General features: G+C 40.0%; 1 protein-coding gene across 2 annotated transcripts; it reads right to left on the bottom strand.

Annotated features, from left to right (window-relative positions):
- Window positions 1-31,458: 31,458 nt before the first annotated feature.
- On the bottom strand, window positions 31,459-46,772 carry LOC124798586. Of its 2 annotated transcripts, none has more exons than XM_047262049.1 (4): window positions 46,616-46,772; window positions 46,263-46,344; window positions 38,419-38,645; window positions 31,459-31,665 (listed from the first exon to the last, which is right to left on the bottom strand). In XM_047262049.1, exons 1-4 carry the CDS (start codon window positions 46,676-46,678, stop codon window positions 31,486-31,488), a joined length of 552 nt encoding a protein of 183 aa, XP_047118005.1. In that variant the 5' UTR covers window positions 46,679-46,772; the 3' UTR covers window positions 31,459-31,485. The 2 variants fall into 2 exon arrangements, with proteins under 2 accessions (XP_047118005.1, XP_047118004.1); XM_047262048.1 differs by having other exon boundaries at window positions 46,263-46,457; window positions 46,616-46,748.
- Window positions 46,773-72,089: the final 25,317 nt, after the last annotated feature.

The raw sequence follows: 72,089 nt of genomic DNA, 5'->3' as shown, positions 1-72,089 counted from the left end.
ATATCCAATAAGAATTCCTTTCACTGCCCTCTGATCCATCTTCCTTCTCTATTGTTTTAGAATATTAACATATCAAGTGAAGTCTACCCCCTGCAAATATTCCAGTCTTGGATTCGTGTCACACCACAGTGCACATAGAGATGCTCCTGTAATATTATACAGCACTTTTTGGTTTAGGATGTTAGTTGCCATCTTCACAATCTCTGCCCAAATATTTTGTGGACTATTTCCATGTGGATGCATTATGGCTTGGGCAGTTTCCACAACTGTATGATCCTCTCTTTCATGCATCCATTCCATTACAGAATGTATGACATTGTGAGCTGCTGAATATACCTTCTTTCTGAAGAATTTACTTTCCTTGCTTGTTATCAAATTCTTTTCCATTGCTACTCAGAAGTTCCTTGATGGTTCAACCATCAGTTTCTGCTTCAGCTATGAAATGAGTTAACTTTTCTGCAGCTCTATATTTTTCTCTGATTAAATATGTTGCCCTAAATTTTCCATAATTATCTTTTGAAAGTAAAAAATACCAATATCCCAACACTGAATTGTGAGACAGATCAGTGTGAATAAGTTCACCTGGTTGTGCTCTACTGATCCTGACACCAAATGGTAAACAATGGGTCTTGCCATAAATACAGCCTTCACGACAGTTCACTGTCCATTTCCACCTTCACATTTAGGTAACTACTAAGTATGGACTCCAAATGGTGCTTGTTCTGGTGTCCAAAACTTTCTTGATGATGCTTTAAAAAAATGGTCTCTACTAGTGACATTGACATCACTGAGGCAGCTAGGTTTCACATATCTCACAGTCAGTTTAGAAAGTGCTTTGAAGTGATCACAGCTATCTACCAATCTAGTCACTTGATCAGTTTTGAGATAACAAATTTCTATAGTTGCTGTGAATTTGCTTTCTTGGTGTTTAACCTGTGCTGCAAGGACAGAGAATAGATTCTTATGAATCTGGGGTACATAACATACATCTGCCAACATAATTCTGTGTGATTTTCCTCCAACTGCTGCTTCAATGTTTTTTGCCCATTTTCTGATTGCTTCAGTTATGTCACCATTGGCTGCAATTACTGAATGTTGTGTTGAAAAGGCTGAAAAGTCTTGCAACAATTTCTATCATTTGTAACATGACATATTATGCTGTTGTTTATGTACACTGTTCTCTATGACTTCTGCATTCAGACTTCATCACAGAGAGTGTAACAGCTAGAGGTATCATATTTGTGTTTGTGTTAGCTGGTTTCCAAGGTTTGTCATCAGCTGCCCACTTTCTGCGTACTGAAATTGTATGGATGGGTTTCTTTCAGTAATTAAGTATTAATTTCTATGTCTTCTTTCTCTCCCTTGGCTTTCTACTCACCATATACAGGAGATATTGAGCCACAACTGGGAGTTCTTCCAACAGGATATCCTATATTCCTGTAACCCCCAGCCTCAACATTCACTAGTCCCTTTAAGACACCTACCAGTCCCCTTTCACACTCCCACTCCAACACTACACAGCCTTCATTCCAACAACACGCCCACTAGTCTTTTTCCCTTCTCTATTGCTCTCCTTTTCTGGTACACCTCTCTCCCCCCCCCCCCCCCCCCCCCCTCCTCAATACTCAATCCACCCAACTGCATCTAGCAGCCCTACTCTGTCCCCACCATGTTCCAATGTGCTCCCAGAAGCAGCACTACACTCTCCTCCACTCCTACCTTGGTGTACTACCCCTCCCCACCTAGTCTCCTTACCCCACCAGTCCTCAGTCTGGCCTCAGAGGCCAGAGAAAGTTGTCACGTGCATGTAAGTTGTGTTTGTCTGAATTTGTATGTGTTTTCTACTTCAGGAGGAGGTCTAGACAAAAGCTTAAATGTGTTGTCTTTCCTTTGTGCCTTTCTATGACTCAGTATCACCTCTATGTAGTGAGTAGCAATCTATCCTTTTCATAACTCTTGTCATTATTCCATCCTGGAATTTTCATTGTTTCATTTCTCCATTGAATTTAACTGCTGAGAGGACTGTCTTGATGAATATTTAGTGATGTCTTGTTGCTTACTAAAATCATCCTTCTTTGTCCTCTGAGCTTTCTCAAATGCACACAATTGATTTGCCAGATTTTAAATTGTTCTGTCATTAACATCCACCTAAATTTGAATGAAAAATGGTATTCTGGTAGAGTACCTAATATTTTACAAAGCAAAAATAAATCAGCCATTTTTGGATTATTTGCAATATCTTTAGACATTTCCCATTTCAGTTTAGTTCACAGATTTTTCAGTTTTGAAATAAGTGTCACAATATTATCTTCATGGACCTTTTTGTAACTAAAGAATTGCAAATATTGTAACCTTTGTCATCAGAGACACCATGCACTATTTTGAGTAAACCTATCCTCACTTTGTAAGCTGTATTGAGAAACATTATTTTGTACAAAGTTTCATCTGACATTTTTCTAGTTAAAACAAGTAAAGTGTTGCTGTCTGCTTTATTGAAAAATTCTAATGCATTTTTGTAGATTTTCCTTTGTTCAATGGTTGCACTTTCTGAAAGTATGTTAGGTTTTACTCACCTGCCTTGATTATTTAATATAGCTTCTATCACTTTAGACAAGATTGGCACAATTGAAACAGGCCTAAAATTATCACAACTTGAGAGGCTGCCTTTTTTGTGTACTGGAGTGACTTCAACAAACTTTAGTGCCTTTGGGAACTGAGCCTCTAAAATTCATGTACTTACTAGATGTGCTATCAATTCTGGCAGTTGAACTGAATCACACTTTAACATGGCTGAACTTAAACCATAAACGTCATTACTAAAACTGTTCTTCATTTTGCTCAGTATATTAGTAACATCCTGTACCTTGACCAGTTTAAAGCTAAATGTACTTTCAGGCTTCGTGGTGTTTCTCAGGTAGTATTTATGGTCAGTGGTTATATTGGAAGTGCCAATCACCTTTATTATTTCTTGCACCTTCTCAGTGAAGAATGTATTTAACTGTGCAGCATTCAGATTACTGCTTTCAGCCTGTGAAGTCATTTTCCTGTTGCACTGACTGTGAATGATATTCCACATCGCACGTGTCTTATTTTCAGATGTTAGTGTTATATCTTCATTTTTTTACACCCAGCTTCCTTTAAGGCCTGTCTTAATCTTTTCCTTTTCACTGTGAGCATGTCTTTAAATACTAGAGAACCTGTACTTCTATACCAGTCATAATATTGATCACACTCCCTCTTGATCTTCAACACCTACTCATCCTTGAACTTATTTACTCTAAGTGCCTTTTTATTATTTAGTAACTTAATGGGAAAGGACATCTTAGCATATACAGAAAGAGTAGATATGAGTTCTTCCACCTTTCTACCTATTGTATGTTCTCGATAAACCTGCAACCAATTACTTTTATCAATATGAGACTTAAACATACACTCCTGGAAATGGAAAAAAGAACACATTGACACCGGTGTGTCAGACCCACCATACTTGCTCCGGACACTGCAAGAGGGCTGTACAAGCAATGATCACACGCACGGCACAGCGGACACACCAGGAACCGCGGTGTTGGCCGTCGAATGGCGCTAGCTGCGCAGCATTTGTGCACCGCCGCTGTCAGTGTCGGCCAGTTTGCCGTGGCATACGGAGCTCCATCGCAGTCTTTAACACTGGTAGCACGCCGCGACAGCGTGGACGTGAACCGTATGTGCAGTTGACGGACTTTGAGCGAGGGCGTATAGTGGGCATGCGGGAGGCCGGGTGGACGTACCGCCGAATTGCTCAACACGTGGGGCGTGAGGTCTCCACAGTACATCGATGTTGTCGCCAGTGGTCGGCGGAAGGTGCACGTGCCCGTCGACCTGGGACCAGACCGCAGCGACGTACGGATGCACGCCAAGACCGTAGGATCCTACGCAGTGCCGTAGGGGACCGCACCGCCACTTCCCAGCAAATTAGGGACACTGTTGCTCCTGGGGTATCGGCGAGGACCATTCGCAACCGTCTCCATGAAGCTGGGCTACGGTCCCGCACACCGTTAGGCGGTCTTCCGCTCACGCCCCAACATCGTGCAGCCCGCCTCCAGTGGTGTCGCGACAGGCGTGAATGGAGGGACGAATGGAGACGTGTCGTCTTCAGCGATGAGAGTCGCTTCTGCCTTGGTGCCAATGATGGTCGTATGCGTGTTTGGCGCCGTGCAGGTGAGCGCCACAATCGGGACTGCATACGACCGAGGCACACAGGGCCAACACTGGCCGTACACCACTGGTGATCGTCGAGGGGACACTAAATAGTGCACGGTACATCCAAACCGTCATCGAACCCATCGTTCTACCATTCCTAGACCAGCAAGGGAACTTGCTGTTCCAACAGGACAATGCACGTCCGCATGTATCCCGTGCCACCCAACGTGCTCTAGAAGGTGTAAGTCAACTACCCTGGCCAGCAAGATCTCCGGATCTGTCCCCCATTGAGCATGTTTGGGACTGGATGAAGCGTCGTCTCATGCGGTCTGCACGTCCAGCACGAACGCTGGCCCAACTGAGGCGCCAGGTGGAAATGGCATGGCAAGCCGTTCCACAGGACTACATCCAGCATCTCTACGATCGTCTCCATGGGAGAATAGCAGCCTGCATTGCTGCGAAAGGTGGATATACACTGTACTAGTGCCGACATTGTGCATGCTCTGTTGCCTGTGTCTATGTGCCTGTGGTTCTGTCAGTGTGATCATGTGATGTATCTGACCCCAGGAATGTGACAATAAAGTTTCCCCTTCCTGGGACAATGAATTCACGGTGTTCTTATTTCAATTTCCAGGAGTGTATTTAGATTATCATAATTGACCACACATACTTTCTTTCCTGCCATGTGCACTGAGTCAGTGTTACAATTTCTTGTTGTATCTGTTCTAAGAAGTAGTGGCCAGTGGTCAGATACCCAGGTCTTAATTACCTCTGACTTAAGATGCATTAACTCATTTGATACAACTATATTGTCAATACAGGTACCAGTACCTTTATAATGTGGCCTTGTTATTTCAGTGGTTGTAATATAAAGACCAAAAGAATTTAATAAATTATTTACATATGAGTTATAGATAGTGGACAACTGAAAATTCAAATTGAAATTTCCACAGATTAGTATCCTACACTTATACTTACAGACTGTCTCACATAAAGACACTAACTTGATAACAAAATCATCTGTTGAATTGCCTCCAGTCTTAGTTGAATACAAAGCTACAACTATTAAATTTAAATCTGTTAACCCAACAGCTGCAATTTCACCTAACATTTCTAGAGATAATGCTTTAACTTTTGCTATTGGTTCATATTTAATCCCTTTTTTTAGAAATATAACACACCCACCATGATTTTTGTTAGTTCTACAATATTTTTCAGCTAGGGTGTAGCCCTCAGGGCAGTATAGATCTATTTCACCATGCTTTAACCAGTGTTCCAAGAGACAGACTACATCTAAGTGATAAGTCTCTATGACATCTTCCACTACTTCCAACTTATTAGATAAACACTGTACATTCCAGTGAAGGACATTAAAATTGTCTGATCTGTGCCTGAGTCTGTTTACCTTGAGATCTTCCTCCCCCTTCGGCCTACCACTAAAAAATCATTTAGATGGGAGGGAAGCACTGTTTTCCGTTTACTCACCCTGTTAGTATTTGGTCTTGTTACTGGGATTAGTGATGATGCGGATTCATCTGCTGCTGGTGGTGGTGGTGGTGGTGGTGGTTCTGCCATGACTGATGGTGGATTGTCAGCTAATGTTGTGACTATGCCTACTGTTGCTGTTGATGAGGATTGTCTTGCTTCAGTCGATGCTGGTTTTTCTGCCACTGGTGAGGGCTGTGCTCAGTCAGCTGATGATGGTGGTTTTGTTTCTGATATTGAGAGTGGTTTTTTTTTGTTGCTGTAGTTTTTGATGGTTTCACTGCTGTAATTGGTGGTGGTTGCTGTACTATTATTTGTGGCTGGCATGGTAATCTTGGTTCTACTGTTGTCATCAATGTCTCTAAAAATTTAAAGCTGAGAAGTCTGTTTCCCTTTCCGTTTAAGTGCATACCATGTCTTGTAAAACTGTCTCTCTGTAGGTAGTTAACAGGTAGAAATTGAGCGTTTTCATACATTTTGCATATGTTCTCGAACTGTTTGTTGGCTTTCATGATTTCTTTATTTACACATGAAATGTTTATGAGGTTGTGTCTATGCGGAATACCAATGATGATCATTGTTTTACTCTTATTGGTATTCTGTATTTCTTTTAAGTTTTCGAGGGAACTCGATAATTCATTTTGGTAAACATCATTGGCTTCCCCCATTATCACTGTGCATTCATCTGCATTTGTTGAAATTCCGGCTTTTATGTTTTTTGTAATTTCGTGCATAGGTGCCCCTGGTTTCACGTAACTAGATGCGTTTGTACCATGTTCATAACGTAAAATTTTTGTGAGTCCACGCCCATGGCTATCCATGTGTATGTTTACTTCGGAAAATTTCGTTCCTACCTTTCTCATCGAAATTATAGATGTACTTTTGGTTGTGTTTTGATTTGCATATAATTCTTCAGGTTTTTCGTCTGTTTCTAAAACACTGAAACTTTTTTTTAATGGCACTTCGAATATGTTTTCACTTTGTTTTCCACGATTGAATTGTTTAGGTCTCACAGACTCAGCATAGCTTTTATTTGGCGTAACATGCGTCATATTTGCACTTTTGCATGACTGTAAATATTTCAAGTCTTGCCGTAATTTTATATCATCATTACACAAGATGTTAATAATTTTTTACTAAAACTATCATGTTCAGTAATGTTAATACCAATCACATACACATATCCTGTGAACTGACTCATTCCATACTATTTTCACAAAAGAATTAGTCAAATGATCTATGAAACATGCACATAATCAACTCACTTACTTCCCTGTCAAACTACTCTTTCTTTCTTTACTGATTCTTCAACGTGCAGATTGAATCACATGGATGTAGGCTACAACACTTTTACCACTCACTTCTCACTGACTGCTTATTTTTCATTTACTCCAAATCTTAGTGTTGCAGTTTGATTTCTGTATAAGTTAAAGATAATTTTTGGTGTCCTGTATTTTCTCCCTGATAACATCAGACTTTAAAATGGTGTGATGTAGTCAGTGTTGTCAATTTTTCCTTACAAATCTACAAATGATATAAATGTAGGTTTCTCTTTCTGCAGCATAACTTCTAACGTTATTCACAGTTTTAGTGTTACTTTGCATGTCCCTACATTTCTCTGATACCCAAACTGATGTCCCCCCACATTGGGTTCCACCACTCATTTCCTCCTCCTGCAAATAATTCATGTTATTAATCTACAACTATGATTTATTCAACTGATGATTTGGCAAAACTCTCAACTATCAGCACCTGTATAGTTTGGTGTTGTTATATTTGTTTTCAAATCTGAGGTTATTTCACCGGTACATTCTGCACACCAAGAGGGACAGTTTTTTTATGGGGATTCTCCTCCCAATGTTGAGGAATGTCCTGTCATCTACTTCAGGTACCTTCTTTCACCTTTATCTTTCATTGTTTATTTTGTAAATTATGCACACAGAATCACATTACCCATCTCATCTTCACGTACTTCTCTAATCATGTCATCGAATTTCTTTTCTTCATATATGTGCCTGCTGTAGATTCTTTCCTACCTTAGTACTGGCTTGCCATCTAAGCTGCTGAAACTCATACAACCAATTTTGTTTTCTTCAGTGATTTCTTTAATTTTTCTGTAGGTGGCATCTACCGATTCTATAAACATACCTGCTTCTACAGATTTGGATTTCCCATCTAGTCATTCCTGCTTTGCCACTTTACACTTCCTGCCAACTTCATTGTATTTAGCATGTGTTTCCATTTTGCCTGTTTCATTTACAGCATTTGTACACTGTCTCCTTCCATCAAGCAAATTTAGTGTCTCCTTATCATCCAAGGATTTGCATTAGAGATCATATTGTTCAGCAATCATCACACACAATTTCGCATATCTGATTTGCCTCTTGACTCACAGATTACTAACTTCATGTTGGGTACAATTGTGCTCCCATGAAGCAGAAGGTCCACTCAGCTTTAACTATTAGAAACTGTCCTCAGAATGGGTGAAAATAAAATGTGAGGTGCCACGAAGGTTGATACTGAGTCCACTCTTGTTCTTAACCTACATAAATGGTTTTCCAGTGGCTTTAAAAGGTGGTTGAAAAACACAAATGTGTGCTGATGACACAAGCATATGAATGAAGGTTCTAAACTCAGTTGTAGCAGATACATCTCTAGCTGAATAGACCTATAAGTTGTTCGTAGCTAACAGTTTAAGCACAGGAATACAAGATCTGTTCAAAAAATTCCGGAACTATATTCACAAAATTTTTCTATCCTTATTTTACTTACTTGCATGGTTTCTTTCAAAATAATCTTCTCCATAATTGATACACCACTACCAGTTCCAGAAGCAGTCTTGGTACATCTCTTGCTAAATCGCATAAAGTGCCAGCTGCAAATTTTCTTTTACCTCATCTACCATTGCAAATCTTTGTCCTTTCAATGGGGTTTCCAGCTTTGGAAATACAAAAAAGTCCACAGGGGCCAGGTCTGGAGAGTACAGAGAATGAGGCAGCACACTGATTTCGTTTTTTGTACAACAGTCACACACCAACAGGGATGAATGTGAGGCACCATTAGGGTGGTGCAAGAGCCATGAATTGTCTCATCACATTTCAAGCTATTCCCTTCTTACATTTTCTCACAGGCATTGCAACACACCCTGATAGCACCATCAATTAACAGTTTGCCCCTGCAACACAAATTCATGATGAACTAATCCTTCAAGGTCAAAGAAAACTATCAGTATGGCTTTGACAGCTGACCTGACCTGACCTGACGAGCTTCTTTTGGTCTTGGAGAACCTTTTTCAACCCATTGTGAAGCTGAACCTTGGTCTCAACATCATAACTGCACACTCATGTCTCATCACTCTCTTAAGGAACACCTTGCTCTATTTGTGCAATAAAAAGCTCTTCACAGATTGTGAGGAAAAGGTCTTTCTGGCCTTGACTCATGAGCCATGGGACAAACTTGTCAACATGATGAATTCCAATATGGCATGTCAGGATTTTATGACATGATACAACTGAAATGTTACACTCTTCTACAATCTCTCAGACAGTTAGTCTTTGATTGCCATGCACAACTTCATTGATGTTCCTGAGATGAGCATCACAGGCAGATGTTGAAGGGCATCCTGAACAAGGGTCATCTTTAACTTCTGTCTGGCCACTTTTAAACCACATAAACCATTTGTAACACTGAGTGTGGCTTCAGGACTCATCGCCATATGCTTCCTGCATCATTTGGTGTGTGTCTGTAGAGGTTTTATTAAGTTTCATGCAAAACATTGCTCCTCTAACTCTACCATCTTGAAATCCACAAACTGTGTTCTACTTAATACAGCACTGAACAATAACTAACAGACATACAACAATGAAGCTTCTGATAGTTACACATCAAACACAGGCGTGTGCAGGGATGCCAGCCACATTTTGCTCCAACACACCATTGGCACCAAATTATGAATGTCCCAAATTTTTTTGAACAGACCTCGTACATAGCTAGGACAGAAAAGTGGAACACATAATGGATACTGACTAACAGTAAGTGCACAAAGAACTATTTGGCATGAAATTTCAAAACTATTTTGCCTTTCACCACGAATCTTGCTGCATACTGAAATCCTTTGTGAGCCACTGACAGCTTTAATAATGGGTAATAAAAGTCATGAGCATCACTACTCTTCTCAAATTTTGATGGATTATTTCCGACAAAATTTCATTAGTGAATATATGAATTGTAATGGTGCTGTTAAAATGCCTAACTCCCAGAAGAGGTGTGTACATGATGACTGCAAGTGAATATCACATATTAATCTTACTACTTGCTTTTGTGTAATCAGTACTTTCTTTCTTAGAAATTAGTTACCTCAGAAAATTATACCATAAGACCAGGCGCGGCTCGTAATTAAAGGCTCTGAGGCGGAGCCGCCCCAAAATATATGTTAAAGTAAATTTCGCAAGAACGTATTACATAATTTAAATTATCAGGACGAATTTCGTATATTTCCCATTCCGATTAAAATAACGACGTTCAACGTTTTTGGAACTGTTTGTATCGATGAATGTTTTCCGAACGGTTAGTAGTGTTTAGGCTGCGCCTTGGAAAGTCCGTAAGCTGCGTGTATTAGCGGTTTAGGGGCGTGGCTTCTACATAGCATTGCTCGTTATGGGCGATCCGAAGGCTCAGAGCTTGCAGCCTAAGGGTGTTATACCAACCACCACACGTTTTTCACGTTCCACTATCTATGTAATAAAGGAATGTAGAGTAGCCGAAACTTCGCTATCCAATATCTGTCTCTGCACATCTCTACTACGCCTCGATGCGTCATTAATCGACGTTTAGTATTTTTGTTTTGATAATGTTTTACATAGTAGTTTTGTTTCTGCCATTGGCTATTGTATCCACATTTAGAGTAAGTTTGCAAATATCCCGCCAGAGTGCACTAGACTACAGTAACATAACAGTACTGCCATCTAGCGAGAGTTTCGTAAGTGATTAGAGGACAAAGCGCGCGAAATTTGTCCCGTTACTTTATTTTCCGTGCTTGCTGATGCTGACTGCTTTTGTTGACACCGTGTGATATTAGCAAGTTTCTATTTCGGAGTGTATTTTGCAAGATTTTAGTGAGTTTTACTTCCTTGTGAATATCTGCGAATTACGGCAAGTGTGAAACCAGCGCAACATGAATTCAGTGTGCAATTTAATAGGTAAAAGCTTGGAACACGGCCACAGGATGAAAGTGAAAGAACTTGGTGCACCCAGACACGATCTAACGATCAATCAAGAACAGAAACAGTGTAAATCTAGGCAAGGATACAAACGCAGTTTTAATAGAGCAATGTACGATGCAGCTGAGTGGTTGTGTGGTTGTGAAGTGAAAAACGCATTTTTCTGTTTCACCTGTCTTCTTACAAATAGTACTGATAGTGCCTGGACTGAAACTGGTATCGCTGACTTAAAGAATTTTCACGCAAAGGTGAAAAAACATAATTCCAGCGAAAAACATTTAAATGGGTTCATTGAGTTTTCAATGCTAGGGAAAGTGGACATTATGTGCCAATTAGACAGTGCTTACCGCCGTAATATAAAGATATATAATGAAAATGTATCAAAAAATCGGTATATTCTGGGTAAACTGATAGACTGTATTAAATTTTGCGGCAAATTCGAGCTTGCCTTAAGGGGCCACGATGAAACAGAAGATTCCAAAAACCCAGGAATTTTTCGAGGATTAGTCAGTCTTATGGCAGAACTGGACTGCGTCTTGAAGCAGCACATTGAGAAATCAGAAAACCGTGTTTTCTTAGGCCTATCGAAGACAATTCAAAATGAACTCCTGGAATCAATTTATGAGGTGTGCCTTAATCTCATCAAGAGCGAACTGTCGAAGGCAAACTTTCTCGCAATAGAAGTTGATGAAACTACTGACTGTGCAAATTTGTCACAATTGGTCCTAATAATTCGCTATGAGCTACTGGGACAAATAAATGAAAGATTTATTTCCTTTGTACGCCCAAAAAGTCACAGTGCAGACGATGTAACTGCAGCTGTTCTCTGCGAGCTAGAGAAAATGAATGTACAAGAAACACCTGAAAAACTGATAGCTCAGTGTTACGACGGTGCTCCTCTTATGAGTGGCCATAAAAGTGGAGTTCAAACTAGAATTAGAGAAGTGTACAGGAATGCTCACTTTATTCACTGTTACGCCCATCAGTTAAATTTAATTGTTGAACGTTGTGTGACGGGCAATAAACAAGTGCGGATCTTCTTTAGCAACTTGGAAGGAATTTCCACCTTTTTTTCACGGTCTTCTAGCCGTACAGCCATTCTTGACGAAGTAGTGAAGAAGCGTATTCCTACCTGTCCTCAGTCCATCAGATGGAATTTTAAATCACGGAGCGTAACCACTGTGTACAAATACCAAAAGGAAATTGTTGAGTGCCTAGAAAGAATTATTGATGATGATGCCAGTGATTACAAGACAATAAACAAGGCCACGGGACTGAAGGGTTTCCTGCAAGACGAAGATTTCCTCTTCTGGTTAAATTTTTTTAATACAGTCATGCCTCACTGTGACATTCTCTTTAATCAACTGCAGCAGAGGAATATTGATGCAGTGAAAACTGTTGAATATGTTTCGCACTTTGCAGATTCTGTCCAGCAAGTTAGGGCCTCACTTGAAACTGACGATCTCTGGGAACAGGTAGAACCAACTGCAAAACGGGGACGTTTCACAGAATCAAGAATAGTGTGTGCACGAAACGTTTGCGACCTCATCACAACTCAGATCAGAGAACGATTCAGTTTCAATGATCACTTATCGATTGCACAGCTGTTTTATCCATCGTTGTTTGCAAAACATCAAACTATTTTTCCGGAAAAAGAGTTTAAAATAGCTGTTAATTTGTTCAATTTACAGTCTTCTGATCTACGTCATGAGCTGAACGTGTTGTACAGCCGAAAAGATTTTATGAAGGCGTCAGGTGCTTTGACCTTGTTGAACTGTCTTTACGATAACAATCTGGCTAAAGCTTTTCCTGAAAGTGTAAAACTTCTGCAAATAATAGTAACATTCCCTATGACGACCGGCGAGGCAGAACGCTGCTTCTTGACGTTAAAGCGAGTGAAAACATTCATGCGCAACACTATGAATGAGGACAGACTTTGTGCGCTTGCAATGTGTTCCCTAGAAAAAGAATTATTGAATCGGCCAAATTTCAATGAAATGGTCATAGACCACTTTGTTGCGCAGAAGGGGAGACGAGCTGACTTCGTCTATAAACAAATGAATTGAGGTAAGCAAAAGTGCATTCATAATTGATAAGAGGTAATTCTTTATATTAAGTCCTACTTAGCCTATTAAGTGAAGTGGATAAAAAAGTGTAGTGTCATGTTTAGCCAGTCATAAACGTGATGACATTTTCCGAAACGAATCACTTTTGGTACCGGTACAGTGTGTTGCGCTACAGTGTCACATTTTGTGTACTTTAGCACAACAAACCGTACTAAAAATGACGTATTTTGGAGAGATCTTTAGTTCGCTATTTCCAAACATGCGAAATAATATGGCAGTTGCACGGATTGCTCATGCCACCCAATCACAGCACAAGACTTGTGACGTCATGAAAACATTACAGTATCGTCATGCGAACTCGTAAACTTCGAGCTTTGGAGGTTAACCACAATAAACGCCTTACGTTTAGTACTGAAAACACCAAAAATATTAAGCAACCGCAAAGTTAACATTCATCGCATTAAAGATCTCTCCAAAACGCGTCTTTTCATATGATTTGCTGCAGTGTCAGAATATGTAATGATGTATAAAAACACTAACCAAAGATTTTAATTCGAAGTTAGCTTTTAATCATATTTAATACCTGATTATAGAAGATACAGTACGTAAAATTATGGGTAGAGAGTGATCTGCCACCCCCCTCCCCCTGAATTTTTAGTTGTTTATGTCAGACTAATCTGTAGTGTAACCCGAGGTCTATGTTGGCTCCAATCGATAAATGCCGCAGCCTTCCCCAATATAGAAACCACGAGCCGCGCCTACATAAGACATTAATATGAAATATGCAATATATACCAGGAGATTGCTTCATTTATATCCAAGACTATAAATTATATGAAGAACAAAAGTAGCTCAACTTAACTGTTTGAGCTGTGCAGTAACATGGTTTTTCAATTTCTATTTTTTATCAATACATACAACCAAAAATTGTTAGCATTCTGCCTTCTTTAGTGACTCCACGTAATGTGTTACATCAGTTGTCAGTATGACTCTGTTTGTTGTACAGAACTGAATATAGTGTGTTTTCTCAAAATTACAGGAGTGTGCATTCTCAGAAAACCACTTAACAGTTATTTGAAACACATGATTACCAATCTCTTCTGTTGCTTCCTCTCTAGTTGGTTTATCATAACGCTAGTATAATGTGCAAAAAGTATCAACTCTGCAATTCTGTTCATTGAATGTTAAGTGGAAGGTCATTCACATCTACACTGCCCAGTCACAATTGATGTCTGCTCTGGCAGCTGTGAGACCAGTGTGGGTGGATGCCAACTGAATGGTCCTGGGTTCAGTTCGCAGCAAGGTCAGGAATTTTCTCCACTTGGGGACTGGATGTCGTGTTGTGATCGTAATTTCATCATCACCAACATGCAAGTTGCATAAATGACATCAACTAAAAAGACTTGCACTCAGTTTCAGAGCCACCACACTTCATAGAGAGAGAGAGAGAGAGAGAGAGAGAGAGAGAGAGAGTCACATTTACACAACCACCTGTCAAATGCCTGAATAACCAAGTTTTGCAGTGTGGACCACTGCAAGACATGCAGGAAGAGAGACAATGAGGATCTGAAAGGTACCAACAGGGATTTGGAACATGCAGACTCCACTGCTATTGCCAGTTGCACTTGGTTTCTGAGAATCCATGGTGCAAACAGCCAAACTCAAGCGGTCCAATAGATTCTTGACTAATTTTAAATTTGTGGAGTTTGGTGGCCAGTACAGTATGGCAAACTCATCCTGGTGCTCTTTGAACCACACGTGCACATTGCAAATCTGTGTGACATGTTGCATATTTCTGTTGGTAGATGCTATCCTGCTGAGAAAAACAAACTGCATGCAGGGGAGGAAATGATTCCTAAGGATAGATGCACCCTTGTGTTTATCCACTGTGTCTTCCAGAATGGTGGGATCACCCAGGTAATGCCATGAAAACCTTCCCCAGTTCATAACGTTCCCTCTTGGTTTGCTTTCAGTTGTTTCATACCACACACATGTATGATAGAGGATAAAAAATTGTTCATCTGGAAGGCCATCTATCACTGCTCAGTGGACATCCAGTTGAATATTTGTGAACAAACTCCAGCCTTTGTCACTGATGAACAGTAGTCAGCATGAGTGCATGAACTAGACACCTACTGCAGAGGCCTGCACACAGCAATATTTGCTTAACGGTTGTTGAGGAGGCACTGCTGATAGCCTCATGGATCAAGCAGGTGGTCAGTTTCTCGACAGATGCACGTCTATTCGCCCATACACATCTCTGCAGCTGTCATTCAATCTATCATCTACGGCACGTGGTGCATCACAGTTGTCTTGCCGCCAGTTTTGGATAGTGCCATTTTGCCATCCATAGTATACTTTAACCACGGTGGCACATGAAAGACTTGCAATTTTGAAAATGCTTCCATCCTTAGCCCTGAGAGTCAATGACTGTGCCCTTTTGGACATCAGATAAACTGCTCCATTTCCACATTAAAGCGACTGCACTGTTTTCCGCATCCCCTTGACTTGCTTTATATAACTTCCACTGCTGGTGCTGCTACCTGACATCTGTTAGCGATTATTGATTGTTGACAATGAACATAGGCAGTAGTCACATTAACGTGACTGGACCATGTGTAAGGAGTAGGGAGTAGACGCAAAGTTAAATCTTGTGGGGACTTCCTTCATGATTTCTCCTCACTCATTAAAAATTTCTCTCCTTTCAACATTGTTTGAGATATTCATCACAACTTTTTTGCATTCTGTCTGTTAAGTATGATTCCCAACTGTATGCAAATCCATCTATTCCATAAAAAATTCTGTGAGAGTGACATGATCTACGCAATCAAATGCCTCGGAAAGATAAAAAATACAAACTGTCAATATTTTATTATTTAAGGCTTGTAATATTTGCTAAGTGAATGTATATACAGTGCTTTCAGCTGAACCACCCTTCTGGAAACCAAACTGTGATGTCCCAAGTAAATGCTTTCTACTTAAACTTGAGCTTATTCTTGAATACATTACTTTTTCGAATATTTTGGAAAAATGATGTCACTAAGAAAATTGGACAAATGTCTACTTAAACCCCCCCCCCCCCCCCCATGAACCATGGACCTTGCCGTTGGTGGGGAGGCTTGCGTGCCTCAGCGATACAGATAGCCGTACCGTAGGTGCAACCACAACGGAGGGGTATCTGTTGAGAGGCCAGACAAACGTGTGGTTCCGGAAGAGGGGCAGCAGCCTTTTCCGTAGTTGCAAGGGCAACAGTCTGGATGATTGACTGATCTGGCCTTGTAACATAACCAAAACGGCCTTGCTGTGCTGGTACTGCGAACGGCTGAAAGCAAGGGGAAACTACAGCCGTAATTCTTCCCGAGGGCATGCAGCTTTACTGTATGATTACATGATGATGAAAGGAGAAAATATAAAAATGCAGTAAGTGAAACAGGCAAAAAGGAATACAAACGTCTCAAAAATGAGATCGACAGGAAGTGCAAAATGGCTAAGCAGGGATGGCTAGAGGACAAATGTAAGGATGTAGAGGCCTATCTCACTAGGGGTAAGATAGATACCGCCTACAGGAAAATTAAAGAGACCTTCGGAGATAAGAGAACGACTTGTATGAATATCAAGAGATCAGATGGAAACCCAGTGCTAAGCAAAGAAGGGAAAGCAGAAAGGTGGAAGGAGTATATAGAGGGTCTATACAAGGGCGATGCACTTGAGGACAATATTATGGAAATGGAAGAGGATGTAGATGAAGATGAAATGGGAGATACGATACTGCGTGAAGAGTTTGACAGAGCACTGAAAGACCTGAGTCGAAACAAGGCCCCCGGAGTAGACAATATTCCATTGGAACTACTGACGGCCGTGGGAGAGCCAGTCCTGACAAAACTCTACCATCTGGTGAGCAAGATGTATGAAACAGGCAAAATACCCTCAGACTTCAAGAAGAATATAATAATTCCAATCCCAAAGAAAGCAGGTGTTGACAGATGTGAAAATTACCGAACTATCAGCTTAATAAGTCACAGCTGCAAAATACTAACACGAATTCTTTACAGACGAATGGAAAAACTAGTAGAAGCCAACCTCGGGGAAGATCAGTTTGGATTCCGTAGAAACACTGGAACACGTGAGGCAATACTGACCTTACGACTTATCTTAGAAGAAAGATTAAGGAAAGGCAAACCTACGTTTCTAGCATTTGTAGACTTAGAGAAAGCTTTTGACAATGTTGACTGGAATACTCTCTTTCAAATTCTAAAGGTGGCAGGGGTAAAATACAGGGAGCGAAAGGCTATTTACAATTTGTACAGAAATCAGATGGCAGTTATAAGAATCGAGGGGCAAGAAAGGGAAGCAGTGGTTGGGAAGGGAGTAAGACAGGGTTGTAGCCTCTCCCCGATGTTGTTCAATCTGTATATTGAGCAAGCAGTAAAGGAAACAAAAGAAAAATTCGGAGTGGGTATTAAAATTCATGGAGAAGAAATAAAAACTTTGAGGTTCGCCGATGACATTGTAATTCTGTCAGAGACAGCAAAGGAGTTGGAAGAGCAGTTGAATGGAATGGATAGTGTCTTGAAAGGAGGATATAAGATGAACATCAATAAAAGCAAAACAAGGATAGTGGAATGTAGTCGAATTAAGTCGGGTGATGCTGAGGGAATTAGATTAGGAAATGAGGCACTTAAAGTAGTAAAGGAGTTTTGCTATTTGGGGAGCAAAATAACTGATGATGGTCGAAGTAGAGAGGACATAAAATGTAGGCTGGCAATGGCAAAGAAAGCGTTTCTGAAGAAGAGAAATTTGTTAACATCCAGTATTGATTTAAGTGTCAGGAAGTCATTTCTGAAAGTATTCGTATGGAGTGTAGCCATGTATGGAAGTGAAGCATGGACGATAAATAGTTTGGACAAGAAGAGAATAGAAGCTTTCGAAATGTGGTGCTACAGAAGAATGCTGAAGATTAGATGGGTAGATCACATAACTAATGAAGTATTGAATAGGATTGGGGAGAAGAGAAGTTTGTGGCACAACTTGACCAGAAGAAGGGATCGGTTGGTAGGACATGTTCTGAGGCATCAAGGGATCACCAATTTAGTATTGGAGGGCAGCGTAAAAATCGTAGGGGGAGACCAAGAGATGAATACACTAAGCAGATTCAGAAGGATGTAGGTTGCAGTAGGTACTGGGAGATGAAAAAGCTTGCACAGGATAGAGTAGCATGGAGAGCTGCATCAAACCAGTCTCAGGACTGAAGACCACAACAACAACAATCTACTTAAACTTTTCTATTCAACTTTCTTAAAACAACATTTAACAATTGTATATTTTAATCCATTTTGAAAAATTCTCTGTGCCAGTTATGCATTACATATATCCCTATTGAAAGTATTCACTAAATTAGGAAAAAAAAAAAGAAAAGAAAAAAATCATAATTCTGTTTTAAGTTCTGTCAACACCATAGGAGCTGTTGTTTTTTAGAATTTTTATAATTCTATTAAGAGTCCATTCTCTTCAGGCAGTGAGTACAAATAAGCGGTTTTTATACTGTCAAAAAGTTTCTAGCCCGAGATAGTTACCGTAGTGTCTCGCACAAACACCCCACCTACTTTTATGATGATCCTTTGTGAGTATGCATGTCCAATTTTGTGGCTCCAGCTTTGTTAGTTTTGCCACTAGGATGCGTTGTGTACTTTAGTGTAAGCAAAATGGTGAATATCGAGAGAATCAAGAATCGTGCTGTGATTGAATATCTTAATTTGAAGGGAATGGCTCCTGAGGAAATTGCAGAAGATATGCAGAATACACTGAAGGACAGTGCTCCATCTTACGCAACAGTGAAAAACTGGGTGTCCAATTCAAACCTGGAAGAATGAGTGAGGAAGGTGTGCCAAGGAGCAGACAGCCTGTCACTGTTGCCATCGATGAAATAATGACTACAATTCAGAATACGATTGCGCAGGATCGTCTAACAACATTGCAGTACATTGAGACCACATTTGGAATCTCCCATGAGCATGCTCATTAAGCTGTCCTGGATATTTTGAGAATGTGGAAAGTTTCATCTTGGTGGGTCCCGAAAGACTTGAGTGCATATCAGAGAGGGGAGAACTTGTGCAGTGTTGTGAAGACATTGTCCACCAATTTGAAGTGAATAAAGACAGCTTTGTTGCAAGGTGACAGTAGACGAAACGTGGGTTCACCACTTTGATCCTGGGACAAAACAACAGCCACAACAATATAAACATCCTTACCTCCCTAACCCAGATAAATTCTGCGTCCAAAAATCAGCTGGTAAGATGACAGCATCAGTCTTCGGGGATACAGAATGGGTAATTATGGGGGATTACTTGCAAAAGGGTGTAACTATCAATGCATCATACTATTGCACCCTCCTGCACCATTTGAGGGAAGAGATAAAGAAAAAAAAGGTGCGGAAAATTGGCGCAGAGTTCTTTTGCATCAGGACAATGCATCGGCTCACAAAGCCCTCCCAACACTGGAAACTCTGCATGACTGCGGGTTCGAATTGGTGTGTCAACCAACATGTTCTCCAGGCTTGGCTCCATCAGACTTTTTTCTTTTCCCAAACCCAAAAAAAAAGTCCTCGAAGGATGATGATTTGACAGTGATGATGCACTGATTGATGCTGTGAATGCTTAGTTAGGCTCTAAATCAAAGACCTTTTATTTGAATGGTTTGCAGAAGTTATCCGAGCATGCCTGCAAGTGTATTAGTGTATACGAGTATTACACTGAAAAACATATTGGTTGTTGTGTACATAGTTCCGCGTAGTCAGCGCGTACACAACTTTCCCACTAGAGCGCGCCCCGCTAAGCAGAACAGCGCAGGCGCAGCGCTCGTCCATCTCCGCACTACGAGATGGCACTGCCTTAGAGACGGACCAAATTCTGCTTCCGCCAATCCGCGTATTAATATGTAACGCAGCCAATGAGATTGCTGCTAACGTAGAAACTTTTCTCCTCCCGGATAACACTCACGCAGTGATATCTGAATGTGTGAGGTATTATAATGAGTGTACAGATCTCCAATTAGTGTCTGCATTAGTCTGTACCAGTCTGCATTAGTCTGTACCAGTCTATAGTCAAGTTTCAGTCTGCACCTAATAAGATTGTCATATTCCTGTACATCGCCATGAAGGTAAATGAATAGACACTTTGTTAAGTATCAGAGATATGTGAGAATAAGATTAACGTACCAATACCAAAGGAACTTCAGATTGTCAATTGCAAACAGCATCCAGAATCAAGTTACGTAATGTCTATCCTTTTTATTATTTTAATAAATGTGTGTGAAAATTAATCAAGTTCTGTTTAAAGTTGGTCACTGTCACTCTGCTACTCTAAGCGTGCAAGTGGCATTTCTATCATCTGACCTAACGGCAGAAGATAAACACGCTACGATATGATCACAAGACATATTGCTGACACTCGCCTATTTCGTTAGAACGACAAGTCAAATAATCTGATGGTGTGTGTACCGAAGGTCTTACAGTATGCACACCACATTGGTATTATGAAATTTATGTCATTCTTTATTTGTTAGGCTAGAAACTTTTCAACCTGCCTTGTGCATGTATTATGTCGAATCTTTCTTTTTATATAAACATACTCAACACAAATATTTTTACATATTATTTGTTGATTCTTGGACAATGTTATCTGACTGTTTAAAGCAATTAAGTGTTGATTAAGCTCCCATCTGAGGATGTGCAGCTGCTCTGTCCAAAATTTGGTGTATCCATGATGGAAGTCCTGCAGTCTGCAGATTTTATATGAAATTTAAAAAGAAAATAAATAAATTTAAAAAATAAAAAACAAATAAAAAACAATTTTCTTGATGTATAGGATACCACATATAGAATAGTAGCACAGATTTTTGAAACAAAGGCATAGTTTTGTCATGAATGTTTGGTCCTGTCTTTTTCAATAATAAATGAATAAATAAAAATAAAAAAATAGTGTATTACTCCTTTCAGAATGATACCTTTGTTAGTGTGCAGACGATGAAATATTACATGCGCTATTGTAAAATTAAATGCAACATTTTCCAAATACAAGCGGAACAAAATGTTAAACAATATTTTCATATGTCAATCAGTAAAGCAGCACGAATTTCAGTTTTATATTTGTCGTGATTTTAGAGATAAGAAATAGCGGAATTGTTTCATGGCCACCGTCATTGGACACTGTTCCACCTGCTGCACCCACCTCAGCATCCAGCACCAAAGGATGGCCACAAGTACTGCTTTGCACTGCATGATAATGTGTTTTTCAGGGTTTCCAGTGGCAGCAGACAGTGGGGGAGAGGGAATATCCTTCGTCAACTTGGTGCATGCGTGTATCTCATTTCAGTCCCAGATGGATTGCAGCACCATCACAAGCATATTCACCACAGTCAGTTGCATGGTGATCCTTCTGTATCTCTTCCTGAGGACAGTGCAGCTCAGCAGCCACCAGAGGGTGTCACCACAACACTGCGGGATGACCCCATAGAGATGGAGCCTTCGCCTTCTCTCCTCCTACCAATGGAGCTGAACCCACCCATGTCGCAGCAGCCAACACCTTTTACATCATGGTACGGGTCTCAGGAAGTGGACATGTACCCTTCTGGGTGCATTCCAGCGGACGTTTCCACAAGAGTGAAGGCCGGATGGCAGGGTACAACTGTGAGTCTGATGTACCTTGCAGCCACAGCTTCCAGTCCATCAGTGCATCCACACTCCTGCCCCTGCCCCCCCCCCCCTCCCATTTTTGTGTTCCATATATGATGATGGTGTGTTGCTTTGGGGGGGGGGGGGGGGGGGGGAGGAATGTTATGGCGTAAAGTCAAGCGCCGGCACGCCAGTCAGGTACAACAGTGCAGAGAAGGCTGTGAGAAGTCAGCCAATCGCACGCTGACTGGACCTCCCTCCAGGATGACAATGCAACAGCAGTGGCCCTATGTGGAGAGGACATAAGTGCCGCAAACGACGGGGGATGGCCCAGTTCAGTAGCAGCTTCAAGACTAGTAACTTGGCTAGTAGCATGAACTCTGATCACTTCCCCTGTACTCTCTATACAGCACAGACTTGGGATTATCTATCCTGAAGAAGATTGATTATTTCGTATGTTGCCCTTTGTTTGTGACACATCTGTGTAATTGAAGAAGTTCAGTAGTGTAATTTTCTTACTGTAATAAAACTCAGTACAAATTGTCTGATTGTTTGTCTAGTGAACCGAGTATGCACGATTCTTAGACACTACACAAGAACTGACACCTCAGTCCATAGATCTTCTTACACCACCCAAACCACACACCTTTACCACCTTTCTAAGATCCACAAACCCAATCACTGGCTGCAAAGCACCTACCGAACATATATCTGCAACCTAATGTACAAATACTTCCCTCCTATATTAAAGATACCAACCATTTTGTAGATTATCTGAAATCAGTGCCCATCCCATTCCCACGACACACCTTGTTTGTCATCACTCTTGCCACCTCCCTTAATACCAATATCTCCCAGGTACATGGTCTATCTGCTGCTGAACATTTCCTCAATCAGCACCCCACCTGATTCCAATCTATTACATCCTTTCTATTCACTTTAATCAACATTATAATTACCAAAAACTACTTTACCTTCGCAAACCTTTTCACAGGTTGCTTGGAGCGGGCTTTCTTGGGAGCTGTTAGCCTTCAGACCCTCGTCTGGCTTAGATACACTGATGACATTTTTGCTGTAATGAACGTAAGGTAAGACTGACATGTTAAAATTCTTGGAATCTCCTAATATATTCTCCCAATTAAATTTTTCATGGTACTATTCCAAATCCCATGCTACTTTCCTTGATGTTGACACCATCCTAACTAAAGATCAGCTAAACACTTCTGCTCACATTAAACCTACTAACCAGGGGCGGTGGCAAGGGGTGGGCTATGGGGGCTATAGCCCCCCCACAATGAAGTATCATATTACACTGGATAAAATGACTTCAGAAATCAATGAATATATTACTTAAACAGATTCAATCATTTTTTTTATAATTATTTGGAACCTTCCGTTCCTCTAGAGACTTGCGGTGCATGGCTGTTAGAAGGGGGCAAGCTCTTTTGCGTACTCTGTGTAGAATCGAACTGGTATCCCATCAGGTCCAGTGGACTTTCCTCTGTTGAGTGATTTCAGTTGCTTTTCTATTCCTTGGACACTTATTTCGATGTCAGCCATTTTTTTCATTTGTGCGAGGATTTAGAGAAGGAACTGCAGTGCAGTCTTCCTCTGTGAAACAGCTTCGGAAAAAGGTGTTTAGTATTTCGGCTTTACACGCGTCATCCTCTGTTTCAAAGCCATCATCATCCCAGAGTGTCTGGATATGCTGTTTCGAGCCACTTACTGATTTAACGTAAGACCAGAACTTCCTAGGATTTTCTGTCAAGTCAGTAAATAGAATTTTACTTTCGAATTCACTGAACGCTTCACGCATAGCCCTCCTTACGCTAACTTTGACATCATTTAGCTTCAGTTTGTCTGAGAGGTTTTGGCTGCGTTTAAACTTGCAGTGAAGCTCTCTTTACTTTCGCAGTAGTTTCCTAACTTTGTTGTTGAACCACGGTCGGTTTTTCCCATCCCTGACAGTTTTACTCGGCACGCACCTGCCTAAAATGCATTTTACGATTGCCTTTAACTTTTTCCATAAACACTCAACATTGTCAGTGCTGGAACAAAAATTTTCGTTTTGATCTGTTAGGTGGTCTGAAATCTGCCTTCTATTACTCTTGCTAAACAGATAAACCTTCCTCCCTTTTTTTATAGTCCTATTTACTTCCATTTTCAGGGATGCTACTTACAGAGTCGAAAAGTTCGGGTCTGTTTGTTATCAGTAGGTCCAAGATGTTATCTCCACGAGTTGGTTCTCTGTTTAATTAGTCGACGTAATTTTCGGATAGTGCGCTCAGTATAATGTCACTCGATGCTTTGTCCCTACCACTCGCCCTAAACATCTGAGTGCCCCAGTCTATACCTGGTAAATTGAAATCTCCACCTAAGACTATAACATGCTGAGAAAATTTATGTGAAATGTATTCCAGATTTTCTCGCAGTTGTTCTGCCACTAATGCTGCTGAGAAGGGAGGTCGATAAAAGGAGCCAATTACTAACCTAGCTCGGTTTTTGAGTGTAACCTCCACCCATAATAATTCACAGGAACTATCCACTTCTACTTCACTACAGGATAAACTACTACTAACAGTGACAAACACGCCACCACCGGTTGCATGCAATCTATCCTTTCTAAACACCGTCTGTGCCTTTGTAAAAATTTCGGCAGAATTTATCTCTGGCTTCAGCCAGCTTTCTGTACGTATAACGATTTCAGCTTTGGTGCTTTCTATCAGTGCTTGAAGTTCCGGTACTTTACCAACGCGGCTTCTACAGTTGACAATTACAATACCGATTGCTGCTTGGTCCGCATATGTCCTGACTTTGCCCCGCACCCTTTGAGGTTGTTGCCCTTTCTGTACTTGCCTGAGGCATCTAACCTAAAAAACCACCCAGTCCATGCCGCACAACCCCTGCTACCTGTGTAGCCGCCTGCTGTGTGTAGTGGACTCCTGACCTATCCAGCAGAACCCGAAACCCCACCACCCTATGGTGCAAGTCGAGGAATCTGCAGCCCACATGGTCGCAGAACTGTCTCAGCCTCTGAGTTGGACCCTCCGCTCAGCTCTGTGCCAAAGGTCCACAGTCAGTCCTGTCAACGATGCTGCAGATGGTGAGCTCTGCTTTCATCCCACTAGCGAGACTGGCAGTCTTCACCAAATCAGATAGCCGCCGGAAGCCAGAGAGGATTTCCTCCGATCCATAGCAACACACATCATTGGTGCCGACATGAGTGACCACCTGCAGATGGATGCACCCTGTACCCTTCACGGCATCTGGAAGGACCCTTTCCACATCTGGAATGACTCCCCCCCCGGTATGCACACGCAGTGCACATTGGTTTTCTTCCCCTCTCTTGTGCCATATCCCTAAGGGGACCCATCATGTGCCTGACGTTGGAGCTCCCAACTACCAGTAAGCCCAGCCTCTGCGACCACCCAGATCTTGCAGACTGAGGGGCAACCTCTGGAACAAGACAAGCAGCCATGTCCAGCCAAAGATAAGTATCAGCCGGAGACAGAGCCTGAAACCGGTTCGTCAGACAAACTGGAGAGGCCTTCCGTTCAGCCCTCCAGAATGTCTTTTGTCCCCTGCCACACCTCGAGATGACCTCCCACTCTACCACGGGTGAGGGGTCAGCCTCAATGTGGACAGTATACCGGGCAGCCACATCCGTAGTCCGATTGGGGGATGCGTGGGACAAGCTGGCCATCCCCGAGAAACCCCCGTCCGGACCCCCACAGTGATGCCCATTGCCAACAGCCTCAAGCTGTGTGACAAACCAACACTGTCTGAAGCTGGGAACGAAGGGATGCCAACTCAGCCCGCATCCGAACACAGCAGTCGCAGTCCCTATCCATGCTAAATACTGTTGTGCAAAGAACGTCTGAACTAATCTACAGAGAGCACAAACAATTTGACACAAAATTTAAACAGTTATTAAAATATAAGATTGCCTAGTAAATGCAGTAATGCTGTTACTTGCGCACTGCTGACACACTGCTCGGTGGCAGAAGGAGACTATGCAATTTTACACTATTCAGGTAGTGAAACGTGATGCTACAACTCTCAAATACTATAATATGCCTGAAATTTATGAATTAAATAATGCAAGTTGCCAGTTGATGTAGAATGGGTTGATACGATCCCTACACATATCGCATCAGTTGCCAGCATAACTGAATGCACAAATAATGTGCCAGCACTCTATCAACTGCCAAATTACCCTATGCACTATCACCACCTACACCATCCCAGTAACAGGCAAAACACATACTATCAAAAAGAGAGCCACATGTGAAACGACCTATGTCTGTGCCAGCTGTTATGCAAACACTGTTCAGCCTTTTACTTTGGCATGACTATAACCAATTTAACAGTTAGAATGAATGGGCATAGGCAAAGGGTGTATATTGGCAACACAGAATATTCTGTTGCAGAACATGCTCTACAGCAAGACAGTCGTGATCTCGATGCCTGTTTCACCACATGTGCCATCTCGATTCTTCAGCAGATAATGGGTTCATAGAATTCCACAGGTGAGAACTAGCATTACAACACCTCCTTGGTTTACACCACCTACTTCATCTTAATTTATGTTATTCTTCTGTCTTGGAATTTCTTCTCAGTAACTATTCCTTTCTCCACTTCACATCACTTTTATTTTCTGAACTGCCTAGTTTTTCCCTGTCCCCCAACTCTACCATATACAATGGACTTAGCTTTCCACTCTTATTAACCCAAACACTATGTTTTGTCAGTAATCTCTGTTTGTGTATTACCCAGTCTTCCACATTTAAGCTCTCAGGTTTTCAAATCTAGCCCAGTGCACTCTCCAACAATCATTCTTTCCTTCTCATCTCATATCACCTGATCCAGAGTTCCAGGTGACTTCCCAAACTCTCCCCATTTCCTTCACCTTACCAGCCCTTCTCCTTCACCCTCTTCCTTCCCCTTCAATACTTACACCAGAAGGAGGAACCATTGGCTAAAAAAGCTTGCAAATTTCATTATCTTTATATGTGTGTTCTGCTCACACCGAGTGGCGAGTAGTTTTTCTTATCTATCCAATTACATTATACTGTATTTTCTTTGTTATAGTCCATGCTAGGACTAGGAATGCTCGAACTACAAGATGCAGAAAGGGAATATCTAAAAAAAATTAAATTTTTGTTTGTTTGCATCCACCAATAGTTGGAGTGTAGCTGCACTGTACAGAAAGGTCATATACATATCCACTGGAACATGATTTTGCTGGCAGTTGATTATCATGAAAGAGGCAGAATTGACATATCTAGCACTGCCGTTCCCTTCCTGCAAAACAGTTAATGTTGGTTTTTATTGTCATTGGTTTGAATTTATGTATGTAATCTCTGATTTTTCCCTGTTGTTCCTATTGTCTGAAACATAATGTTAAATTTACGAAAATATCATTCAGTGAAGAGGCATCAGTGTGTGGCATGAGAAAAAGCAATTAACAGATGTATTGATTACATTCAGCAAAATAATAAAGAGAAAAATGTGCACCATCTAATATTGTTCTGTGACACATGTCCTGGACAAAATAGAAATCAAACACTGGTTCCTTTTCTGCTTAATATGGTTGATAACTATACACTGAAAACCATGACCCATTATTTCTGTGTATGAGGCCATTTATTTCTGCCCTGTGACAGTGACTTGGGGCTATTAAATGGCTCAGCAGGAAGATTGGCAGAATATATAGGCTATCAACGCAATAGTGGCCTAACCTACATTTAGGAAAAAATGAGATATTCACACAGAACATCACTTTATACCCTATCATTACGTCCTACAGTTGCTGGACATGTATTTGGACACCACGGACAATGTAGCAGCATCAGGTGTTGTTTATGCACCGTGCAGTGCCATACGAAAGAGGGCGCAATAGTGGCCTATGCCACACTGGCCACTATTGCACCATGTATGCACAGTGAGTAGGCCAGTGGGACAGCGTACCGTACATCATACAGCAGGTGATGGCTGGCGGAGGACACAGCTGCAGTATGGACTCACAGTATTGTGGATCAGTGGACGGTCTCGTGCGTGTGTGTGTGTGTGTGTGTGTGTGTGTGTGTGTGTGTGTGTGTGTGTGTGTGTGTGTGTGTGTGAGGGGGGGGGGCGGGAGGAGGGGGGGGGCACACGCGCGCGCGCGCTTGCACTTCAGAACGACATGTACAGTAGCCCTGGTGACGATGTCGAAGCCGCATTGCGAGCTAAGGATGGTGTTATGTTCCCTTGTTGGACTCGTATGATTTGATATGGACACCGGTGCAGATAAGGAACATTTCCATTTTAGACCTATTTGGATCAGACACTACAACGAGGAAGAAAATGGGTCTGGAATGCACACCTGTGGGCATGGAACATTCTAAAAGAAAAGCGATCAAAAGAGGAAAAATACATTAACATGAAGGGAAATGTAGTGCCAAAGAAATGTCCCACCCACAGAGCATGCCCGTGTCAGAAGGAATGTGGTTGACAGTTTTCACCTAAATACTAGCAACATCTATTTGACTCGTTCTATGCATTAGGTAGTTTTGACCTGCAGTCAGAATACATTTTTGCTATGGTGGAGGTAGTCCCTATGGCACGTGTGTATCCATCTGGTACTACAGAATCGCAATGAGTAACAACTCGCCTATACCATTTCCAGAATGAAGAGGGAATGGATGTGAAGGTGTGTAAAATGTTTTTTAAGAACTTTTGCAGAAATCAGACAGTAGGATTACAAGGGTTCTTTCGCACAAAGTGCAGCACCAGATCCCATCCATGAGTAAGTGAGGTGCATTCCCTGCTAAAAACAAAACACCAATAACAAAGACAGTTGTGGTAGAGAACTTCATAAAACGGTTTCCATCATATCGCAGCCATTATGCACGAATGAATGAAACAGTGGATCAGAAGTATTTGTCACCAGACCTGAGCATGGAGAAGTTATACCACTTATATCAAGCCGAGCATGATGATCCGGTCTCGTACTACACGTTTGGTCAGATATTTAATACAAGACTTAATCTGTCCTTTCATCCCCCTGTAAGTGATTCCTGCCGTAAATGTGACCCCTATACCATCAAACATGCTGCAGTCAACACCACAGAAGAGAAGGGTAAATGGGAACGTGAAAGAGGGTTACATCAACGAGTGCATGAATGGGAATGCACTGTGATGCAGCGGAAGGGAGGCATCTGGACAACAATACAACTGTGTCTGCCTTTGATTTGATGAGGACTTTACCGACACTGATGACAGATATATGTTACTACAAGCGGAAATTGTGGACATACTTGCCTTGGAATAATGAGGGTGAAGCATCCCGAGGACCACAAGAAATTGGATCGTGTCTCAAGCACTACATTAAACATAATGTCCCAACTGATTATGTACTCAGATCAATATGGAGGGTAAAATCAGAATATAAAAATGGCCTTACTGTGTCAATTCATGGTTCTGCATGCAGACTTCACACCGGATGTAATCCACCATGAATTTTTTATCAGTGGGCAACCACAAAAAAAGTAATTTAACTGAAACTTATTAATTCATTTTCCCTTAATTCCAGAATCTTATTCTTCTACACTTTGCACAGGCCTGATTAGTATTCCATGTTTCTTATTATTGGATCTAGAAGAAGAATGCAAAATATTCAGTAGTCGACCCACAATCAGCAACAAATGTTCAGCTGTCCACATAAAGCATAAATGTATCATCATAGTAACTGCTCTGATTCTGTATAATGTAACAAAAAACAGATTGTGAAGTGTGTATAACTTCAGAAAATACAACAGTGAGACACACATTTCCTATTATGAAGCTAATGCAGGTAATCACTTCCATGGCCTTTTATGCCCCTGAAAATAGAAAAGGGGCTATTACGTCACTTTGGGCAGGAACAAAAACTTAAATAGGAATGAGCAGATACAGATTCAGATCCCCTACCTTCCACATATAAGTCTAGTATGCAAACCAGTACGCCACCTCGCTTGGTAAATGATTCCAACCTTAAGTATCAACATATGCACCATAGTTTTCATTTACAGTGGATAACAGGACAGACATTTCTGTGAGAAATAACCACAGAAATCAATGTGGGATGTACAACGAATGCATCATTAGGACAGAGCAGCAAAATTGGCATTAACGGACTATGGCTACAGACGACCAATGTGAGTGCCTTTACTAACAGCTCTACACCCCCGTCCTGCCTCTCCTGGGCTAGTGACCATACCAGTTGGACACTACAGACAACTGGAAAACTGTGGCTTGGTCAGACGAGTCCCAGTTTCAGTTGGTAAGAGCTGATGGTATGGTTCGAGTGTGATGCAGACCTCATGAAGCAATGGATCCAAGTTGTCAGTAAGACACTGTGCAAGCTGGTGGTGGCTCCACAATGGTGTGGGCTGTGTTTACATGGAATGAACTGGGTCCTCTGACCCAAATGAACTGACCAATGATTAAACGGTTATGTGCAGCTACTTGGAGACCATTTGCAGCCATTCATCAATGTCATGTTCTCAAACAACGATGGAATTTTTATGGTTGAGTATGTGCCATGTCGCCAGGACACAAATGTTCGTGATTGATTTAAGAATATTTTGGACAGTTCGAGCGAATGGTGTGGTCACCCAGAATAACTGACATGAATCCCATCAAACATTTATGGGATGTAATCGAGACATCAGTTCACGCACACAATACTGCACTGGAAACACTTTCACAATTATGGACAGCTATAGAGGCAGCATGGCTAAATAATTATGCAGGGAACTTCCAATGACTTGTTGAATCCATGCAATGTCCAACTGCTGCAATATGCCAGGCAAAAGGAGGTCTGACACAATATTGAGAGGTATCCCATGACTTTTGTCACCTCAGAACATATCAAAATAAAGTTACAAATTGTATACAAGGGAACAATTTAGTTCTTCTGATGAAATTTGAGAGTACACTACAAACACATGAGTCATTTTGTCATTCATCATATGAAATATGATAAATAGTGTCTGTAAAGTACGTACAAACAGATTGACTATGATTAGCTTAAATAGCTTGCCTATGTAGATCTTATACAGAATTCACAGCCCGTAACAAAATTTTTTGCCACTGGGGACTTATTAATGAACACCTATCTATCTTATGAGCTTAAACTTAGCTCCTAACTGTTCCCTGCAAACTCCATAATGATTCTACCACAATATTGTGGGTATACCATCCCTGGGATAAACGAAAAAATTGGAAAGTGAATCACCATAGGACAAAAATCTCAATGAGATGACAACACTTTCTGTTTAGAAGTCTAAGTCCTGCATTATCCATTTGTGGAAATGCTCAAGGAAATGTACAGTCCAGCAAAAAGCATGAAATTTTTTCTTGGTAACTTCAAATTTACATTGCGGTTGTTTTATCAGACAGTCTTTTCATTCCCTGTCCAGTAAAATCACGAACAATTGAGAACAACATGAATACACTCAGATTGGTAAATTTAACTAAAACAATGACAGATGCCAGTTTACATGATAAAAAAAAATCACATGAAGCCAAAATAATTTTATCATTTCTCTTAGACTAAGTGAAAAATATATCAACTGAGTGCACTTTGTTGTAACAATAATAAGTTTTACATCAAAGATTTTTGTCAGTATTTTTTAAGTGCATTTCGCTGTTCTGTGAAACTACAGGCATTACAGTGCTGCGAGTATAGGTTTGTATCTCCTGAATATGATTGCAAGATTTTAAAAGGAAAAAAAAATAATACTTAGCATTTTTACAAGAATATGCCTTTAGGTAGGAAATATGATTTCTTTATAACTTGGAGAGAAATAGAACTGCGTGTTTTTTGTTTTGTTTCAATTTATTTTTATGTACACATCTCGTCCTGATCTCCTGAAACACCAATCACATCCCCCATATGTGAAGCACTGTTATCAATTTCATCTGCAGCACTGTTCAATGTTCTCTTAGATCTTCTTGATTTCACTTCTGTCCACTCACTTTCCTCAGCATCCATAGCTTCTGGTAAAGGTTGCAGGTTTCGCATCTGTTGAAAGAAAATCGTACATAATAAACAGGTAAAACTGCATAGATTTCACATGTTACCAAATTCTGACAACCAGCACCCTCCTGCCTGGATCATAAATACTGGCAAATGTAAAAATGTATCTATAGCTACACTTCTGAAAGGTACACAAAATTTCCAACAAAAGGCAGCATAATGTGTTGCTTGGACTCAAAAATGTTTTCCAATCAAAATCATCATGTCATGTGGGAAAATAAAGGTATCAGAGGCAGGAAAATGTGGTGAATCTTCTGCAAAGAAAATAATTCCCAGAAAACATTACCTCTAACCTACCTAACAGATGACCTCTACTTAGCCTTTCTTGCTGCATTATTACTAAATTCTGAAACCAAACCTCATTCACAGTAACAAACTCGTAAGCAAAATCAATAGGACTCTACTTAAAACAAGTCAGTAAACACAAATATGCAACTCACACCCACAGGACCACTATCTATGGCTGCCAAGGCCAGACATCTGGCCTCAGCAGGTGGACACAGTGGTCGTGTGTGTGTGTGTGTGTAAGCCTACTTGTTAGACAGTTGACTATCAGCAACTATCTCCACTGTCTCGTGAGTAGCACTGTATTCTTTTCAGGACACTGATATTATACCACCCCGTATTTTCCATTGTTTGTATGAAATTCATTTCATTATTTTCCAGCATTTAAATAATTAGCCCCATTACTGAACAAACCATTCTTATAATTAATTTTTCACATAAAATGTACAGCACTCTTTCTTCTAAAATGCTTATGGTGTTAGCTATTTTGTGCAAATTTACATGGTAATCATCCAATATTACACTGTGGACATCAAAATTTCATCTGTGGTAGCAATGTTCGGGTATCCACATGTATTAACTTCACAAGAAGTAGGGTATATTTGTAACTCATCACTCATTCATTAAACCATTGCAAATAATGGAGCAATTTATTATAAACTTACTTTTCTTCATTGCTTTAGTACAGTTAATTATTTTAATTCTTTCTCCTATTCCAATAACACAGATCTGCGACTAAACAACTGCGTAGGATTTTTTAACATTTACTTACAGATTTTGACCTCCCAAAAACAGGAAAAATATTCAAAAAAACTCTATCACATAGATTTATATATATAAATATAAAAAAACAAAGATGAGGTGACTTACCGAACGAAAGCGCTGGCAAGTTGATAGACACACAAACAAACACAAACATACACACAAAATTCAAGCTTTCGCAACAAACTGTTGCCTCATCAGGAAAGAGGGAAGGAGAGGGGAAGACGAAAGGAAGTGGGTTTTAAGGGAGAGGGTAAGGAGTCATTCCAATCCCGGGAGCGGAAAGACTTACCTTAGGGGGAAAAAAGGACAGGTATACACTCGCACACACGCACATATCCATCCACACATACAGACACAAGCAGACATATTTAAAGACATATTTAAATATGTCTGCTTGTGTCTGTATGTGTGGATGGATATGTGCGTGTGTGTGAGTGTATACCTGTCCTTTTCTCCCCCTAAGGTATGTCTTTCCGCTCCCAGGATTGGAATGACTCCTTACCCTCTCCCTTAAAACCCACTTCCTTTCGTCTTCCCCTCTCCTTCCCTCTTTCCTGATGAGGCAACAGTTTGTTGCGAAAGCTTGAATTTTGTGTGTTTGTTTGTGTGTCTATCAACCTGCCAGCACTTTCGTTCGGTAAGTCACCTCATCTTTGTTTTTATATATAATTTTTCCCACGTGGAATGTTTCCTTCTATTATAATAAATATATATATATATTTTGCAGTATTTATGTTCATTGGTAATAAACCTATGTGGTTTTTTAACTTAGGGGGAAAAAGGACGGGTATACGCTCGCACACACTCACATATCCATCCACACATATACAGACACAAGCAGACATCCCCCTAAGGTAAGTCTTTCCGCTCCCAGGATTGGAATGACTCCTTACCCTCTCCCTTAAAACCCACATCCTTTCGTCTTTCCCTCTCCTTCCCTCTTTCCCGATGAGGCAACAGTTTGTTGCGAAAGCTTGAATTTTGTGTGTATGTTTGTGTTTGTTTGTGTGTCTTTCGACCTGCCAGCGCTTTCGTTTGGTAAGTCACATCATCTTTGTTTTTTGATAAATTTTTCCCACGTGGAATGTTTCCCTCTATTATATTGATAAAATAAACTTAAATTTAAAAAATTTACAATGTTAACTATTCTTTGTTAGCACTTGCAGGCTTTACTGTGAACTCCTAGGCGCCAGAAGCAAATGCAAAATCTTATTGTTCAGTTTCATCGTGTTGCGACAAGTCAAATGACAATTTGTATCTCGCATGAAATGAAGAGAAACTCTCAGTAGACATAATGCTATTCAAGTGAACAGTGCTGTTGTTTCTGTCTAGTCATGGCTACAAGAGGTTGTGTTATTTCTCGAAACAGTTTTTGTTATATCTGTGGTGAGCACACTATTGAAAGTCAACAGAGAAACATAACTGATTTTGTGAGGAAAGGTTATTTTGCTTACCTTATATTAAAACTTGGTGATCAAGATAAACCATGATCCCCGCATAAGGTATGTAGAAGATGTGAAGAAGATCTTTGTTTGTGATTTAAAGTTACGAAAAATGCATTTCAATTTGGAATTCCTATGATATGGCGTGAGCAGAAAAGCCATACCACTGATTGCTACTTCTGTTCAGTTGACGTAAATGGATTCAATTCAAAAAACAAAAGAAGCACAAGTTATCCTAACCCTGACTCAACTACACATCCGGTGCCCCAAAGCTCTGAAATACCTATCCCATAGCCACCTTCCAGTGAGTGAGTTGGAAGATGAAGTTGCATTACCTCCTCAGGGTGAATCAAGCTCAGATTTTTCTTCTTCAGACAAAAATGAAAGGCCTCAACTATTTTTTCAAAGTGAGCTCAATGATCTAGTAAGAGACTTAGGTCTTTCAAAAGACGCAGCTGAACTGTTAGGTTCCAGACTAAAAAATAAAAACCTTATATCATCTGACACCTCATTTTCATGGTACAGACACCGAGAAAAATAATTTTCCCAGTTTTTCTCAAAAGAAGGAAATTTAGTTTTTTGCAATGATGTGAAAGGACTCATGCATTGCTTCAATTTGCAGTATGAAGTATCTGAATGGTGCCTATTCATTGAGTCATCCAAAACTAGTCTTAAAATAGTACTATTGCACAATGGAAATATATCTGCATTGCTTCCGATGGAACATTCTGTGCATATGGACAAAAACTATAACAATTTGGCCATTATCCTCAGAAAAAAATCAAATATCAAGACCATCAATGGATGGTTTGTGGGGACTTCAAAATACTCATGATGCTTTTGGGTCAACAAGGCAGGCTATACTAAATACCCATGTTTCTTATGCTTGTGGGATAGTAGAGCCAGAGAACAGCACGGGACTAAGAGTGACTGGCCACCCCGAGAAACTTTAAAACCTGGAGAGAGAAAAATGTTATCAGTACTACTTTTGTATCACCAGAAAAGGTTTTGTTGCCCCATCTCCATATCAAATTGGGGTTGATGAAACAATTTGTAAAATCACTGCAAAAGGATGGGGATTGTTTTAAATATCTATGTACAAAATTCTCGAAGCTGTCAGAAGCAAAGTTGGCAAAGGGAGTTTTCACTGGCCTCGACATAAAACTTTTAACCAACACCCTCTTTGTGGAAAGTATGAATGAGAAGAAAAAAGAAGCTTTGGTATCATTCAAGGATGTAGTGCGAAAGTTTTTGGGAAATACTAAGGATCCTGATTACAAAACCATTGTTCAACGGATGCTTGCAGCATACAAAGCTCAAGGCTGCAAGATGAGCTTGAAGGTCTATTCTTTTTACACTCCCACATAGACAGTTTTCCTGAAAACCCGGGAGCTTACAGTGAAGAACAGGGAGAGCGGTTTCACCAAGATGTCCGTGATATCGAAAGACGGTACCAAGGAAGATGGGATGTCACCATGCTTGCTAACCACTGTTGGATGCTTAACCAGGAAACTACAGATGGAAATCAGAAAAGGACTTGGCGAAGTATCAAGGAAAAGAAGAAAAGGTTTCATAAAATACATGAATAAGTATAATATTGTTACTATATGTCTCAAAATAATGTTTCATTGGTTGTAAAAAAAAATATTATGTTTGATAATTTTGAATAAATGAGTGCTTTTACCAATTTTTTGTGTTTGAATTTGCAAAAAAACCTTATGTGACAGGAAAAAATAGACATCACTTCTGAAATCAGCACATTCTAAAACATGTAATTCAGTAAAAATATCTCATTATCTCATGCAGCTGACAATTTTTTTTTTTTTTTTCTTCTTCAGACCTGTGTAATATCATTGTTTAATGTAACCACATCATTGTGTGCCCACCATCCTCTGGTAGGAATCGAAGGTACTACAACAGATGCGGACTACATGACACGATTGCAGACAACTTGCATCCATTCATGTTTGATGTCTTCCCCAAAGGTGATGCCATCTTCCAGCAGGGTAACTGCCCATATCACAAGGCCACCAACAAATATGCTACATTGATTTGAGGAGCATGACAGTTAACTCACATTGATCCCTTGGCTGTACTGACTGCTCACATTCAAGAAAAAGCCTGTCAAACCTAGACAGCAGCAGAAATTTTGAAACTTTGTCATACCAATTGCACTTCTTCAGTTGACCCATCATCATGGATGAGTGCTGAGTGTAGCACAATGAACCCAAGGTAAAGGAACATAGCAACCAGTGGAAATATGGTAAATATACCACCAACAAAAATGCAAGGCCCCAACTATCATCAAGTAAGATGTAGCCAAGTTTTTGGGATTACCACAGTGTAGTGCTAACAGATTATGCTCATAGTGGGCAAAGCATCACAAGACCATATTTTACTGAAATCTCCTGCCAAGGTTACATGGGTTGGTGAGTGTAACGGGTAGCATGCACGGGACAGTCATACACATTGTTTCTTTGGGCTATCAAATTTTGTCCCAGCCCCATATTCTAACGTGGCACCCTCTAACTTCTTCCTCTATCCTTGGATGAAGAAACCATTATGAGGAAGACATTTTGAGCCAAACAAGATGATTTTGGAGGTGTAACATTTCCTGAACAGCCAAAATGCAGGCTTCTAGAGTCTAAGGTCTCTGCCTAGTCATCCAGTGTTGGGAAAAATGTCACACTAAAAGCCTATATCAGGGCCAGAGGCAGTTATGGCAGTGCTTATCTGCTGCTCGTAGGTTGGCAATGCAACAGTTTTGCATAGCCAGTGAGTTGATTCTTTGATGTAACCGATGAGAGGTGAGAAGAGAGGCATCTTATTTCTAGTGCCAAAATTGAAACTATTGTCTTCTTGCTGTTTTTTAAGGGTATTAGCAAGTTTCAAGAGAAATACTTTGTCATTATGGCAGTAAGTGCTACGAAGTCAACTAATTTAAGTGATTTATTCTGAATGGTGACATTCTGTGTTGGTGCATGTCTCGTGGATTAATTGCAGAGGCACAAAAATGTATCAAATGTGTTGGTGAAATGACTCTTTAACAGTCAAATGTTCGTGTGGATGAAACCACCAGGATGGCCAGCAAAACCTGCCACTTTCAATAAGTGGATTAATGTTTTTTAATTCAGTCATGGCAGAAGCTAGGTGGAGCAATGTTCATTAATACAATCGCATGTTTGGTATATTAATAAACAATGATCCACTTACCTTCTCACATAATGTAATTTAAAAAACTGATCTTGATCTTTGTACTAGACAATATTTGTACAGAATCTTTTAGTTGTACATTCTCTCTTTTTCAACTGAGGGAGGAAGGTCTCGTTCCAAAATCATATGGTTGTGGCAACTTTGTTTTGTGCCTATTTCTGTTGCCCCAATTAGATTAACATTATTTGCACACTGCTGATCACTGTATAGCATAAAATACATGACATCACTATAATCAGTTACTATACGCTTGCAAAACGGAACTGCAGAAAATGACCACCTCTGCAAGCCACTGTCACATTACACTTGCAGTTTTTGAAAATGAGACAGAAGAAGTAGTGGTGACCTATACAACTATAATGCTTAATAATACTAAACACTATCCACCCCATTAGGTTATAGCCTTAAGAATTGGGCCCTATGATAAGTTTGCACATATTACTACTTTTACGTAAACTGAGGGAAAAGCAACCATTCACTAAATTGGACTGATGCGCAGTGCCCAGAAGGACTTAACAGAAAACAGGACTTACACTAGTTTTCAAGCTCTTGAACTTTTGCTGTTGAAGATACGCATATTCATACACACAACAACAAAGACACCCAAACACACACTTCCACATTTTTAAGTAAACAAAACAAATAATTAAGTTACTAGTATACACACTTTAAAAACACAGTAGTATCATTTGTTAATTTCATTTACTGTCTCATTACAACATATCTAGATTTGAAAATTCAACACTCTACCAAAAATATAATTTAAATTATGATCCAAACATTAATACTTTGTAGAGGTAAGAAACTGAACCCTCCAGAGAGATTAAAACTGAGTGCCAGATCTTTCAATTCAAGATTTCTGCCTTCTGAATGGCAAATATTTATTAAAGTGTCCTGGTCTGGCACATAGTTTTCAGCTATCACAAAGGTTCATATTGGCACGAACTTCAAAGCAGAATGACAGTTTCATTTGCATTAATATGTTTTGAACTCTGACAACCATGCAGAAGAAGAACACTGCAAGTAGGTTTACCTTAACAGGAGCAGAAGTGTCTAATTTTTTACACAGCCAAAGCTGACAAGGTGGTAATTTACTCAGCATTTCCTTTATCTTGTCAGTCTCTCCTACTCTGTGATGTTGATAGAACCTCCAGAGTAGAGCACCAACCTCGTCAGGTGAGTTATCCTCACACACTGTTTGAAATAATGAATCCATGACTTCTGATAACACATCAGCCATTTCTTCACAACTGATATCATCTGAAACATACATACTGCATTTTACAAAGAGAGAGAGAGAGAGAGAGAGAGAGAGAGAGAGAGAGACGCCAACTTAGCAGGAAAAAATTATTTCCTTATAATTTTATAACTTTAGAGGTTATTGGCAGTCAATGAGAACTAATAATAAAGAAAAGCTTCACTTCCAGTAAATAAAAGCAACCAGTTTAAGAACAACAAGCAAGGAAAATAATAAAGAGAATCACCTAAAGTTATTACATTAACAATATTTTCTGTAACCAGTGCTGCACAGTTTGTGTGTACTTAACCCTCAAATGGTATGGTGCACATCAGATCTGATACCTCTACACTGCTCTACCATATTGGTGCAGGCAGTCCAGCCAGTCAGGAACCCTACTAGCCAGTCATGCGATGGCAATTGGAGTGACTGTAATTATTGCACAAGTGGTCTTGGCTTGCTACATGTATTCTGGGTCATATCCAACCCAACAGTACCACTAATGTTACTAATTTTACTACAAACCTTTTTTGTAGTTTTGATATGAAAATGGCTTGGAAACAACTGTTACACACACCTAAAGCTATTTTAGCTGAGTTATGTCACTGGGAGGATCCTTCATACCAAGAGGATGGTGATCCTGACCTGGAAGAGTCCATCAGAGTCTCAAAATGGAAGTCAGGAACAGTGATATAGAAAATGACGTTTTTCACTTTGATGATGTGGGTTAGAGGCACAGGAGTGAAGAAGGAACCGAAAACAGAAATTTTGGGTTAGGAATGGACGAGCAAACAATCTGGACTGACAAGCCTTTACATACAAAATATTCATGGGAACTCTTAATTCAAATGTGATTAGTCACCTGCCTGGACCTGAAGAGAAGGCACAAAGGATTACTTTATTTTGAGGTTTTATGATTGATGAAATGATAGAAAACATTGTTCATCATAATAATAACAAAATAGAATACCCAAAGCTCAAATATAGTGACCCCATCAATTCATTTTTACATTCAACAAATGTAACTGAGATAAAGGCTTTCATTGGTTTCTTGTTCATGAGGGGTGTCTTGAAAGATTCTGGCTTATGCTGAAATGATATTTTTTCCGAGGAGTATGGAGCACCAATCTTCCATTGTGCTAAATAGCAGAAAAGAGTTACATTCCTTCTATAAAATTTGAGATTTGATGATTAAAGTACTAGGGACTCGAGAACGGCTAACGACAAATTTGCTGCATTTCAGGAAATACGGGACACTCTGTTAAGTCATTGTGTTCAAGTTGTTGATATTTCTAATCTTGAAAGGGAAAGGCACACCAGACATGGACTTCATTTAAATTAGCCAGGAAAAAGATTACTGAGTGATGAAATTTGTAAAATTGTACTGTCTAAGTATAAAGATGTTAGTAATAGGTTGCCATTAGAACATTATTCAAGCTCAGTCAGTCAGGAAAGTAATACTTTTTTAGATTAGAAATATGTACCCATAACAACTGCACTGAGAATGCTTTACAAAGTAATTGTAAAACAAGGTCCCTAGCACATAATACTCGGGAATACAAGCAGAAATTAGGGAACTTTTATACTGAGAAGGATATTTTAAGTGTTCTTCATATCAATGTACAGTGTCTGAGAAACAAAATATATGAGCTAGAGAATTTTCTGGAAGATTTTCCATCTGATATTCTATGTATTAATGAGCACTGGCTCTCAGAGGTTGAAGGAATTCTCTATGTTCCATCTGGGTTTGAATTAAAAACAGGTTTTTACAGACAGAGACTTGGTCATGGAAGTGTCTCAATTTTTCTAAGAAGTAATAACACCCAGCCAGTGGGACTGGTGGGCGCGGACCGCAGAGGGAACACCTATAACCGCAGCGGACGGAAAACGGAGCAGCAACGCTCCAGCAGGTCGCAGGGAATGGGCGCGGACCACAGAGGAAGCGCCTGCAGCCGTTGGAGGAGGGGGAAGGCCATAGGCATAAATACTGGACCAGGTCCACTCGAGGAGCAGCCTCAGGTCGCACCTGATGAAGGTCACGAGCTACGTGACCAAAATATCGTGCAAGTACGACGCTGATATCCGGCAGAACACCCGACAACCCAAGATGTCATTAGATCGCCGGGAAAGCCTGAAGAGTTACAATAATCATCTAGACCATCAGTTATTGAATCTAGGAACTTTCTGCTTAGCACAGTCATTTGAAGTAGCAGGTGTTCTTTTCTCAGAAATTAAGCTGATTCTGATCTCACTCTACCGAACCCCAGACACAGACAAATAAATTTATAACCCCACTGGGAACAACTGACACAGCATCTACTGAAATACAAGAATTTCAATATAATTTATCTAGGGGATATTAATATTGATGTCTTAATCCCGTCAAATGCTAAGACCCAATTATGTAATATTTTAAGATAAAACAACTTCTATCTGATTAATGATCAACCAACAAGAAAGCAGTCTTGCCTAGATAATATTCTCACCAACATGGATTAGAAATTCATTTTCATACGGAGTTGAAGATCCACTCATCTCTGACCACAGTGGAATCTGGATTAAATTTCCAATGACAAGAACCGTGCATTATAAAAGGGAACAGAAAACGTTCAGAATGTTAGGGGAAAGGAACATAGAAAAACAGATTCATTTTAAGGGAGATGGACTGGGAGAATAAAGTTTTAAACTGTAAGAATGTAAATGAGGCCTTTACAAACTTTTTATCAACACTTAGTTTTAATATTAATAAATACTGGCCAAAGATAACAAAGGTACTAAATAACCAAAATAACTTGAAAAGGAAACAGAGCTGCAAATAGTTCACTCCAGAACTTGCAGCCCTTAGGAAGGTTACAATCATCCTTCATTTTTTTTAAAAAAAAAAAAAAAAACAGGGAAACCAGGCAGATAAAGATAGGTATACCAGGGCAAAACAAGTCTATAGAAGGGAAATAAAAGCAGCCAAGATAAGAGCCAATGAAAATTTTATCAATAATTCTAAAAATAAGTGTAAAGCTGCCCGGGCAGTTATAAATAAAGAACTAGGAAGAAAAGAAAGAAAGGAATCAGTGTCTATTGCACCCAACATACTTAATGAGTTCTTTGTAAATAGTGTTAAAAACACTACACCCACTGACAATCTCAAGTTAACACATAAATATAGAGTGAGCAACTATACTGCAGGTAGAGCTAGGGGATTAAATTTTAGTTGAAACAAGTCACCCCTAGAGATGTGTCTAAAATAATTGCAAAATTGAGTAACTCCAAAACCGAGGATTATTACGGTTTCTCTAATGCGATATTGAAACAAATCTCAGACACAATATTGTTAACGTTAACTTATCTCATAAATTGCATCCTTGAGTAAGGAATCTTTCCAGGTAGTTTAAAAATGACTATCACGGTTCCAATAAAAAGAAAGGGGACAGAGACTGTCCAAATAACTACAGACCAGTTTCGACTGTCCTTATTTTATCAAAAGTCATTGAATATTGCATGAAAACACTACTATTGAAGTACTTTGAAACGAACAATTTATTTAACAATGCTCAGTTTGGATTTAGGACAGGTAAATCAACCATTAAAGCTGTAGACAATATCATCAACGAGATTGTTACCAATTTCGAGCTACATTTAATACTTGTATTACACTCTTAGACCTCAGTAAGGCTTTCGACACTATTTCCCATGAGATCTTATTTCCTAAGTTAAAACTATACGGAATAAAGGGCTCACAGTTATCACTAATAAAATCGTACCTTGATAACAGACAACAAATGGTCGTAATAGAGAACCAACTATCAGACATGCTCAAAATTGAAACCGGAGTTATTCAAGGATCAGTAATTGGCCCATTTCTCTTTCTAGTGTATATCAATGACCTCCCACATAACTTGCCAGACAAATCAATTCTATATGCTGATGACGTCACCTTAATAACATCAGACGGAAATCTGGAAACTTTACAGGACAAAAATACAGACATGGTAGAAAACTCCACCACATGGTTGCAAAGCAATAAATTGGTCTTAAATGGCAATAAAACAGAGACAATATATTTTCATTTGAGTAAGTTGAAACCAGAAGGGACGGCAGATACATCTGTCAAACTGCTAGGAGTTTATTTCAACCCGAATTTGAACTGGGGCGAACATATGTAACAACTATGCAAGAAACTGTCCAGAGCAATTTTTTTATTGTGCAAACTTAGGACTTGTGTCAGTAAGAGCCAAATGTTAGAGGCATACTATGCCTTTTTACACTTGCACCTGGTCTATGGAATAATACTTTGGGGAAACTCTTCAGGGGCTCAGCAAGTTTTTAAGGGGCAGAAGAGGGCAGTTAGGGGTATAAAGGGCTTACCCGACAATGACTCATGCAGACCAGTATTCAGGAAGCTGAAAATAATGACTCTCTCTGCAATATTCATATACCACTGTCTGACAGACATCAAAGAAAATCAGAGTAACTTCACAGTAAGGGGGGAGGTACATTCACACAACACAAGAAATAAACATTACATTGAAACTTCCTGGCAGATTAAAACTGTGTGCCCGACCGAGACTCGAACTCGGGACCTTTGCCTTTTGCGGGCAAGTGCTCTACATTACATTGACACGTCCCAGGTAAGGCTAAAGAAAACCCAAAACTGCCTATAACACTGAGGGAAATGCCAGTACAGCAACTAGGGAAGAAACTAAAAAAATGGCTGATTCTGAATACAAACTACAACATTCTGGAATTCGAAGAAAACTTGAGACACCTCCAGAATGAATGACGATTATAGCATGTAGTGGAAATATAGGCGGTATCATATTCTGTGAAAAATTTGATCCAAGGAGATGTATAACTGTAAATACTTTTCTTTTCTGTATATTTTTTAGAAACTAATTGGTACCTTAAAAAAACCTGTATGTATGTATTGTATTGTGTTTTGGAACCTATCCTTGTATTTTTTGACGCTGTCTATTACAACACTAAGTTGTTTAACGTCAATAAAAATTGGATTTTATTTGCAGTATTATTAATCACCAGTGTATCTGATGATGGATGAAACATTAGTAAGTTTCCATGCTTGATGTCCCTTCAGAGTGTTAATACCATCAACACCTGATAAGTATGGTCTAAAAATAATTTCATTGTGTGACACCACAATGTTCTATTGCATTTCAGACATTGCATATATTGAAAAAGAACAAACAAGAAGGATGAATCATTCATACCAACTCAGTATGTTCTAAGACTTGCTGACTCAGTGACAGGGAGCAATCAAAAGTCAACAACCAATAACTCCAATATTTGGTTCACTTCACATAAGTTGGCAGAGAAACTGACTGAGAGGAAACTTCCATTAGCTGATATACTATATAAAAATAAGCATGATATACCACCATCCATGTTATCAACAGCCGCAACTGGGACTGTAAAGTTTGTCTATCACAACAAGAAAAAGTTAGTTTCTTTCATCTTTAAAAAGAACAAATAAAGTTATCCTAATGTCAACAATGCACAAAAATGGAACAATAAGTGATGACTCGAGCAAACCAAATGTTTCTGAATTCAATTATCTAACAAAGGCTGGAGTGGACATGTTGGACAAACTTTGCAAAGACGAAACTACCAAATGGAAAACCCGAAGGAAGCCATGGAGATACTGCTTCAGAAAGTAATATGAATGAAGATTCATTCCCAGTATGCGCATGGGCCACGTATCTAGAAAATGTCATGTTGGGTTTGACCAAACCCTTGATGGGAAAAAGAATATCCAACCAACATATTTTGAAAGCTCTTCATTTGATAACTGCTAAATTGTTAGGAAAAAAGAGGAACAATCCACTGTCACACACAACCTGAATTTGCAGATAAACTGAAGAAGATGCAACTTGTGCAATCCTTTGAAAGACAGAAATAAATTAATTTTGTGTCAAAGACAATTCATGCATATGTAGAGACCATACATTAAACATTACTGTCCATTAGGCATGCGACTGATGATTCTATGAGGAAGCAGAAATATGATATTTCTATTCTATTTCTGGAAACATTTCATTTTTTTTCTTTATGTTGCTGTGCGTTTTGTATAAAAACAGGAATTGTGTTTCACTTTGTGTAGGTGCTTTGATGACCACTAAGGGTTGATGATTTTATGTTATGCCTACAAAAAGGATTTCTCTCATGTAACAAACAATCAGTAAATTTTATTATTCAATCATATTAGGGCCTACATACTGTGCACCTATATCCACAATGAGTGAGGTGGAGTAGTGGTTAGCACACTGGACTTGCATTCAGAAGGACGGTGGTTCAAACCCGAATCCAGTCATCCTGAGTCATGTTTTCCGTGATTTCCCCAAATCACTTCAGGCAAATGCCAGGATGGTTCCTTTGAATGGACAAGGCCAATTTTCTTTCCCATCATTCTCTAATCTGAGCTTGTGCTCCACCCATAATGACCTCATTGTTGGCAGGACATTAAACTCTAACCTCCTCCTCCTCCTCCTCTCCTATATCCACACACACCTCATCACAGATAGATTGGGTTGGATCCGACTCAACCATTCCATCTACTTTGTCTCCAACCACTGTACCACTTGAGTGTTACAAAATGGCCTCACAAGGCCATCAAAAGCTGCTGTTATTCGCAAATAAACATTACAGCTCCTTCTAGTGACTATGTGATGCCACACCTTAAACTTGTTACATTAACATCTACAAAATTTTAGAGCTAATTTACAGTAGAATAACTTAAAAAGAAGTAGACTGAATGCACCACTTTATGAATAGACCATACCTCTCTCAGTAACCACATTTCCTTCCCAACAACAAGGTTTTCAACATTATTCATTCTTTACATTCAAAAGAGCCCATCATGAAGGACAATAGTAAGAAATGTGAAACAAAATTCACCAAGTGAAGCAACAACAAAGCAAGTAACATTATGTTGCTGCCTCGTGAATTACATCAAACACATGTGTGTCATATTGCTAGTTTAGTATCTACGTGACCATGTACATTTGTCACAGATAACTAGTTCTGTATCATACGAAAATAGCCTTGTTTACATTTGCTACTTGCAATACAGGTTACAGAAATTGTCAACTCTTCAACCCATAGATTTAGGGCCTATCTACCTCATCAAGGTGGCTAATTAGGTTTGTTTTCAGTGTTTTTTGATTTTCCCATTGTTCTCAATTGCTCACTTCAAATCAGATTGAAGAAAACTTAAAGCTATCTAATTTCCATATACATAAACCGAATGGTTCTGTCTAGATGACGGAGCAAAATTCAACTCTTACCAACTCGTCAATGGTGTACGCAGAGTTGGTCACAAGTATAGAATGGTGAGTGAAATTCTGCAAACTAAGACAACACCCAAGTCTTCATATGAACCTAATCGTCAAAAAGATATTCAGAGCAAGAAGAAAAATGTTTCAAATGGCTTTGAGCACTATGGGACTTAACATCTGAGGTCATCAGTCCCCTCGAGCAAGAAGAGTGGAGGCTGTGTGTCCCACATAAAGCATACTTTTGATCAGTATATACACGATCACGGGGCAACTATGACACCAGAAGAAACACCAAAATAGATATTAATAAATTATACAATCATCTTTTTTATTATTGTGATATTGTACACTTACCGTTGGCAACAAAGGTTTCTATTACATAGTCCACCAAACTTTGTGCCGTTTCACGTGTCCCCATTCCATGCTCCACGGCAAGCTGTAAATAAAAACTTACGTCAAAGAATTTAACGTTTCTTAAAGCGTCTTTCAGCCTGACAGCTGCAGTATGTTTCATGTGAGAAGTTAGGCGTTATTACTTCACTGTCACCCCTGCATTTACAACAGCAACGCATTAGCAATGATACAGCAGAATTTTGTCAGTGATTCAAAAAAGTAGACACCAGCTATCTTATCACTGCGTGGTTTTAGTGCAACTAGAAATAACACAAAATTATTTAGAAATAGACAGAAACTAATTTTCTAACTACCTGCAATGCAGTCCAGTTATTTAACACGCTTGTCACAGCACTCCTAAATATATCTGATTCCATATCTTCCACACTTCAATCCCCTATTTACATTCATATACACATAAACATATAATCACAACACGCACGCAGCTGGACTGCAAGGAACTTTACGCTACACGGGTGAAGACTTGAAGATATTCCAACAACTTACTTCCAGGTTTTATAATGCAAAGATAAACCATTTAAAAAACAAAATACGTACGAATGCCGCGACTCCACAGGCAACGAAGCCTCTGTGTTTTGAATTTATAGTTGAATTTTAGGAAGTCTTTGTAATAGTATGTGGTACATCACCCATAATCACCACACCCCTAGCCAACTAGCCTGTGGAAACATCGTACTGGATCACTGTAGTGTCAGTGCATGTCTGCCACAATAGTCAAAAGCCACTTTATTTATTTATTTAATTACTTAGCATTCTTGTATCTCATCATTATAAAAATTATATGGGATTTGTCATACATTGTCGTCAAACAGCGTTTGCAAGGTTAACAGAAACTTTCGGGACATAGCTTTCAAAATTGCGTTAGCTGAAGTAATTCATGAGGTCGTTATTGTAGTTGTGCCGATTTTAGTCCAAGAGCTTGTTTCTAGGATCTCCACTGAAGATTGGTTTGATGTAGTTCTCCACATTGGTGTTCCCTGTACGACTCTTGTTCATCCGTGCGCGATTACACAGACAAATATCCTACGCCCATTTGTACTTGCTTACTGTATTCAAACCTTGGTCTTGCTGTACATTTATTATCCCCCATACTCCCATCGACCAAACTGACTGTGATGCATCAATATGTTTCATATCAATTGATACCTTCTTTCAGGCAGTTATACAATAAATTTCTTTTTTTTCCCCAATTTAGTTCAGAAAATACTCAAAAGTTATTCGATTTACGCATGTAATCTTCAGCACTTTTCTGAAGCGCCATAATTTAAACCTATTCTCACCTGTCTAAATTGTATGTCACAGGCGTACAGTCACTTATATATAAGACTGCACGCTAAAGAAATACAGCATGGTACAATGAAAAAAGACTTCCTAACATTTAAATCTGTATGCATTCAATGTTAAAAAATTTATTTTTTCAGAGATTCTTTTATTTCAGTTGTCATTCTTCTTTACTTCCTCTGCCAGCAGTTATTTTGCTCTCCAAACAACTCATCCATAACTATTAGTGTCTCATTTATTTACATTTCTTTTTGTGTGGAATCATCAAGTGATGACATTTGCAAAATACTTATTATGTATGATGTTAATTTGCATTACATATGTTTAACAAGGCTTTATACTGATTGTATTTATCTACAAAGGTTAATACATAATACTTACTTATACTGGCCACACAAACTGCAGCCTATCCTTGGTCTCACTCATTTCAGTCTTGCACACCTTCCTATCAGCTGCATCTTCATGTCTTAGACCCAGTATCTGTGTGTATCACACAGTATTATCCTTCCATCTCATTCTCGACTGTCCTAGTGGTCTGGTTCCTTTGGCTTCTCTTTCCATCATTGCTTTTATTACATCTTCTCACCTCTCCTCCCCATATGTCTTTACCATCTGAGTATTTTAGTTTTCACACTCACTACAATGACAGGTAATGTGTATAATTGTCTGAGTTCTCTGTTTTTGCTTATTCTCCACAGTTCGTCTTCTTTCACTGGTCCATATATTTTTCTCAGTACATTATTTTCAAAAGTCATGAGTTTTTCTCTGTTATGTATTTATTTTTTCAGGATCCCTGTGTAATTTGCATAGCACACTATTGGTTTGATAATAGTCTGATATAGTCTTATTTTTGCCTGCCAGCATATTAACTTATATCTTATGATGTTATGTATAGCTCCTAGACATCTTCCCCTGGCTTTAATTCTTGTTACAGTCTGTTGTTCAGTAAGGTTTTTTTGGTTGATATTGATACTGAAGTGCATGAATGTTTGTGCCTTCTTTATTGTTAGGTTCTTATCATTATATAGTTTTGTCCTAATTGAGCTCTTCTTTCTGTTACCATGAACTTCGTTTTATTTTAATATATGCTTAGACCTACTTTCTTAGCTTCTTTCATCAGTACAGTTTCCATTTTCTCTAGGTCTTCCATACTCTTTCCTATCACCATAGTATCATCTGCAGAGGCCAGAACATTTTATCTTTCTCCCTTTGGTAACTATGGCACATTATTGTGTTACTCTCCTCATGGTGTTGTTGAGTGACAAATTGAATAGGGTTGGTGATATAATATCTCTCTTTCTTACTCCTGTTTTAACCTCAAATGTTTCTGCACTTTTACTTAACGCTTTGATTCCATCACACTCATTTTAATGTTGTTAGCATTATCAGCTTGTACGGTATTGTATAATCTGCCATTATCCTCCACGTCTACTCTCTGACTATACTCTCATATGCTTTATTGAAGTCTATAAATATACAGAAGGTATCCTGCTTGTGCTCTCAGTTCTTGTTTAGTGTTTGTCTTAGTATGAATATGTCCGCCCCCGGTAGCTGAGTGGTCAGCGCGACAGACTGTCAATTCAAAGGGCCTGGGTTCGATTCCCGGCTGGGTCGGAGATTTTCTCCGCTCAGGGACTGGGTGTTGTGTTGTCCTAATCATCATCATTTCATCCCCATCGACGCGCAAGTCACCGAAGTGGCGTCAAATCGAAAGACTTGCACCAGGCGAGCGGTCTACTCGACGGGAGGCCCTCGTCACACGACATTTCATTTCAGTATGAATATTTGGTCAGTTGTTGACTTACCCTTACGGAACTCTGCTTCCGCTGTGTCTAATATTTCTTTAGTGTATATCTATTTAGTGTATGAGCCTGTTCCACATAGTTCTTGATGTTGTTTCATAGCGTGTGCATAGTAGAGATATGTCTCTATAGTTTTGTGTCAACATTTTGTCTCCCTTCATGTATATGGCATATACAGCAGCAGTTTTCCATTCCTCTGGCATTACTTCTTTCCTCCACACCTCTTTCATTAATTCGGCTAACCACTCATATGCCTTGTCTGCCCCTCCTTTGATGAGCTCTGTTGATATCATGTCTATATCTGCGACCTTCCCATTTTTCAGTCTTTTTATTGCTTCCTTCAGCTCTCTCAGAGTTAGTTCTTTGACTAAAGGTTATATGTTTTGATTGTTTCCTGCTTCCTTAAGCTCTCTCAGAGTTAGTTGTTTGACTAATGGTTGTACTTTCTGATTGTTTTCTGCCCTGTCTTCTTTATCATAAGTGTCTAATAGGTTGTTCAGTAGTTCTTTGTGGTATCTCATCCAGTTCTCAACACTTCCTTCAGTTGTGGTGATTAGTTTTCCATTCTCATCCTTCATTATTACAGACTTAGCTCTGTACTCTTTTCTATAGCCTCTCAATGTCCTGAAAAACTGTTTACTATTGTCCTGCCTATAGTCCTCTGCTTTCTCTGTCTGTTTATTGATGAGTGAATTTTTTCTCTCACCTGATTCTTCTCTTCATTTCTCTCATGGCTGTCCTGTATTGTATGTGGTTTTCAAATTTGTTATTGCTCATCATTGCCTGTCTGGCTGTCTTCCTGGCCTGAACTGCTTTTGTATATGTTTCATTGAACCATAGTTTACATGTGATATTGCTATTATTGTTGTCTCTTAATAGTTTCCGTGCTGTCTCCTTTATAACTGTTGTTATCTTGTTCCATTTTGTATTGATTTCTTCATCTTCTTTCCTATCACTTTTGTTCTCTAATCCTGTGAATCTGTTTCTAAGCTTAATCTTGAACTGTTTATTTACCTCCCCTTCTTTTAGCCTACTCACACCTACTCTCTGGATTCTTTTGCCTCTGTTGCTCTTACTTGGTTGTTGTGGTAATGACTGTTTCATTTTTGTTAGCACAAGAGGATGGTCTGATCCTATCTGAGCCCATCTCAGTGTCCTATCATCTGTTACTGCCATTTTATGTTTTTTCTCTATCGACGCATGGTATATTTGGCTCCTAGTTAGCCCATGTTGCTTTATGTATGCCTCAAGGGGAAATGATGTACTGACTATTTCCATGTTTCTAGCTGTGGCAAAGTTGATGAGCCTTGTACTATTATCATTTGATTCAGCGTTCAAGCTAACATGCCTATAAATGGTAGCCATTGGTGTTCTTGTCCTGTTTGGCATTTAAGTCTTCCAGCACAATTTTGATGTCATGCTGCAGTAATCTATAGCACATCTGATCTAAGACGTCATAGAAGTCATCTTTTACGATTTTCTCCTTGTCCTTAGTTGGGAGCATGGACACTTACTAATGGGATGTTTCTGTATTTACCTTGTCCGCCCCATTAGCTAATGTTCAGCGCATTGGATTGACACGCACGGGGGCCTGGGTTCGATTCCTGGCTGGGGTGGGAGATTTTCTCCCCTGAGGAACTGGGTGTTGTGCTGTCCTCATCATCATTTCATCCCCATTGTCAACGTGCAGGTTGCTCAATGTAATGTTGCACTCAATAACACCTGCACTTGGCGGCCGAACTTCCGAATGGGTACTTCCAGCCACTGATGCCATACGATCATTTCCATTTTTGTATTTACTTTCGATTTTGATGTAGCATATCCTTTCATTGACGTGTTCTAGTGTCATAACGTTGACCATTATTTCATCATGTACCACAAATCCTGTCCCAGATATATGATGACCATGTTTGTTTCTGCTGTGTATGACTGTGTAGTTTCTCTCTCTCTTCATGCCTTACCCCGGACATAATATCTCCAGCAGGGCTGTAATATCCATCTTGTACTCTGTTTGTTCTCCATCAAGTATCTTTGTCTGTTCTGCAGTGTATAGAGCTCTTACATCCCATGTTTTTATTCATAGTCCTTTATTTGTATGCTTAGGTCACTTCCCGTAATATCCATTCCAATCCAAGCCTGGGTGTGAGTGTATAGGAGCCCTCCATTTCTTTTTTTTTTTTTTTTTTTTTACAATGTTGAATGGTTAGTCCAGTGATTAATCCTCCCACTTTATCCACGCTTGGACTGGCTGGAAGGCTATCTTCCTCCCAGGAGTGATTTTAATATACAGAATACCATTTAAATAAATATAAGTGTTTTGAGAAGATCCAGACTACATAGTAAGGTAATAGTTTCCATGCATATTTGCAAATGTTTATATCTGTTTCAAACTTACAGTTTTTGCTGTCCAGTACAGGTTGTTTCATAGTATAGTGCAGTGAATTTAAGGACTTTAGAATTTTTTCAGTGAATGTAAGAAAATATTTTGTTTTAAATGCACCTATAGTATCAGCTCTCATAGACACTAGCACGTTGAGCATCAGATTTATGGGCTGTTGTCTATGGTTATTAATTTTGTTATTCATGAGCTTATAGCCATGCTTATTACTTCTGTTGTGTTGTAGTTATGTGTTTCTTGACATTGGGTGTGTCAGACTCATGGTTTACAAAAAAAAGTAATGAGTCTATATATATGAAAGGAGCATGCAGTGAGATATTAATTGTAATAAAGGCATCATGACAAGTCTCCCTATACTCCAGATTATTTTGTGGCATTTTCACACGTATATCAACAACACAACACAATAGTTCTAATCTGTAGCTTATAAATGATAAAGTTGTCCCACAGTATACTGTTTTCATTGTTTTATTACATACTATTTTGGACATGTGACTAAGCAAGTATAATGCACTGCTTATTTTTCTGCATGAAAAGTTAACACGGTTCTCCCATCAAAGATCGCCATCCAAGTGAAGACCAAAGAATTTATAGTGTTAATTGTCTGCATAGAAAATTTCATACAATATTTCCTACACTGGTATTCTGTGACATGAGTTGCCTGCTTTGAACGCCAATGTCTGTGATTTTATGGCAGGGACATTTAGAACCTGCTTAGTGAAATATTTAGTCACATTCAATGTCCTATGTGTTGAAAAATGTATTACCTCCTTCTGAGAGTTGTCAGATCACATAATTCTATGGAATAGGAGATTGCACAATATCATTTACGTACTTAAGGAAAAACGAAATTTTTCCAATATTGTTTCTGTGAATTACTGTTTCTGGCAGAGACCAAACGTTAATTTGTCTTACCCATACTCTGATCATTTATATTTGCTTATTGTTTATGGTTTTTAGGCCTGTAGACAACAGTTCAAGAGATTCTTTTCTCATGTTACATGCCCTCAGGTACTGTTAGAGCAATGCTGTGTTGACCAAATTGAATGCCTTTGTGAGACCCAAAAATATGCCCATGTTATTCTTCCACTCATCCATACCATAACAGACTTTTATTAAATCTGACAATAATTGATATTGGTCTATAGTTTGATACTTCTTCCTTTGATCCTTTTTTAAGTATTGGTCTGACAGAGGTCCTTTCCAGTACAGCAAGAAGTATTCTTTCTTTGATGCTACATTTGATGAGGTATGTAATTGGTTTAAACACAACATTTTTGAATTCTTTAATTACTGTGCTGAAAAGCAACCGAGTGTTTCTCTTTGTTAGCTGTAGTGTTATTTTGATTATATCTATCATTTATTTCTTCAAGGTCAAAGCCCGTATCTGTTAGGTACAGTGTATTGAGCTGCTAAGCTGACCTGTGTGTGGAATAATGATGTTTGGAGAGATAAAATGCTTGTTAAGAACGTTACTTTAGTATCTCCACAGGTATAACAATCTCGCTATAGTACACAGTCTGCACAGATGCTTCAGGGGCCAAAGGTAGCTCGATAATAGCTGAGGAACAGAACAGTGTGAGAGAGAAATGAACTTGCCATGCTAATTAGTCTTCGGTAAGAAAAGAGTCTGAACCCAGGCAGAGACAGGCACAGGAATAACTCATTATGCAGATGCACACAAGGTGTGAATCCCGAGGTGAGGTCCACAGTGGTTGACCTCTGCATTAACACTAGCCCACCTGGTCATCTGCTGTTTGCAGGTAAACACTTCTGCCACCGAGTCTGGCCATACTATGTGTCATGTGCACCCTCCATGGATGGTTTCTGCACTATTCTTCTGTGCTGCCCGTACCAGCTTGTCTGCCTCCATTGTGATACTGGTGGGGATACTAAAATTACAAGCAATGTTTTGGTCTTGAATCAGTTGACCTTCATGTCTAATATTTTTTGCTTACCCTTATGTGTTTTTACATGTTTTATGGACTTTGTTAATGAGTTCCAGGGTTGCACAGTTTACATTTTCTGATTGTGCTAAAGATTTGCTGTGGAATTATTTCCTAAGATTTAGGGGGTCTGATATGAAACTTATGCTTGAAAATCGTATACTTTTCTTTGAAAATGTACAGCCCAGATGACTTATACAATACACAGAAGTCATGGATATTCTATCTGAACTTGAGTATTCTAGATGGTAGTATTAGCATGACTAATTTTGCCACTGATTGGGAACATTTTTTGCTTCAAATGGACAAAACAAATCTAAATGCCTCAACAGAATTGAATACTATGTATTTATCCCATTTACAATCTGATCCTTCTGACGAGTTTTGAGGTTATGTGTGTTCGTAGAATGTAGACAAACTGAAATATGAAATGGGGAACGGAGTGGTAGATCTCTCTAACTAGTGTATATTTGAGAGTGACTTTATTTACAGTGGTTATATTTTGGTTCTGCTGATTTCATTTGGCTACATATCCACTAATCTTGTTTTACTTTCGTAGTTGTTTTTCTTATAACCTCTTTTCAAGACACTATCCATTCCATTCACATGTTCTTCCAAGTCCTCTTCAACTTCTGATAGAAATATAGTGTCACTGACAAACCTCTAAACTAACTGCCCTTCCAAATTTCTCATTCATTTTCATTACTGCTTGCTCAATGTACAGATTAATAACATTGGTGATAGGCAACAACCCTGTCTCATTACAGTGTCAGTTAATGCTTTTCTGTTTTGTCTTTGACACAAATTCCATGTAATATTTGTGAAATGGTTCTCGCATCTCCTCCCGTTGGAGGTTCGAGTTCTCCTTCGGGCATGGGTGTGTGTGTTGTCCTTAGCGTTTGTTAGTTTAAGTTAGGTTAAGTAGTGTGTAAGCCTAGGGACTGATGACCTCAGCAGTTGTGCAAGGCATTTTGTTTCCACTCAGGTCTTCTAGTGCTGTGTCAAATTCTTTACATAGTATCATTATCCCTCGTCTCATCTTAATCCACTTCCTCTTCCCATTTCATAATACTGTTTTGAAGTTTGTTTTCTTTGTGTAGAAATTCTATATCTGTCTCCCAACTTCAAGCCATTTTATTTTTGCTGGTCATCTGAGCTCCAGATATTCAGAAAGCTGCTTCTCTTTTCTACAAATGTCTATTTAATTTGGCTATATACAGCCTCCATCTTTCCAATAGTGGTAGATCATTCTACACATTTGCATTTTTCTTCTTAGCCACTCTGGCTATGTCATTTTGTACTTACAGTCATCGTTATGAATCTGACCAACAACCAGTTTGTACCACACCATGTGGTCCAACCCATTGCAAAATTTATGGACATCCCCACCAGATTTGCAACAATGTGGCAACTGGAAATTGAGAGCTCATAAGTTGTGCCTCTACACCTTAGTCCATTCCAGCTTTTCCAGTTTGTACTTACTGTCAATCTCATTACTTAGTCAAGACAATAAGTAAATATACATGTGAGGATTTCACAAGCGATAGTGGCAGCATAGGAGATAAGGCTCTCTGACCGGCCCAGTAGTGACCGTGAGTGGAATATCCTGAGAGAAGAGTAATGTGATCTGGGCCTTACACCTGTACAGATGCACATGGTGTTGTACTGCTCTAAATAATAAATGAGGTTTTATCCACAACTGTGTCATTATTAGCTACTGGTTTTATCCTTTCCCAGAGTAAAATCCACACTGGTGACCTGTAGCAACCACATGCAGCAAATTTGAATTTTCCTGCATTCTGTGAACTGGCTACTTTGCAACAACAATGGAGCCATCTTGTACCTATAGTGGACCTGAATTTTGATGACAAGACTGTAGATTTTCATATGAATACATACAGCGCTTCACATCAACGTGTGGAGATGCGAGAACCATTTCACAAATATTACATGGCTGCTTGTGAAACAGGAAAAGACCTGTTTCAATGCAATGCTACCAGTCTTGACAATGTTATCTACACTACTGAACAATGGACACTCTAATTGGCTGACATTGTTCATGATCGTAAGCCGCATACATATTATCAAGACACAGTGTGACAGACTTCTGTAAATGCAAATTACAGAATATGCTCCAACGTTTTCATGGCCCCATGCTGCATACAAATCTGATCTACCAGTTTGTAATACACCATGTGGTCCAACCCATTGCAAAATTTATGGACATTCCCACAAGATTTACCACCGTGCAGGATCTGGAAATTGAGAGCTTATCAGCCATACCTCTGCAGACACTGATGTGGCCACTACCACAGCCATACACCAGTTGCACACCTGTATGTCTTAGTTCACACCTTAAGGATGAAATGGCGATGTAATTCTTGATCGCTGCATGCATACTTGCCACCCAAGGCATTTCCGATGACAGTAAAAAATTAATCGCTTTACTGTGTCACATAGGTGAACATGAAGACATTACCAGTGACATCATCCTGGCAGCCTTAAGTAAAAAGAAATATGATGCCACGAGGTCAGCACTACTCCAACACCTTTCACAGACGTCAGAGCAGCAAATGAAACAAGCCATATACGATGAACATCTGGGAACCAAAACTCATTCACACTTCTGGTGCCGATAATGTATGCTTGTGGAGATGAATCCCATGACTGATAACATACTTTGGATTCTGCAGATCGTCAAACTACCACTCCGGGTGCAACTAGCAATAATTTCACACGAGCAGGTAACATATCTCTTAGATAGAAAGTATTGATTACACAAAAGCGAGCAGTAAGAAAAATATGTGGTGTTCACCCACAGACGTCATGTAGGTGCCTCTTCAAGGAGCTAGGCATTTTAATGGCGCCATAACAATCAGATATTCACTAATGCAATTTGTTATGAATAGTCCATCACATTTTGAGAATAACAGTGGTGGTGGTGGTGGTGGTAAGTTCCTATCGGACCAAACTGCTAAGGTCATCGATCCCCTAATCTAACTAATACTAACTTACACTAACGACAACACACACACCGATGCCCCAGGAGGACTCAAACCTCCGACAGCGAAGCCGCATGAATTGTGGCAAGGCACTTTAGACCGCACGGCTACCCTGTGTGGCAAGAACAGTGATGTACACACCTACAACATGAGAGAAAAAAATGACCTTTATTACCCATTGCTGTCAAAGGCTCAGAAAGGAGTTCAATATGCAGCAAAAATTTTTTTTTATTATTTGCCCAATAACACAAAATGTCTGATGGGTAGCAAAGCAAGTTTTAAATCTAATTTAAAATCGTTTATCCTGGACAACTATTGAACTGATGAAATTCAGCTTAAAAAAACTGGTAACCAATGAAAAGTAAAAATAAAAAAGTAAATGTAGCTGTGCGAGTTGTTGTTGTTGTTGTTGTTGTTGTGGTCTTCAGTCCTGAGACTGGTTTGATGCAGCTCTCCATGCTACTCTATCCTGTGCAAGCTTTTTCATCTCCCAGTACCTACTGCAACCCTCATCCTTCTGAATCTGCTTAGTGTATTCATCTCTTGGTCTCCCTCTACGATTTTTACCCTCCACGCTGCCCTCCAATACTAAATTGGTGATCCCTTGATGCCTCAGAACATGTCCTACCAACCGATCCCTTCTTCTGGTCAAGTTGTGCCACAAACTTCTCTTCTCCCCAATCCTATTCAATACTTCCTCATTAGTTATGTGATCTACCCATCTAATCTTCAGCATTCTTCTGTAGCACCACATTTCGAAAGCTTCTATTCTCTTCTTGTCCAAACTATTTATCGTCCATGTTTCACTTCCATACATGGCTACACTCCATACGAATACTTTCAGAAATGACTTCCTGACACTTAAATCAATACTGGATGTTAACAAATTTCTCTTCTTCAGAAACGCTTTCCTTGCCATTGCCGGCCTACATTTTATATCCTCTCTACTTCGACCATCATCAGTTATTTTGCTCCCCAAATAGCAAAACTCCTTTACTACTTTAAGTGCCTCATTTCCTAATCTAATTCCCTCAGCATCACCCGACTTAATTAGACTACATTCCATTATCCTTGTTTTGCTTTTGTTGATGTTCATCTTATATCCTCCTTTCAAGACACTGTCCATTCCATTCAACTGCTCTTCCAAGTCCTTTGCTGTCTCTGACAGAATTACAATGTCATCGGCGAACCTCAAAGTTTTTATTTCTTCTCCATGAATTTTAATACCTACTCCGAATTTTTCTTTTGTTTCCTTTACTGCTTGCTCAATATACAGATTGAACAACATCGGGGAGAGGCTACAACCCTGTCTTACTCCCTTCCCAACCACTGCTTCCCTTTCATGTCCCTCGACTCTTATAACTGCCATCTGGTTTCTGTACAAATTGTAAATAGCCTTTCGCTCCCTGTATTTTACCCCTGCCACCTTTAGAATTTGAAAGAGAGTGTTCCAGTCAACATTGTCAAAAGCTTTCTCTAAGTCTACAAATGCTAGAAACGTAGGTTTGCCTTTCCTTAATCGTAGTCGTAAGGTCAGTATTGCCTCACGTGTGCGAGTAGAACTAATAATAATGATAACACTAATCATGAATACATATCCTGTAAACTGACTTGTTCCACATCATTTTGGTAAGAGAATGGTTCAGATGATCTATAGAACATGTAACTATCTAATTAACAAGAATCACTGGAGCAGAAATCAATACTGGCAGATAGGTTTTTTATGGTATTACAGTATAGACAATGTATCAATGGCACCAATGTTACACCACACCAAGTGGCAAGAAGCAGACAAACCAACTTGAGCATGCACAACAGTGACTGAGCACGATGCCCCACCCACCCCATAAGGAAATGACCTCAAGACAGTCAAACACTTTTGCAGCCAGCTAGAATGCTCCACACACAGACGCAATGTCAAATCCACAGCTCTGCTCGTTTCACCAACAATTTGGAGATGCAGCTCGGAAATGTAAGCGAGCACCCAAATGAGAAGCAAGATCCACAATAGGCGCACTGGATCGTAATGGCAGTTCAAGGTGCCTAACTCTACAATACATCAAAATGTCCAGACCGCCACCTCTTCACCAGGGTAGTAGATTTTAGTTCCTAGATCACGTTTGAAAGCAGTATTTCCTCATTGACACCAATTTGGGAGTACCTCACCTCCTGAAACTTTCCAGTGGCGACGGACATACTTGCCATTCAGCTCAGAGTGGCGAATGATTCCAGTATTCCCATCTATGAATCCTCAGTTCTCACCTTAGATCTCGGCTTCGAAGAGATGTTTCCATGGAACTTCCTCGTTGCAGAGTCAGAGAACCGGTGCTCGTGGCTGATCTTCTCTGTCATTTTCGTCTCTCCAAATATTTAACAGGCGACGCACTGCAACATTAGGACAGCACTTGCTTCATCCCCAGCATCATCAGTTCCTTACCTCCAGCACTTTGGCAGTCTTCCACAATCTCTTCTCAAAAAGCAGTCATCTAATGATCCATGCGAATAACGCCACATTAGTATTGGAACTACAACCGCTCAGTCAGCATTACCCTGACATAAGGTTAGAGACTTTACACCTACGAGAGGAAAATGGTATTGTACAACAAAAGCAAAACGCTTGGTCATGGATGAACTTGTAATTACATGTTCCCAGTTTGATAACGTAATGACAGAACAACCTCGATTTTCTGATTCCACTGACTTTAATAAGACAATGCACACAGAGCGCCATCCGACAGGGACACCTATAGTGCTAGTACGTATGGCAACACCTGCACCACATGCAACCCAGGTTAGCACAAGGCACCCTGTTCACGTTCCTTCCACATTGACTGAGTGTGCTGTCCTCCCACGAAGCATCAGTGAGAGCAATTTACTCAGAGTGCTTGCTGTATGAAGCAGTACTATCCATAAAATTACACAACCTTGGGACCCACAGTGCCAACGGCCTTGCCACAGTGGTAACACTGGTTCCCTTCAGATCACCGCCGTTAAGTGCTGTTGGAATGGGCTAGCACTCGGATGAATGACCATCCAGTCTGCCGAGCAATGTTGGCAAGTGGAGTGCACTCAGCCCATGTGAAGCAAACTGAGGAGCTACTTGATTGAGAAGTAGCGGCTCCGACCTAGTAAACTGACATATGGCAGGGAGAGCAGTGTGCTGATCACATGCTCCTCCCTATCCACATCCGGTGACCCCTGCGAGCTGAGGATGACACGGCAGCTGGTTGGTACCATTGGGTCCGCCAGAGTCTGTGGACGGAGTTTACATTTATGGATTCCCCAGTCTGGTACAAGGTATGCAGACTGGCACCAGTTAAATTTTGCGTGGCCAAGTAGGAATTGTGACACCTTCCGACAGTCCATGTGCTTCACTTATCAAACTAACGCCCAAGAAAGACGGTACAGTTAAGCTATACGGTTGATACCAGGCCTTGAACTCTCACGAAACCTTGGAGAGTTATCCAATTCCAAACATACATTATTCCACCCACAGTTTAGCAGGTGCATCAGTGTTCAGGGCATTGCATTGCAAAAAGGCATATTTTCGGATCCCAATGAGTCAGGAGGGCATTCAAAAGACAGCCATTGTCACACTCTTTGGATTATACGAATTTCTGTACATGCTTTACGTCGTCAAAAACGCGGCCTTGGTTTGGCGACGGTTCATAGACGGTATTCTGTTCAAATTTCCCTTCTTCTATACGTGTTTGGATGACACTCTTAATTTTCTCTGCTTCGCAGGTAGAACACGAAGTGCATCTTAGACAAGTTCTTGGATGCTCTTGAGGACTCTGATGATATCATCAATGACAAGTGGCAGTTCTGCCGACCTGAAGTTGTCTTTCTCGGCCATTTGGTCAATACTTCCGGCATTAGAATTATGACCCACTGAACCAAATTCATTAATCAACTACCTCACCATCAGGACTTCCACGAATTACGCCGTTTCCTCGGTATGATTAACTTCTATCATCAACATCTCTCTAACGCAGCTGCCATACTGGGACGACTGACCAAACTCTAGCAGGGAAGAACACAACTAGAAAACGTAAGATTGAGAGGACTCTACGAATGAAACACACTTACAACAAAATCAAGGGCTGTCTCGCAGATGATATGAAATAAGCACACCCACTATCTAGTGCACAACTGATAATCATATTGGACGTGAGCGACTTTGTCATCTGAAAGGAGCTGCAGCAGGAAGTGCTCAGCATACAACAACCTATGTGTTTCCTTTCTTGTGAACTGATAGACTTTCAGCACAACTGGTTGACCAAAGGTAGAGAACTGGTGGAAGTCTATGGGACGGTCTACCAGTTTAAAGTTGACAGTGAGGGCAGACATCTCATCATTTAGACAGATCTCTCTCCTTTGGCAGACTCTATATGCAACCCATCAAAGCCCCTGACATTTCCGTCACCTGTACTACAAAATACAATTTGTAATGGATGTAAAAACCGCCATGGAGTGGACAACGTCATACCAGAGTATCTGCCAAGAAAAAATACCCTTTACATGCATATCGACTACGACAAATTAGGAGAGGCGCAATGCACATCAAATAACTCATTGACCTCCTTCACGATACTACAACCAGCCTGCATATAGAACGATGTTTAGTGCCTGGTTCCACTACACAAGTATTATGCAGTGTTTCAAAAAACCTATTTCGGCCTTTTGTGCCTACACCCATGAGAAAGACCATATTTGACCAGTTATACACTCTGTCTCACCCTAGTATACGTCCATCAACATGACTCATAACAGACTGGTTTGTATTTCCCAGCGTAAAAAAAGACTTCCGAGTGTGGATGGAAACATGTATGGCTTTCAGTACTCAAAGTTGGCCGACACGCACAGCTGCCACTTGGTCACTACGAGTTTCCAAAAGGATGATTTCAGCATGCCCATCTCGATCTTGTAGGGTCCCTCTCAGAATCTGAGGGCTTTCATTATGTACTGTTCACCATTAACTGCATGACGTGCTGGATGGGAGTCACATTCCTGAAGGACATAACAGTAGGAACAACAGCAAGTGCATTTGTTGATAGGATAAAAATGGGGCAAATGGACAGACATAATTAAGAAAATGTGTGGTATCATCTCGCTAAAGTTAAAAATACTGTTCGTGTGAGTCTGATTGCCGTATTGCGGTGTGTACGAGTGACATATCCTATTCAGAAGGTCCTTCTGGCTTGTAAACTGACGCAAGTAAGCAATATATACTATGCACGTAATGACTTTGTGCAGAGTATTGTTTGGGACATAAGAATTGCTTGTTTTCCAGTGAATTCAAGGAGGTTCTGCCTTGGCGTGGAAGCAAGCTCCTGCATCCCCCATGTGCCACTATAATGAAATGCCTTGTGGCGTCATCTGTTGGATTTTTACACGCACTAACTCAAATAGTGCTTGGAAGCAAGCTCCTGCATCCCCCCTGTGCCACTATAATGAAATGCCTTGTGGCGTCATCTGTTGGATTTTTACACGCACTAACTCAAATAGTGCTTGGAGGGTCAGATGGACACTTGTTCATGGGGGTCAATGGACACATTAGTTTTTTCTTAGTGAAACAATTATGGCGATCATGCAAATCTCTTTTACTGGCTACTAATTTTAATAAATGTCAATAGTTGTGATGAAACACTGTATTTACTTGCAGAATGGTCCGTAGTTGTAAAAGGAACACAGACAGATCCTCTTGGACAGAAGAGAACATGGACTTAGCAGTGAAGGCTTTAAAGAAGACGGCACGCCCCTAGCTGCTGCAGCTGCAAATTTTTCGGTTCCATACAGCTGATTAAGAAGACAGGTGGTGAATAATGTTCACATTCCAGAATTCAGGCAGCATTCAATTTTTTGCCGAGGTACAGAATTGCAGTTGATAGAACACCTCTTGAAACCAGACTCCATTGGATATGGGTTAAGGTACACAGACCTGAATAGTGTGGCAAATCGTTATGAATTTGCAAATGGGTTGAAACACCTATTTAATAATGCCTTAGAAATGGCAGATAAGGACTGGATTTGAGGCTTTCATAATCAGCACAAGAATCTTAGTCTACGAGTTTTCTAAACGTCTTTCACGTATTCGTGCCAAAGAAATGACGAAAGAGAAGGTTGCTATGCTTTAAAACAACTTACAGAAATTGTCGGTTGAGTTGAGCGTGTGGAAAAACTTTCAGACGTTTATGACTGTGACGAGAAGGGTTTACAGCTCATTTACAAACCAAAAACAAGCTATATCCCAACGTGATAAGCGAGGCGTTGTTAGCTAAAGTAATTGCGAAAAAAGTAAAGCATGCGTGTAATGGCATGTGTTTCTACTACATATCAACATGTTCCTCCTTTCGCTGTTACGAAAGGGGTACGATACAATGAAAATTATGAACTATGTATGCCTCCTGGTCCAAAAGTAGTCCTGTTAGTGAGGGGCTACGTGAAATGGGGTTTTCTCAGTTCTTCGACCATTTTATTAATGTGGCGCCTTCTGGACCCGTCGTTCTCGTTTTGGATGCCTTGGCTGACATTGTTTAGATCCTCTATCTCCGAAGAAGGCCATAGTCAACAGTGTGCATCTGTTGTGTTTGCCCTCACATGGTACTCACAGGCTACAACCCCTCAAGGTCTCTTTCTTCGCTCCATTCAAGACATTTTACAATGATGGTTGCAGGGTGTACCTCAGAGGAAATACAGGGAAAGGAATTAATGAAGTGATAATTGGAGCTGTGTTTGCCGAAGCATGGAAGAGTGCAGTTACAGTTGGGAAGGCTGCAAATGGCTTCAGTGCTTGTGGAATTCGGTCCTTCAACATGAATCGCTTGCCTGAATAAGTGTTTGCTTCTGCAACAGTGAATGAAGACCCCACTAATTCCACAGCACCGAATCCTGACAATCAACGGCAGACCTGCAAGTGATAACTGTACCAGGAAATAAGTGAGTGGAAGAACTGTAGACAAAGACAGCAATAGAGATGACCAAGACACTGCGAATGGGAGAAGAAGTTTCAAGGACTTCAGTCCTGTGCTATCATCTTCGAGATCCGCCAAAAACAAACGGAAGGTGGGAACATTATTCATTTTCATAGATCCTACTTTTATTACTGATCTAAAAGAGAAAAAGGCTAGGGCGACAAACAAGAAGGTAGCGAAAAATACAAAGTGTGATATCCATAAGAACGATTTTGCAATGTGTGTAAAAAAATTGTACAAACAGAGTGAAAATTGGGTGCAGTGTCTGGATTGTTCTCTCTGTTTTCATGTTGTGTGTTTAAAATGGAAATTATCCTTACTTCATTTGCCAGAATTGTTCCAGTGATGAAAGTGATTAAAAAATCAGGTGACCTTTTGCCCCGTATGGAGTGTCCGTTTGCCCCTGTAGTTGGGGGGCAAACGAACATTAATGCATCATCATTTATTTCAATATTCCTGGATTGACACTAAAATTTAAAAAACAGGTAAACTTTTATTGTTTCAGCTTGAGGTATAAGTTTGTTATGATACAAAGCAAAAATTTAATATATGATTTTTGTAATAGTTATTTTGAAAAACCCCTTAGGGTGTCCGTTTACTCCTATGTGTTCACATGTTGACCCAAAGACATTGTCAGTTACGATTGCAGTGGGCACAGAATAATAGAGATTGAGCTGTCGATCAGAGGAAACATGTCAGCTCTTTGTGTGAAACACCTTTTTGCTGCACTAGGTTGATGGTCATCTCCAGAAACGCTGTCATTGAGGTGAATGTCGGCTCAAAACGTACAGTGTGCTATGGCTGCAGGCTGATGGGAGCAGTATTATACTATGGGAGGCATTCTGCTGCACTTGCATTGGACCTGTGCTAATAACCGAAAACATTATGACAGCTGTGAATCACCTGCATCCCTTCGTGCTTGATGTCTTCCATGATGGTGATGTTATATTTCAGCAGTATAACTGTCTATGCCTCCGAGCCAGAATTGTGCTGCAGTGGTTTGAGGCCAGTATAGTGGCCTCATGTTGATGTTTCAGCGATCAAATTCCCCTGATGTAATTGCTATGGGTCCATCTGAGTCGCTATTGGGTGCCATCACTATGTACACAGATCAGCGGCCTGTTATTTACGCGAAGTACGTGACCTGTATGTAGATATCTAATGCTACATAGCTCCACAAACCTACCAAAAAAGTGTTGGATCCATAACATATGGAAACAGTGATGTATTTAGTTCCAAAGATGGACAAACAAGCTATTAAGCAGGTGGTCATAATGTTTTGGCTCATCCGTGTGCAAAGATGATTTCCGCATCTCCCCAACAGAAATCCTATATGTTGAGATGCTCACTCTGCCCACAGATTTTGTAATACCTGTACAACTACAAAAGACCACAGAGCTCTCTTGTGTCATAAAACGAGTTAAACAACACATCACATGGCTCAGAATATCATCACTACAACTCTGTAAGACTTTCTGACCAGCTCAGTAGTGACCACAAGTTAAATACCTTGGGAGGAGAGTAGTGTGCTATTGGGTTTACGCTTGTACAGAATACGGATGCATATCATGTAGTACTGCTGTAAATAATAAAGTACATTTTACCAGTAACGGTGCCATTATTAGATGATGGCTTTATCCGTTGCCAGGATAAGCTAATACACTTGCATTTACTGCAGTTGTTTCTAAAACTAAGAATCTCTGATAAAACATGTCAAAATAACATCGCCACAGGTGCACAGCCCACAGCCACCATTCACATCATCTCAGAATCCGACATTGCATTGCCCACTCTGAACTCTGATAACATGTGTGTGATAAAACTCGATATACAGCAATTCCTACCGGAAGACACCCAGATCAAGCTGGTAGGTAACTTCCTCACGCTTGAAGGGAAGCACAAGGAATATGAACTCAACAATGGCTTCATCACCAGACACTTCACTCGTAGTTAGAAACCCCAGAGTGATGTAGATTTAGCTGTGATACATCCAGTTCTTCGACTGAAGGTTTCCTCACTGTTACGGCCCCCAGATCACAGATAACAAAGCCAACGAAACTTGATTATCTCCTTCCACAGTTCTATGCCCTTCTGGGGGGCCATGTAGGGACTTTACTGGCTATAGCAGCAGCAGAGGGGTAACTCTGTAAGACTTTCTGACCAGTTCAGCAGTGACCAAGGGTTAAATACCTTCAGAGCAGAGCAGTGTGCTATTGGTTTTACACCTGTACAGAATGCGGATGCATATCATGTTGTACTGTTGTAAACAATAAAGTACATTTTACCAGTAACTATGCCATTATTAGACATTGGCTTTATCCTTTCCCAGGATAAAATCCACAAATGATTTTCATTCCACTGAATTTAAGTTAATACACTTGTATTTACTGCAGTTGTTTCTAAAACTAAGAAACTCCGATAAAACATGCCAAAATATTCAACCATAACAGTCTTTGATCTCAAACAGAAAGCTAGATTCTACATGTATAACCTACAAGATTTACGTCCGACATATAATAACAATTTAAATCAGTTCGTTTACAGTGACATGTTCTAGTCACTGTTATCTTTTTGTGTTTCCGTGATAATTAGTATTAGCCATGAACTTCAAAATTGAGACTTTTGCTGTGTCTTAGAATTTTTTCCAGAATTTATCTGTATTCGAATAGTTCTTTGGGGTTTGGCCCTAGACCGAAAATTAAGACACACATTATGCAGCAGTTTCTCAGCTATATCTACATCTATATCTACATCTACATCTATGGCTGAAAGCAACGGGAAACTACGGCCGTAATTTTTCCTGAGGGCATGCAGCTTTACTGGATGATTAAATGATGATGGCATCCTCTTGGATAAAACACTCCGGAGATAAAATAGTCCCCCATTCAGATCTCCGGGCGGGGACTACTCAAGAGGATGTCGTTATCAGGAGAAAGAAAACTGGCGTTCTGCGGATCGGAGCGTGGAATGTCAGATCCCTCAATCGGGCAAGTAGGTTAGAAAATGTAAAAATGGAAATGGATAGTTTAAAGTTAGATATAGTGGGAATTAGTGAAGTTCGGTGGCAGCAGAAACAAGACTTCTGGTCAGGTGAATACAGGGTTATAAATACAAAATCAAATAGGGGTAAAGCAGGAGTCGGTTTAATAATGAATAAAAAAATAGGAGTGCAGGTAAGCTACTACAAACAGCATAGTGAACGCATTATTGTGGCCAAGATAGACACGAAGCCCACGCCTACTACAGTAGTACAAGTTTATATGCCAACTAGCTCTGCAGATGACGAAGTAATTGAAGAAATGTATGATGAAATAAAAGAAATTATTCAGATAGTGAAGGGAGACGAAAATTTAATAGTCATGGGTGACTGGAATTTAGTAGTAGGAAAAGGGAGAGAAGGAAACGTAGTAGGTGAATATGGATTGAGGCTAAGAAATGAAAGAGGAAGCCGCCTGATAGAATTTTGCACAGAGCACAACTTAATCATAGCTAACACTTGGTTCAAGAATCATAAAAGAAGGTTGTATACGTGGAAGAAGCCTGGAGATACTGACAGGTTTCAGATAGATTACATAATGGTAAGACAGAGATTTAGGAACCAGGTTTTAAATTGTAAGACATTTCCAGGGGCAGATGTGGACTCTGACCACAACGTATTGGTTATGAACTGTAGATTAAAACTGAAGAAACTGTGTCAGGAAGTCGTTTCTGAAAGTATTTGTATGGAGCGTAGCCATGTATGGAAGTGAAACATGGACGATAACTAGCTTGGACAAGAAGAGAATAGAAGCTTTCGAAATGTGGTGCTACAGAAGAATGCTGAAGATTAGATGAGTAGATCATATAACTAATGAGGAGGTATTGAATAGGATTGGGGAGAAGAGAAGTTTGTGGCACAACTTAACTAGAAGAAGGGATCTGTTGGTAGGACCTGTTCTGAGGCATCAAGGGATCACCAATTTAGTATTAGAGGGCAGCGTGGAGGGTAAAAATCGTAGAGGGAGACCAAGAGATGAATACACTAAGCAGATTCAGAAGGATGTAGGCTGCAGTAGGTACTGGGAGATGAAGCAGCTTGCACAGGATAGAGTAGCATGGAGAGCTGCATCAAACCAGTCGCAGGACTGAAGACCACAACAGCAACACATCTACATCTATGTCTGTACTCACAACTGTGAAGTCCATGGCAAAGAGCACTTTCTATTGTACAAGTTATCAGAATTTTTTCTTGTTCAATTCATAGATTGAACACTGGATGAGTCATTGGTTAAAGGCATCAGTGCGTCTTGTAATTAGTGTTATCTTAGCTTCATGATCCTTGTCAGAGCAATGTGTAGTGTCCTGTAGTATATTTCTAGATTCATCTCTTACAGTCGGTTCTTGAGACTTATTAATTAAGCTTTCATGAGATAGTTTGTTTCTCTCTTCAAGAATTTGTTTTTTAAGTTCTCTCAGCATCTCCATGATGCTTCCCAACAGGTCAAACAAAACTGTGATAGTTTCTGCTGTCCTTCTTTGTATCTGTTCAACATTCCCAGTTAGATCTATATGCTACCAGCCCCACAAACTTGAACGATATGCTGAGATGGATTGCACAAGTAATCCATAAGCGCACTCCTTTGTAGAGTGACTGCATTTCCCTTATATTCTATCTGTGAGCTGAAGTTTTCCACCTGCTTTACCTACACTCGATGCGATCATTCCGTTTCATATCCTTACGAATTGTTAAACCCAAGCATTTGTCTTAGTTGACCTATTACAACTGTGACTCACTGATATTGTAGCCACAGGATACGATTTTTCGTTCTGTGAAGGGCACAATTTTACATTTCTGAATATTTACAGCAAGTTGCCGACCTTTGCTTCACCTTGAACTCTTATAAAGATTTGGCTGAATACTTGGGCAGCTTTTCCAGACAGTATTTCACTGTTGATAATGGCAAAAAGTCTGAGGTTACTGTTAATATTCTATGCAAGGTCGTTAATACACAGTATGAACAGCATTATTACCAACACTATTTCCTGAGGCACACCACAAATTACTACTACATGTGTAAATGACTCTCCATCCAAGATAACATATTGCAACTTCTCAATCAAAAAATCCTCAGTCCAGTCATAAATTTCGCTTGATACCCCATACAATCATACTTTCCGTAATAACTGTATGTGAATCAGATGCTTTTTGGTAGTCTACAAACACTGCATCCACCTCATTACTTTGACCCTTTGACCCATGACCTTAAGAATGTCATGTGATAAAAACATAAGTTTCGTTTCACATGATCGATGTTCCCAGAATCCATGCTGGATGACATGGAGGAGTCTTTCTGCTTGAGATACATCATGACGTAAGGTCGCATGTAGAATATGTTCTAAGATTCCATAGCAAATGAATGTCAGGAATATTGTATGGGAGTTCTGTGTATCACATCTGCTACCCTTCTTGTAAACAGGTGAGAACTGTGGCTTCTTCCTACCACTGCGCACTGTTTTATGTTTGTAAGATCTGTGGTATATCATGGTAGAAAGAGAGTTTAACTCGGCAGCGAAATTCGGTATAGAATCTGATAGATATTCCATTGGGCCCGGCAGCTTTATTCATATTAAACGAACAAACGATTTCAACTGTTTCTCATTTCCACCGAGACTAGACTAGGCTATGAATATATGACCTAGGCTTAAATAAACTGTAAGCCGGGCAGATGTCACAAAAATTAGGGTAACCTGTAAAAAAATGACTGTGGAAACTTATGAGCATTAAGTGGGACATGAATTACAATTACTTTCATTTATTCCGATAAAAATATAGGCAAACAGAAGACAAACAGTGGCAACATTTACATAATGAGGTCTTGGCATATTTGATGCAGGGGCATGGGGGGAAAGATACTAATAATTGTTCACAAAGCACCCAGTGATTATCGTGAGGTTAACTGACAACAGTTAAGACTACAGAAGAGATATGTCGCCTATGATTGGAGTTCGAAGCGGTCTGTTCACTGATTTCAAATGTTAGTCTTCAAAGTGAAGCTTGAAGTGATCAAAATGTTACAATATGACTTTAGTTTCCCTAGACATAGTCTCGCGATTGTGGGTCGATCTCACCACAGTATATCTGATGGAGTGGCTGCAAAATCACTCTCTGGCTGCACCAACGACCTTGCCAATGGCAAAGTGCAAATCAGCCAGAAAATTTTTTACGTCCGTCGATATGTCATCTCTAGCAGCAGCACTTGGCAGCAGACAAGTCAGAGATGGAGGTGCAGATGAAGTTGATGATGACGGAGAAGATGTAGTTGATTTCTTATCGAAGGTTTATCACAACAAAATGTTTCATTGCCATTTTTTATATTTCTTACTGAATTCAGATTGGTTGGGCTCTGGATCTTCTGGGCTCTGGATCTTATCCTTAGAACACATTAGTCCCCTTCCTTGGGCTCTCCTCCATCTGGTTAAACAATAACATCCGTCCTACCATCTTACACAGAAAGCTCGCTTCACACTCTATCTCTCTGCGACCAATGAGGCAGTCTTCATCAGCACAGCCAAAATTCTCTGTCTAACCTGTAATTTATTCAAGTGAACCAATCCCTTCAAGGTTACATTAGTCAGTTACTGTCAGTCACTAGTACTGCTGTTTATCACATTCCTCAGTGTAAAGTAAGTAGTACGGTCAACTGCTTTTCATTATGAAATTGGATATGTTACGTGACTGTTTCTGGAAAAATTATCTTCATCTACATAACTACTCTACAATTTACACTTAAATGCCTGGTAGACTCTTCTCAGACCTACCTTCAGACTATTTCTCCACTGTTCCACTTTATAACAGCACGTGGGAAAATTGAACCCTTAAATCTTTCTATATGAGCTCTTATTTCTCTTATATTATTATGATGACTATTTCTCCCTGTGTAGGTTGGCGATTAAAAAGTTGGTGATTGAAAATACGTGAAAATATCTCGCTGCGGCGAGAAACGCCTTTGTTGTAATTATGGCCATCCAAACTCGCTTGTCATATCCGCGACATTCTCTCGCATATTTCACGATAACGCAAAACTACCTGGTCTTGTCTGAGCTTTTTCGATGCCCTACAGCAATCCTATCTGCTAAGGATCCCCTACAGCACAGCAATAATCTAGCAGACGACAAACAATTGTAGTGTCTTCTAAGCGTTGTTAATAAAATGTAGTCTTTGGTTTGCCTTCCCCACAATATTTTCTATGTGATCATTCCAACTTTAGTTGTTCATTCCCTGCCAAGTCTTTCTGAAATATTGCAGAAGAAACATCCAGCTTCTCATTGCTCTATTACATGACCTCGTTCAAAATCAGTGAGATGTTGTTAATGGCGTCTTTGTCACCTTAAAGATGTTCTTGATTTACGTCGACTCATCAGGTCCCATCTCAGAGGTAACTACTGCTCACGACCGTTTCGGCGTATATTTAAAGCAAACCTGATTGGCATCCTCATAGTGGCGCTCCTAGCGCCACTCTTATGTGACTATCGCGAAATTTCGATAGACATCAACTTACAGATATAGAAACATGGTTACCAACTTTCAGTTATGTTACCGAACTGTTTCTTGGTGCTGCGACATTTTTTCCTTCAATATAGTCTCCTCTCTGGATGCTATCATTTGCCAAAATCTCGTTTTAATATCTCGAACCATTTATGAGATATTGGGAATATTACGAATATATCATTTTGGTCTTACTACTGGCACACGCAATTGGAAATGTGTGCACTAGACAAAATCATTTTTCTCAATACTGTTAATAGACAGAAACCTCCTGCAAAGTCTCAAGAAAAATTTAAAATGTTTGCTAAATTTCATATGCAGCAACATACGATGTAATATGAACCAGATACGAAATTATAGCGAGCCCAAATTTTCATTGCAAACTTTTGGAATATCGTGCAATGTCTCACTTAATAGGGAACTAACACAATACTTACACGATTAACGCAGTGGTGAGTGCTTCACCATAAAGCTAACAGAGAAAGCTATGAATAACATGAAAATAATTTTTTTCTTTTTTTGCTGACTGTTTTCTGTAAAATCGTTTGAGAAATGTTGTGTGTGTCGACTCTGATAGTGCTCCATGTCGCCAACTGGCGGGTTGAAAGTGGGCGACAATGACTCGTATGTTCTGGTTCGCCGGCAGGCGTGGGATAATGCCAGTTGGCACCGCCGCCCCTCACCTGCCTCCCCCCCCCCCCACCAACAAACCCGGCTGCCACATTAGGTAAGATAGGCATATTTTCCGTGCTCGTTTACGCCACTTCGCGCTGGTGACCCCTATGCAGGTTATCCACGTTCTTTCTGTGTGTGCCCTTATTGTAAGAACAGAAAGAAAG

Source organism: Schistocerca piceifrons, chromosome 5, assembly GCF_021461385.2.
Source record: "Schistocerca piceifrons isolate TAMUIC-IGC-003096 chromosome 5, iqSchPice1.1, whole genome shotgun sequence".
Lineage (NCBI taxonomy): Eukaryota > Metazoa > Arthropoda > Insecta > Orthoptera > Acrididae > Schistocerca > Schistocerca piceifrons.
This window is presented reverse-complemented; position numbering and strand designations above follow the sequence as displayed.

Excerpts from the sequence above, each read along its gene's own strand:
- LOC124798586 (XM_047262048.1), bottom strand. The coding sequence starts at position 46,422 with ATGAAACATACTGCAGCTGTCAGGCTGAAAGACGCTTTAAGAAACGTT. Across the intron at positions 38,646-46,262 it reads AGAAACCTTTGTTGCCAACG|ATGATATCAGTTGTGAAGAA; the intron begins GTAAGTGTACAA and ends TGTATGTTTCAG. Across the intron at positions 31,666-38,418 it reads ACACTTCTGCTCCTGTTAAG|ATGCGAAACCTGCAACCTTT; the intron begins GTAAACCTACTT and ends TTCTTTCAACAG.